Source organism: Eutrema salsugineum, unplaced genomic scaffold (genome assembly GCF_000478725.1).
Source record: "Eutrema salsugineum unplaced genomic scaffold, Eutsalg1_0 scaffold_2, whole genome shotgun sequence".
Classification (NCBI taxonomy): Eukaryota; Viridiplantae; Streptophyta; class Magnoliopsida; order Brassicales; family Brassicaceae; genus Eutrema; species Eutrema salsugineum.
This window is the reverse complement of record NW_006256829.1, coordinates 2,272,338-2,337,822: the sequence shown is the minus strand read 5'-3', so window position 1 is coordinate 2,337,822 and position 65,485 is coordinate 2,272,338. Positions and strand designations below refer to the sequence as shown.

Genomic DNA, 65,485 nt, shown 5'->3' with positions numbered 1-65,485 from the left:
ATTTTCCAAATTTTCGTTTGTCATTTTTTAATCTTTTTTGTTCAAAATCATTTTAAATTCTCGTAAACAGATAACAATTATGAACTGTTATCGCTTAAGTAAGTTAAACATATAGTGTTTATTATATAGAGAGTTAATCATCTAATTACGTTTACATCTATAATGAAGAGGTTTGTTTTAAGAATTTACGAAAATAATATATTTGAAACATTGCCATGATTTGTTAGACAATACGGTGTGGGTGGTTACGTGACTTACGTCAACTTTGCCTTAAACGTACTATAAAAACATGAAAAATCAAAGTGTACTTTACAAATTAGCTAAAAGATTACGTTAGACGCGTTTCGACGCATCTCAACTCGTTTTTCTTTTTTTACTTGACCATTTCTCAACACGTCTAAATGATGCACCTTTCTCCTGTAACATTTGTTTGTTTTACCTTAAACATGACTAAGAAAAAAACCATAAAAAGGAAACACATATCTCTTTATCGCGTTCTTGACGAGAAACCAGTGCAAGCATTAATCAAGAAAAGTAATCGACATGTGGTGGAGAACTCGATAAACTAAAATTATTGAACTGACACAAAAAAAAACATGCCGGTATGCAATGGAATTCCTCAAAATGTGGACAAAACCATAAGCAAACCGGTTGAACTAGCGTCTGTATAGTATAATCACCCACTAACTAGTTAGCAACGCCCTAATTATGTTGAGCTTGATTCTGTACGTTCGAGACATATGATCTAGCACACAAATTTTCAATTTATTTTTGTCATACCGGCAGACTTAAAAAAACCAAATGAAAGAATTTTAATTCTCACCAGAATATGATATAGCGGTAGACTACAAATTAAGTTATCTTGCTAAAAATAAAAAATTAAAACTTATCTCATGTTTTGTGGGCGGGCCAGTGTTTTGAAACAATATATTTCTGTCAATATTCAATTACTAGGAACTATCAAAGTGTTCAGCGTCTATTTAAATGGTGATTTAGTTTTTTTTTTCCTCTCTCTGTTTATTGCAATTTCACTTAAAGTACTCAATTATCGTCAAATTAATGATCAGTTAGACCCACTTAGTTGCATCCACTTCTCCAAATTTCCTAATATTCGACTTGAGTTCCTCACCGGAGCAGAGTCAGAGTCAACGGCCGTCTCGTTCCGTTAATCTCCTCAGTACGCACAAGTACAAAAGGGAGCGATTCTCCGTCACTGTCACCGTTATCAAGCCCGATTCACCAGCCGATTCGATGGTAGCACCACCGATCGCCACGTGTGCTCCAGCCATACGGCCTTGCTTAGCGACGCGTGGCTCACCTCCTCGTAGCCGTTCATGTGCGCCACTCCTACTCCTCTTCCTCCTCCTAGGTTTAACGGTCTTTTGTACGGACGCTGTTTCTTCTGAGTCGAACCTTCTCTGCTCCAATTTAGTCTCTTCTCGTCTTCCATGCCAGCCCTCTATTTCAATGGTGAGAAATTGCAAGTCACTGTGGAAAATCTTGGACCGGAAAGTGGGTGTTCCGTGCCGTAGGATTACAACTTCGCCGAGGTAAAATCTGATTTTGTTTTTCCAAATTTGCGGTTTTTAATGAGCCTGATGTTATGTATAAATGTTCTTGATCAGGACAGCAACATCACTTTAACTGAACTACCAGATAAGACTATGGAAGCTAAGTTTCTGCAGAGCATGTTTGAGTTGATTGATTCTGGATTCTTCAATGAAACTAAGGTAGTGCTTTATAGTTGATACTTCCTCTTCCTGACTATAAAAAACTTCAGATTTTTGGGGAGGAGTAACAGCAATAAGCCATTTTTTTGTTTAAATCATACTTTTGATTAAGAAAGTATAAGTTTTTACTTGTCAATTTTCACAATAGTGTTTTTATTATTTTGGGGGTATATATATATATAGATTCAGGAGATTGCAAAGGGAGCCACTGAAATGAACGTTCCTATATATCGAACCAACCGGAAACTAGTCGCTACTAAGAATGGCGGGCTTGAAAATCCATCTCCTCTGGTGTTTAATCCATCTTGGAACAGAGAAGCTCCGAGTGTACAAGGCAAAAGATTCAAATATCCTTCGGTATCTGGAGTAAGACTCCCTAGAGATGAAGAAGATATCGCCTTTATGAGCGTAAGTCATCTCCCTCTTTTACTGTTGTTGTTACAACAGATGGAAAGTTTCGTATGCTTTTTTTTGGCAGGTTCTTGAACTCGGAGAACTTATAAAGACGAGACAAATTACTTCCGAGGAACTCGTTAGGATTTATCTCAAGCAGTTAAAACGGTACGGGAGCTTCTGTTTCTCACTGAGTGTGTGCAGAGAATTTTACATGATCTGATTTTGTTGTTAATTTGGATATTTTTGAAGGTACAATCAAGTTCTTGAAGCGGTGGTTACTTATACTGAAGAATTGGCATACAAACAAGCCAAAGAAGCTGATGATTTGCTCTCTAAAGGAACTTATCTCGGTATCTTTCTCTTATGCAATAGATTTGTTCGTTGGATTGGTTATCAGCTAGTTCTTCAAGCTTCTGATTTTTATTTTTTTTTTGGGTGCATGGTAGGACCTCTTCACGGGATCCCATATGGTTTGAAAGATATAGTTGCTGTTCCCGGATACAAAACAACGTGGGGTTCAACTTCTTTCAAAGACCAAGTTCTTGATATTGAAGCATGGGTTTACAAAAGGTCCGGGAAATAAAACTCTCACCGTGTTCATTGATTTCCTTTAGTTGTTCTGTTGGATTTAACTTGACAGTGGAAACGCTCCTTTTTCTGTTTGTTTAGATTAAAAGCTTCAGGTGCAGTTTTAGTAGCAAAGCTTGTTTCCGGTTCTCTGGCTTATGATGACATCTGGTTCGGGGGACGGACTAGGAACCCGTGGAATATCGAGGAATTCTCTACCGGGTCATCAGCTGGACCCGCTGCTTCCACATCAGCTGGTTAGTTTTTTATATAGATAATGCATCAAGATTACGTTTCTATTTGGCTATATCTGGAAAAGTAAACTGGTTCTTTGTTCAGGTATGGTTCCGTTTGCCATAGGCTCGGAGACAGCAGGCTCAATGACATATCCTGCAGCTCGGTGTGGCGTAACAGCATTGCGTCCCACATTTGGGAGCGTTGGTAGAACCGGAGTGATGAGCATATCCGAGTCTCTGGTATGGCAAAAAATAGAACCGGTCCAACCGAGTAAAAACTTCAGAGTGTATAACTCTGTAAATGCAACTCCTCTTTGTCACACAGGATAAGCTTGGACCATTCTGTAGAACAGCAGCGGATTGCGCTGTAGTCCTTGACGCCATCAAAGGGAAAGATCCAGAGGATCTCTCATCAAGAGAGCTCGCTTTTGAAGATCCCTTCTCTGTGGATATCACTAAACTCACTGTTGGGTATACAAAAGATGCTGACATGAAGGTAAACAAAAATAGTTAAATGCTGTCTGTAATCAGAAAAACCGGGTTTGTGTTGACTCGACATTTGGCATTTGCAGGTCGTGGAAGTTCTTGGGTCGAAAGGTGTCAATATGGTTCCTTTCGAACTAAATTATACAGTGGATGCGGTTCAAGGGATATTGAATTTCACAATGGACGTAGACATGTTAGCTCATTTCGATGAATGGCAAAGAACCGGTCAAGATGATCTCTATGAAGCACAAGATCAATGGCCGGTTGAGTTACGCCGTGCTCGTTTAATTACAGCCGTCGATTACATTCAGGTTTTTTTTGCCCGTTTTGATTTTGGTTTATGGGTCGGTTTTGTGATGCATTTGTTCACAGGTGATTTATGTCTCTCTGATTTATACCGGTTTAGGCGCAGAGAGCTCGTGGTAAGTTGATTCGAGAAGTGGAGAAGAGCTTCACAGTGGATGCTTTTATTGGAAACGTGACAGATTGGGAGAAAGTCTGTATGGGAAACCTTGTCGGTTTACCGGTTCTAGTGATTCCGACCGGTTTCAAGAACATATCGGCACCACCAACCAGCGATTGTAGGAGAAGGACAACGATCAATGCCGGAATTTATGCTCCGCCGGAACGTGATCACATCGTAAGTAAATCTAAACGAATATGTATCTCTGATGAAATTTAAGAGAATTGCGATAATTGGATATTGAGATTCCTTTTGTAAACTTATTTGTTGGTGTGGTAGGCTTTGGCATTGGGTATGGCGTACCAATCGCTTACCAATGCCCATAGAAAGCGACCACCTATTGATGATCTTGGACCGGATGACTCGATACCGAACCCACCTCGGGCTATTATCCCTCCCCGAAGGTTACAAATATGAGCTTTCCAGCCTTTTTTTTTGTTACATCAGGAAATAGTCAACTCAATGTTGTGTGTTTTGTTATTACAAAGTTTATAATATATGTTACGAAGTTGTTTTTTTCTTTTTAAATAATGAGATCAATGTTTGGTCGTTTGGGACCTTTTTTGGATGGGCATGTGCGTGAAATATTCGATGTCAAAAAAAAAAAAAGTGAAATATTGATGATCATGCTTCGTAGTGGACAGAACCAGATTTGTCTATAGAGATTAACGAGTTTTGTTTCCATATCGAACGTGACTGACGGTGATTAGAAATTTGGAAAGCTAGTGCTAATATAAAAATATACACGTGGTATTTATTTTTTGTTTGTTTATGTCGCTGTCGTGTATGTGTTTGAAATTGCATTATTTGCTTTACTAGAAGAGGAAATGACAAATGCGTGTGTATAGAATTTGGTAACGTATTTAATTAATTGTGTGCGCGGAGAGTTTTTTTGGTGGGAGTTTATTGCAATACCTTTGACTGTTGACCTTAATGGCCTTCGCCTTCTAGGCTTGATCTCAAACTAACATAAAAATTGGAATTTAAGGGTGTTTACTGTTTAGTTCAAAAAATTACACAAATTAGGGGGAAAAAATATTATACATAATGAATTTACCTCGTAGTTCCCTCTTGATTTACAGTTTACCTGTAAATTTATTACAGAAATTAATACTCCATTAAAAAATATCACAACGATGCAAGTTGACATTTTTATAACATTAATTTATGGGGTTATTACAACTTTTTCTTCTCTTATTTATATCACGTGCAATTTAGTTCCTCGGTCTTACAAATTAAATGCTCTATATGTAACCTTCAGAAGCTGAGAGTTGGTGATAGAAGGATATAAACCAAAAGAATTAATGGAAAGATTCGGAAGTAAACATTAAAACACACAAAAAATACTCTTGGTTTGATTATTTACCCAATCGCTGTTGAAAAATCAACAATCAACAGTATAAGTAGAAAATTGTTAAAAGCTATTAATATCATTTTAAAAACAATTTTGGGCTGTTAATATTAGTTATGTATCTGGTTTCATTTTCTACGACTCTGATGTGTAATGGTACTTGTCAGGTTAGGTAAAGATATTAAAACATAGGAGAAACATGATATTTTGATAGTAATCTATTTTTCTCTAAACACGATATTTTGATAGTAATCTATTTTTCTTTATAGGATAACTATTCCTGAATTCTTATCAAAATGTCTATGTCTATTGTGTATCTGGTGGATGTGACAATTTTAACTGAGATAATATGAGGTGTAAATTCTAATATGAAAACAACCAGAAGGACTATCTATGCAAAATTTGGTAAAGTAGGCTTTTAGGGCTGATTTCTAGTGTTAGTTGAACTCGAAAGTGAAACAGACAAGGCGATTTTCACTTTCATCGGTACGACCTTAAAACCAACTCTTTTCCGCAAAATCTAATACACAAAAAAGCTTTTTACTATGGCATCTACACGCAAATTATTCGAAATAGCGAGGGCAAAATGGAGAAAATGCTTATTATCTCCCTCTGCTCTGTTTATATTTTCTCTTTTTAGCTCCTCTGCACAATTCCCCTGACCTCTACCTCTATCTCGAGATCCGCCGTTAACTTTTTACTCAGAGCTTCTTCTCTCTTCGTCTTTTTTCTTCTCCTCTTTTGAGTTCAATCACAGATTGAATCAGGGAGGGAACACGAGATATTTATTCTTCTTCAGATCTAGCTTTTCTCTCATTTGGTTAATCAAGGTACGTTCGTCGGAATTATCGAAGTATCCTTGGTAGATCTATCCGTTTGCTGACTCAATTGGTCGTTTTCGATTAAATTCCGATCTGATTTTGACATATTGTGATTGAGCATTAAAGATTTCAAGTCTGATTAAACTCGATCGAGCTTTATAGTGTAGATCGAGACGAATGTACATATTTTTGATTCATAGAGGACGAGTTTTGTAGCCGTTTTGATCGATGCATGTAGCTTTTTCTTGTTGGTTTTTTTATTTTCCTTGGTTGATCAAATAAATTACCAATGCACCATGTTGCGAAACAACGTCGATATTGTGTTTTATCGGTAACGTTTTTGTTGATGGGTCTTTGCTGCATTTGGTACAGGTCTTAGCCAGGTCAACATGGCATCGGCGACTGAGAACCAATGGCTCAAAGGAAGAGTGAAGGCTGTAACCTCAGGAGACTGTTTAGTGATCACGGCTTTGACCCATAGCAGACCAGGACCTCCACCGGAAAAGACCATCACTCTGTCTTCTCTTATGGCACCTAAGATGGTGAGCTTAATCTAAAGTCAATTCCTTTGTGCCTCCATCATAAATGACAAATTCAAAAGAATATTACTTTTCTCTGATTTGGATGTTTTAGACAAAAGCTTTCCTCACAACCAATCATAAAGTGTCCTGAAGTACAAATTTTTGTTTTTTCTGCTTATCGAGTCTTCAACGGCAGATTACAATACTTAGTTTTTTTTTGTTGGAATTAACTGTCACGTTGTTGATTTTCCTATTTTTTAGGCTCGCAGAGGAGGTATAGATGAGCCTTTTGCATGGGAAAGCAAGGAATTTCTGAGGAAGCTTTGCATAGGAAAGGTGCCGAGTCGAAATTTTTGACTAATTAAATACATCATGTATTGTGATTGACGATATTTTCTCATCGTTAGTATATGCTCTCTCTTTTTTTTTAATCAACAGGAGGTTGCTTTCAAAGTGGATTACAAAGTGGAAGCTATTGCTGGTAGAGAGTTTGGCTCTGTTTTCCTTGGCCATGAGAATCTTGCAAAGCTTGTTGTTCAAAATGGTTGGGCAAAGGTGATAAACATTCTATTTCACTCGAAAGAATATTGACTGAGGTATGGCTTTCTAACATGAGGGAAAGTTGCCTGTACTGTGGACAGGTTAGGGAGCCAGGTCAGCAGAATCAAGATAAGGTTAGTCCTTACATTGCAGAGTTGCTACAACTCGAAGAGCAGGCTAAGCAGGAAGGATTTGGTCGTTGGAGCAAGGTTGGTCTTCCTTCCTTACTTACTAACTTCAAATTCTGGTATTGTTTCATTGTTTTAATATAGATTTGAACTACTTCCAGGTTCCTGGTGCTGCTGAGGCATCTGTCAGAAACCTTCCTCCTTCTGCCATTGGGGACTCTGGAGGCTTTGATGCCATGGGGCTTTTAGCTGCGAATAAGGGCAAGCCCATGGAAGGCATTGTGGAGCAAGTCCGTGATGGAAGTACTATTCGGGTTTATCTTCTTCCAGAGTTCCAATTTGTGCAAGTTTTTGTTGCTGGAGTTCAGGTGATTAAACTTGCTTCCCTGTTCTTGCTTTGTGCAAGGTTGACATCTTAACATATGGAAGACATTCATCAATTTTCTCTCTTACAATGTAGTCTCCATCAATGGGAAGAAGAAACACAAATGGAAATGTTGTTGAGACAGTTCCAGATGAGCCGAATGGTGATGTTTCTGCCGAGTCACGAGGTCCTCTGACGTCAGCTCAGAGACTTGCTGCCTCTGCAGCCTCGTCTGTCGAGGTTTCCTCTGATCCATTCGCAACTGAAGCCAAGTACTTTACTGAGCATCGTGTTCTTAGCAGAGATGTAAGTTTCGTCAACAGCTTCGCTCTGTTCATTTGTATTTTGGTATTTGGACGATCTCAATTTAAGCTGGATTTTGCAGGTTCGCATTGTTCTTGAAGGCGTTGACAAATTCAACAATCTGATTGGTTCAGTTCATTATTCTGATGGGGAAGCAGTTAAAGATTTGGGTTTGGAGCTCGTTGAAAACGTATGTGCTTATATTAAGCACTTATTTTGGAGCTCGTTGAAGATTAGCGTATTAAAATATTTGACTGATAAGGATTTTTCTCTACTAACGATTGGTGGTAGAAACTACTTTTCTGCTCCTAGATACACAACTTTTTACCTTCTATAGGCCGGATTTTGGATTCCTCTATACAAAATTACTGGAACATATGATTCTCTATGTTGTCGACAAAGTTAATGACATTGGTTGTTATTATTTCTCCTTAGGGTCTTGCTAAATTTGTTGAATGGAGTGCTAACATGATGGAGGATGAAGCCAAGAGAAAGTTGAAAGCTGCAGAACTAAAATGCAAAAAAGATCGGGTGAAAATGTGGGCAAACTATGTTCCTCCAGCTACAAACTCCAAGGCAATTCATGACCAGAACTTTACGGGAAAGGTAATATGTCCAGACTAAATTATTGGGTAAAAAGGTTTTTTTCTCCTCTGCTTATCGAGTTTTATCTCTACTTTAGGTAGTGGAAGTGGTGAGTGGTGACTGTGTTATAGTTGCCGATGACGCTATCCCATACGGAAGCCCAGCGGCAGAGAGACGGGTCAACCTTTCGAGTATCAGATGTCCAAAAATGGGTAACCCTCGTAGAGAAGAGAAGCCAGCTCCTTATGCTCGGGAAGCAAGAGAATTTCTGAGACAACGACTTATTGGCAAACAGGTATTGCGTTGTGTCTTTTACCTCTCATCTTTGCCTTTGTGCACACATATGAACAGGATTTGAGATTTTTTTTTATCCTTCCTTTGGAATAGGTTATTGTTCAAATGGAATACTCAAGGAAAGTCACACAAGCAGATGGTCCTACCACATCTGGAGCTGCGGACAGGGTCATGGATTTTGGCTCTGTGTTCCTTCCATCTCCTGCCAAAGGCGATTCCGAGGAAGTGGCTGCATCTTCTGCTTCAGCCATTGCTGGCGGTCAGCCGGCTGGAGTGAATATCGCTGAGCTCATTCTTTCCCGTGGCTTTGGAAATGTGGTTAGACATAGAGATTTTGAAGAGCGATCAAATCATTATGACGCTCTTCTTGCTGCCGAGTCTCGTGCTCTGTCTGGAAAGAAAGGAATCCATTCTGCAAAAGAATCTCCAGTCATGCACATCACAGACCTAACTGTGGTTAGTAGTTATATCTATATATGCATGTATTGATAGATAAACTCATTTTCAGTAATCTAATTGGTAAGTGTATGTATATCTGTCTCAGGCCGCAGCTAAGAAAGCTAAAGATTTCTTGCCATCGCTGCAAAGACTCAGGAGAATACCCGCTGTTGTGGAATATGTCCTCAGTGGACATCGGTTTAAGCTTTATATTCCAAAGTTAACATGTAGCGTTGCCTTTTCGTTCTCTGGTGTCAGATGTCCTGGCCGTGGAGAACCCTTTTCAGATGAAGCTATCTCTGTAATGAGACGTAGGATCATGCAGAGAGATGTCGAGGTAAAGCAAATTGCACGGCTAAACTTACGTATCAGACTCATATTCTCTTATATGGTTTGTTCATACTCTCTGTTATTACAAACTACACAGATTGAAGTTGAAACCGTGGATCGAACCGGTACTTTCTTGGGATCAATGTGGGAGTCGAGAACAAATGTGGCGACGGTTTTGCTTGAAGCTGGCTTAGCCAAAATGCAAACTAGCTTTGGTGCAGACAGGATTGTTGAAGCACATATTCTTGAAAATGCAGAAAGATCTGCCAAAAATCAGAAACTGAAGGTGACAAGCAATAACTGTCTAGTAAAGAATATCCTCGCTTTCAAAACATAACTTGCTAAACCGTTTTGATCTTTTGCAGATTTGGGAAAACTATGTTGAAGGAGAAGAAGTCTCAAACGGAAGTAATACCGTAGAAACCAGGCAAAAGGAGACCTTAAAGGTGAATTTATCCACATGATTCTTCACAAAACTCATCTCTTTTTCATATACAATAAAAGTAAAAATTAAACCTTCAACATTCTTTTCATTGCCTACGATTACAGGTTTCTGTTACAGAAGTGCTTGGAGGTGGTCGGTTCTATGTTCAATCGGTTGGAGATCAGAGAATAGCTTCGATTCAGAACCAGCTGGCATCCCTGAGTATTAAAGATGCTCCCATTATCGGATCCTTTAACCCTAAGAGAGGTGACATCGTCCTTGCACAGTTTAGCCTTGATAACTCCTGGAACCGTGCAATGGTAAAATTCCACTTCACCTTCTTTTATTCCTGTGTCTTTCTTTGCTTCTTGCTCAATTCATTTAATCAATGCTTGTGTTCAGATTGTGAATGCACCACGAGCAGCGGTTCAATCCCCAGACGAGAAATTCGAAGTGTTCTACATCGACTATGGAAACCAAGAGGTAGTCCCGTACAGCGCACTCCGACCAATCGATGCTTCGGTATCCTCAGCACCAGGGCTTGCTCAGCTCTGCAGACTTGCCTACATAAAGGTTCCAAGCTTGGAAGAAGACTTTGGTCCTGAAGCCGGAGAGTATTTGCATACAGTAACGCTGGGAAGTGGTAAAGAGTTCAAAGCAGTGATAGAAGAAAGAGACACATCCGGAGGCAAAGTCAAAGGCCAGGGCACTGGAACTGAATTTGCTGTCACTCTCATCGCTGTTGATGATGAGATCTCTGTAAACGCTGCAATGCTTCAGGTAGGTTTTTCTCTCACCTTCTCTAGATAAAACATGGAAGAATTCTAAGTATCGGTATTAATGATGATGTTGATGATGATGATGAACACAGGGAGGAATAGCGAGAATGGAGAAACGTAGGAAATGGGAGCCTAAGGACAAACAAGCGGCTCTTGATGCTTTAGAGAAGTTCCAAGAGGAAGCTCGCAAGTCTAGAACTGGAATCTGGGAGTACGGTGACATCCAATCAGATGATGAGGACACTGCTCCGGCTAGAAAGCCTGCCGGTGGTCGCCGGTAACCGACATATATATGTTGCGGTATGGTTCAAAAGGGGCCATGAGGTAGAGGGAGAGAAGCATCAGGTCGGTTTCTCTAAAGGGCTTAAAACTTTAATGGCATTGCCATCGAACATTTTGTAACGTTTTAGATTGTTCCCTTTTTTTGTTCTTCTTTTAATTTATACTGTTGACTTTGAAAGAAAATTTTCTATGTAAGAGTTGAAATAAGGTGGAAGTTTGAACTTTGAACTATGCTTATAGTTTGTTTTTGTGTGTTTTTATTGGCCAATTTTTCTTTCTCTCTAATTTGGAACATCTCAATGAGAAGTGCATCACAGCATCAGTCATACATATCCAGCTGAAGGAAGGTCATGTTGGAATAAGAGCGGCTAGATTATTTTTGTCATCGAGATTGTCCAATAAATTGAAATTAAATTGGTTTATTTCATGTCCGCTTTAGTTGGATTTCGGTTAGGTCTTATGAAAACAAATAAATCAATTTTATTCCTCTTAAGATTGGTTCCCGTATATGGTTTAATTTGGTCCGGCTCTTTGGAAAACCGGAACACGAGTTTCGTTTATAAATAAATCTTCAGTAGCCTAGGGCTCAGTTAATTTATTCTTCCTTGTTGGTTTGAAGGAAAACAACAACAAAAAAATGTCCAGTTCAAGGCAGAATGATTTGCAGTCGGTGGCACAGCCTCTAGAAATTCTCAAGTGTCCCGAAGAGATTACGCTCAAGGAGTTTGGTATAATGAAGCTCACAGCGCAATTTGTGGTGCGGTTTGGGATGTCTTTCTGTCGGGAATTCATGTTTAAGTTGACTAGCGTGAACGCCAACAACGATCAGTTTGAGTTTATCAAGACAACTGATAGCAGCAGGTACAGGTTTTTTCTTGTGCTTGTTGATGCGTATAACAGTGTATTAAGACCTTATTACCGAAACTACCAGAGGAAGAATTGTAACAACGAGACCGTTCTTGAGGGTTTTTTGAATCTTGTTCAAAGCGTGGAAAAGCAGGAGGAGATGCATGCTAGTTTCGCCTGCGGTGTTGACTTTTTCGCTAGCATGGATGGTAGAAAGAGTTTTTCACCACCTGGACACGTTTCAGCAGAAATGCTGTATTCAGGTCTACTTGGATCACCAGAACTGCTGTCTGCAGATCTAGCTGATGAGGCTCGTTGTGCTGCTCGTGCTGCTGTTACTGATGATGAACTAACCGATATGGATCGTATACTCGAGAGTTGGGCTACTCCACCACCTCGCATGTATCCTCATCTATATCCTAAAGAGATCCCTCGCAAGCAGCTTGGTCTTATCAAGCTCACAGCGCAGTTTGTTGTCAGGTATGGTGTGACTTTCATGATGGGTTTGTCCAAGAGACTAATGGTGATCCCGGACTCTCGGTTTGAATTTTTCCAGACAAGTGATAGTTTCAGTTTTTTCCACCGGCTTATCTCTGCGTATGGTAACGTATTGAGGCAGTTTACTGATTCTGAGGAAGTGACCGTTGTTTCGGAGTTTTTCAAGCTTGTTGAGGAGGGAGTACTAGAGATGCATGCTTCTTCCGTGGGTGGTCTTGACTACTTTGCTAACAGGGAGGATGAAGAGTTGACGCCACATGAATGCTTTTCAATGAACCCTGGTATGCAGCCAGAGACTGGTATTATCCCTAGTATCCCTGTGCCCACTGCACTGAGATCTCTGTTTGCTTTTCCTCGCTTTCCTAAACCTGCAATGTCTCTACCTGAGAATCCCAAGCCAAAGAGACAGGAGTTTGATGAGCCAGGACTTGTTTCAGCAGGCTTCTTTCTCGCTCAACATTCGGTAACGTTTTTTCGACCTCCCTTTGTTTTTCCCCCGCGTCTGACTTGACAAGTATCTAATTAGCAGTCACACATTTTTCAGGTTGCATCTCCGATCAGGGTTTCTGTTCCAAGCGTCGACGTTGAGAAATTCATTGAGATCGAACTGTGGTCCTACGCGGAAAAGGTGGCAACTTTGAAGGAGATGATAGCTGGGGAGATCCAAATTCCAGCAAACAAACTCAAGTTAAGTTGGAGAAACAGAGTTTTAGAGGACAACAGGTCACTTGCATATTACAATGTGGGACCAGAAGAAACGCTAACACTCTCTTACTGATGACTGGGAAAACGCCTTCCAATCCATTTCTCTTCTCTATCTTTAGTACATTTGGCTAAAAAACTATCTGTAGTGACTTTAGTTTGTTTTGAATTAGCAGCTACTTATGATAGTCTTAAAACATATATCCCTTTAATATGTGATGATCATCACAGTTTAAGCTCTTTTAGTGCATTCTCTTGTATATGCTCCTTTCTTTGGGATGTGTCAAACTGATGTTGATAAAATAATGCTGATGTATCTATTGTTTTGACAAATTTTAACCGGTTCGAATCGACACAATCCTACGGAATGAAAGCGTATTCTTTATTGATATAATCTTTAAATTACAACGAGTTGGATACTCTTAAAGTTATAATGGAAGATATTGAAAAATTCTGTCATCTCCTGCACGTATGTTCAGCCTTTTAGGTGAAAAAAGTTCTCTCCTTCTTTAGGGTTTTTCCCTCTATTTATCTAGAGAATCCAGCATCTTTTTCTTCTTATCGCGATAAGAAATAATTGCTAAATATTATTTAGAATTTGTCCATTCTGAATATATCAAATCGATCTGGTAGATTCCTTAAATCTTAGGAATATTTTTATCCCTTCTATCATATAATTATTAAGTTTAAGACGTGATAAAATTAAACCAACAACTTGCCCCCACCCCACTCTCTCTATTTTCTGAATTAAGAATTTAGAGAGTAGTAAGACATATGGCATTTTATCACGCACATGTACGTGATTTTCATTTTGTCTTATAGACAAAAATGGTATTTGTTGTCGCTTCAAGTGTATTGAGTTTGTATGCTCGTAGATGAACTATTGTCCAAAATTCGCCTCTTGTTGACAAACAGGCTTTAGCTTCTCGCTGCAGGCCATATAAAAATGATAACTGGTCCAATTCCATTTTGTAGTTAATGTCGTTTTTTTTTATCTTTGTTATTTCCTTTCCAACGCCTTAACCGAATTTAGCTGACTTACTGCTCTGCTTCTCTAGTTCTTCGATTCCATGGTATTCAAATTTTTGCCATCTAATCCCCCAAAATAATCAACAACATCCTCTCTGTCCATACGAAATCAACTAAATTTCTTCCTTGTATCTCGGATTTGAGCATTTAGCTCTGAATTTTCTGTGGAGCTGATGACCACATGACCATATTCTATGGAGTTCCTGGCTGAAAAGATCAGAGGTAAACAGCTCACTTTCCTTTGCTGTCTTTGATAAGCTTTTCGGTGAACATTTTAGGGAGTGTTTTAAGATACTTCATTAGTGTAGAAAAGTTAGAAATGAGGAGACAATCTGCTGGTAGGTTCTTAGAAGTGGGCGATAAGCTGAAGTTACTCCGTATATCCGAATCATGTTAATTGGGCTTCATGAGATGTTGACTGTTGAGCCAACGGGAGCTGTTCGGGTGACCTTATCATCTTCCATTGTTGATATTTAGTGTGAACAACATCTAGATATTGTCTTGGGGGCAGACCTAGATGAAGTCGATGTTTCTCTGACTGAGAAAAAACACGGATTGCCGTCTGAGTTTTCCGCTGCTCTGATTGCTAAGGTAGTAACATTCTTCTTGATCTCTCCTAACCAATTTTCTCGACCATTTTGAAGATTCGTAGTTTCTACGTAAGTTTTGGGTAGTCGTTCTCCATTGACACAGCGGTCAAAGAAGTCATGTATGCATACCTCTTCAAGCCGAACAAGAATGGTGATGGCCATTCAGTTTAGCTCAACATGAAACTAAACTGTTTTAGTTTTTCCTTTGAGTTTTCTCCCATTCATCATCAGTGCCCATTATTATTCTTAGCTTTCTATACAATTCACGCAGACATAAACTACTCTTTTGAGTCCTCTTCTTGGCTACGTTTACAACGCAGTATGGAGAATTAGAATCTTCAGCCTTCTCTTTTTATGAGAGAGTTTACATAGGCTTCATATAGTTTTGAGACCCTAGTTCTTGGCATCTCCTTATGTGGCTTACGTTTATCAATACCATTTTAGTGGTTGGTTCTGTTTGTTGTCCTATTTCTCAAACCAAAACTTCATTATTTTGTGGTCGTTGCATGCTTCCGCACAACAATCAACCTCGTGATAGCATTCGTATATATCTTACTTCTCTGTTTTGTTCCTTTTTGTGACTTCCCTTTTTGTGACTAGGAGGCATTCGATATGAGTAGCTGTTTTATGGCTTTTTGCCTCAGTTCGTAGCAACTCAACCACCAACTGCGGTATATTTTTCATAATCATACTATGAGAAAGTTTCTGAACAATTTCCCTCTCCATCGGTAAGTTTTACCTACACTCTTAATCATTGTTTTCGATATTGCAGCCAAAATATTTCATGTAGAAACAGGCGACAAATGGCCATTAGTGTATAGGAATTCCAACTAGAGAATCTACTATGGGTGTTACTCGATGATTCTTGGAGTCATAGAGGAATAGAAAAGAGGGTGATTGGTAGCTTCAGATACCTCACTCTAAATGTCGTTCATGCGTAAGCTGCTCTTTCATTTTGGACACTTGACTTCATAGTAAGTCCTCTTCTCTTTTTCTTTCCTTCTTTTTAATGTGTTGACCTCTATGACGAGACTAAAACTCTGGTATATTTACTTGTATACTTTCTTTAACATGGAATCTTTCTTCATTGCGACCATTGATTTTCAATGAGAATGTGATCAAATGTGCATATATAGCCAAATCTTCACTAATCACTCTGATAGCTATTGTTTTTGACAAAGTCCCCTTGCACTTGTTGCATAAGGTTTTTCTTTCATCTGCCTTATATACTCTTACAGTGACAGAGTGTCATCGCAGTAATTGCCACTAATTTATTTCCATAGCGATAGATAGTCGTTTCGTTATATTTTGAGAGGCTTTACCTCTTCCTTTGTTCAGCAGTGACCGTTTTTACTGCTAGAGACTCTTTAAATGTTTCTTACAGAGCATTCTTGCTATTCTCAATTATTTTAGGTCCTTAGCCTTTGGTATGTTCCTTAAAACGCTAGGGCTGGGCACTTAACTTTGAACATATTCAGCGGACACTTAAATTTCTCATTGTCGATGCTGAGTTCTTTTTGTTTTTGTTTTAGCATATTTTGCCTTTGCTTTATTTTGCAGAGTCCATAAGCATTGCTTTTTGTTAGTCAGTGGCCGTAGCCATTCTCCTTCGCCTCTTGGAACATATGTATACATATATATATATATATATATATATATTTGTTTTAGTTATTCTTACTGAGCGACCATACTCATTCATTTATTTTTCAGTGACAATAGTCAGTGTTCTTTATTAGCTAGCGATCATAGTCACCACTTTAGCTATAGGGCTTTTATTCTCCTTAATTTCGTAGCTAGTATATTCATTGCTCTCTTTTCAGGAGGCTTTGTCATTGATTTCTTGGTAGTGATTGTCACTACTCTCTTTCAGAGGTTTTGCGTCTGACTTTTTGGCAGCAACTATTATACTAGTCTCTCTTTCGAGACATTGTCTCTGTTTTTTCTCTTGGTATTGACGATCGCCAATTTTCTTTCTTAAGATTCTTTTCTTTTATTTTATTTTTCTGAAAAGCTTATCTTTCTTAAGAAGCTTTATATCCAGTATACTCTGCAGTGATAGTATTCGCCGCTTTGTACTCCTTAGGAGGGTATGCCCCCAATTAGCCTTCTGTCACTTATTTCTCGTAAGAGGCGTTGACTTTGGCTACCTAAAATAGTGAGTTTTCACTGCTTTTTATTCTTAGAGAGCTCTGATTTTTAGTACATGAGCATTTGTAGTCCTTAGTTTTTTAGGTGGTGTGTGACCGAACCTAATGCTAATGTCCGATGTTTGACATTTTATTCTAGTATAATTTTTTCTAATGATGTTACCCTTTTATTTAGCGTTGCTCGCTGAACATCACTTTAGGGTTAGTTCTTAGCAACCGTAGTCACTTTAGTTTCCATTAAGGCCGTGCCTTTAGCTTGGCAATGACAGTCATTGCAGTCATCTGTACCAACAGCATCAGCCGTGGTCGCTGCTTGTCATGCTTTTAGAAGGTGTTACCTTTTATTCTATTGGCATTGACCATGGTTGTTCCATGTTAATGCCTTTTCTTTCTTTAATTTGTTTAGTGATGAATGTTGTCAGTGTCTTTTTGAGACAATGACAACTTTTTGATAAAGTGACCGTAGTCTCTAGTTTTCACTTGTCTGGAGGTCACGCCTCTAAAGTTTTGTAATGAGCATTCAATGCTCTTGTTTCTTAGGAGGCTTTGCCTCTACTTTCCATTTAAGTGATCATCATCACTTCTCTTTCTTGGGAGGCATTACCTCTTCTTATTCGTTATGCAGTGACGTAGTCACTCATTTTCGTCGGTTAGTGGCTATAGCCATCAATCATTCTCGGGAGATCATTGCCCCCTAGTTTATCATCATTCAGTAGCTATTGTTGCTAGTATTCGCTAAAATACTTGTTCTTTGCCAAATTCTCCTTAAGAGTTCTTGTCTTCTAGATACTTTTGAGTAAACGAAAATAGTCATTGATAATTTGGCGATGGTGATCGCTCGCTTCCTCTTACAGTGATAACACTGTCTTTCATAGTGACTGTAGCCACTTCTTTGTGAGCAATCGTGATTGCTTTTGATACTTTGTATTCTCTGCACTGTAACCACCATGGTCGCTACTAGTTGTTGGTCAATTGCCTCCGATTTGTTTGTGACAGTCGTGCCAAGCTATTGGGAAAATTTTTCTCTTATTTCCTTGTTAGTAAATTTCGTTACTACTCTTTCTTGGAAGGCTTTGCGTCTCTCAATCTCTGGTAGCTTTGACTGCATTAGCTAATGCTTCCTTGTATTTTTTTTTCTTAACAGACTTGAGGAAAGTACCTGCTGCTCTTATTTTCTGGAGGTTGTTTTTATGAAGCACACAATCTAGAGGTACTCAACCTTTAACATCTTCTAAGTACACTTCTAACAGTCATTATTGTCGTAGGCGCTTACCAACTGACAGTCTTACAGAGCATTGTAGGTGATCACTTAAATTTTAGACAATCAGAGGGAGATACATTCCTGGTTTTCTCTATAAGAAGCTAACGCATTCTAGCTTTTGGGAAACAGTATTTCTTTTATTATGAATAATCGATAGAGAACTTATCTTATAATTTTGCTGCAAGACCATCTTTCTGTTTCTGAACTTGCGCTTTTGTGTTATGTAAGCCGTCTTCGCTAGTTGTAGTGACAATTTCACAAGGCTGCAACATACAGTTGTTAAATAAGAGACTTGCTTTCTTATATTGATAATCATAATATGTGTTAAAAGAAATGGTACTTATCTTTTCTGGTGGTTTTTGTCCTCTAGAATTTCATCCTTCGTAAGCTTACTTTGTCGATTTCCTTGAAAAGTTTTAAGAAATTCTTTTGTCGTTCTAGTTTCTTTTCTTGCTGATTGTTGTCATCATCACCATCATCAATGTTGGCACACTCCTGATCTGTTATGCGTGTTGCTCTTGTGAAACGACCCAGCAATTAGGCTCTGATGTGGTGTCTCATTCTCCATGGGTGATTTCTATTGCCAGCAATTACAAGTTTAAGACGTGATAAAATTAACCCAACATCTATCACATTGGTTATCAGTTTTCAACTCAAATATTCCATATATTGTTTAATCATGTTAAGGATATTATTACATATCCTACTCATATCTTTGATATATGCTATTTATGGATCGTATATTGTCAATCTCTGTAATTTAGGCAATTAGATGATTCTCTGCTATGTATATATTGTATCTCATCGTTATAAGCAATACACAGAAAACCCTTTTTTTTTTTTTTTTTTGAGGCTGTTTGTCAGATCAAGTGAAACTAAAAAGCGTACAAAAAGAATAACAAGCTACAAATTTTCTGTTTTAGATTGTTTCTTTTTCTGTTTGAACTAATATCGGTAGCCAGCCCTAGAGGAGGATCTTCTTCGTTTCCTTGATTTCCAAGCTTAGATCTAGAAGTCGTTCTTTCTCTGCTTCTTCTCGACGTCACGGGCGGCTGAGGTATTTGTTATCTCTCAGCCAACCCTAAGTCTCAGCTATCTGTCAGAATCTGATTTTAATGTTTTGTCTGGTTGTTTGTAGGAAGACAATAGAAGAAATGTCCAGTTCAAGGGAAAAGAAATCGGTGGAAAACAAGTCGAATGAAGCTCCCGCGGATCCAGAAAGGAGGCGTATTATCGAGGAAACGGTGTGTTTGGTTGCCGAACATGGTTTATTCAGCTTTTTGAGGAGCTCAGACGACCCTTATCACGCTAAGATTTCTCAGAATCAAGATATCCAACCAGATGATGCATCCGAGGATCTGCCTTTAGATATATTCTCGAGTGTCCTGAAGAAATCACGCTCAATGATTTTGGTATCATGAAACTCACAGCGCAGTTTGTGGTGAGGTATGGCATGTCTTTCTGTCGTGATTTGATGATTAGTGTGACTTCGAACCCAAACCCTCAGTTTGATTTTATCAAGACAAGTGATAGCAGTAGGTTCAGTGTTTTCCTTGGGTTTGTTGATGCGTATGCGAGAGTTTTAAGGCCTAACCTAAAGGTCCCCTGGAATCACCTTGCTTGCAACGAGACCGCTCTTGAGGGGTTTTTCAATCTTCTTCAAGGGGAAAAGCAGGAGGAGGATCAAGAGGAGGAGATTATCGATTTGCATGCTTTCTCCTGCGGTCTTGACTTTTTCGCTAGCAAGGGTTCTCGACAGTTGTCACCACCTGGACGCATTTCATCACAAATGCTGTCTGCAGGTCTGCCTGATGATGCTCCAGCTGCTACTGATGATGCAAAACCGCATCTTCATCATCATCCTCTAGTCAAGGAGCCTGATGATATTCTACCACCTCGAGATTATCCACTTGTATATCCTCAAGGGATCACGCGCAAGCAGCTTGGTGTTATTAAGCTCACAGCGCAGTTTGTGGCTCGGTATGGTCAGACTTTCATGCATGGTTTGAGGAAGAGACTGTTGTTGTTCCCGGACCCTCAGTTTGACTTTATCAAGTCAAATGATTGGTTCAGTTTTTTCAATCGGCTTGTTTCTGCGTATGGGAGAGTATTATGGGGGCTTTCCTCTGATTGTAAGGAGAAGACCGTTGTTGAGGGCTTTTTCAATCTTCTTCAGGAGGGAGTGGAGGAGATGCATGCTCTCGTTGGTGGTCTTGACTATTTTGCAAACAGGGAGGATGAAAAGTTTACACCACATGGATACTTTTTAAACCCTGTACCATCACAAATGCCGCCTGGTCTGCATGTGCCACCTCCACTTCCGGTCTCTCAGATTTCTCATGGTCATGGGAGAGTATTAGTGGTTCCCTCTGGCTATACGGAGAAGACCATTGTTGAGACTCTTTCTAATCTTCTTCAAATGGAAAGTCAGGACAAGGGAGTGGAGATGCGCTATTTTGCTAACATGGAGGTTGAAAAGCTTACAACACAAAGGCAGCATATGCCGCCTTCAATGCCTCGAATGTCTCATCCGAGACACAATTTTGAACTTGTTCCAGAAAACCAGTTTCTCTCTCAACATTCGGTAATATTTTCTCCTCTTTTTTTTTTTTCCCCCCTCGTTTGACTTGACTTGTACCTAATTAGCTGTCACACCTTCTTCAGGGCTTGTCTACGGTCACGGCTTCTGGTCCAAACCATCAACGACGGGCAAGTCATTGAGATCACTTGCACATTACAATCTGGGAGCAGGACGTCTTTGTGCGAAGAAAAACGTTTTTCAAAACTCTTATTTATTACGTGTGGCCAAAATCTCTGTACTGACTTAACTTTGTTTTCGATTAGCATCGATCTTTAATATGTGATCCTCATCATCTGCAGTTTGGTTTCTCTTTTATGGAGATGCCCCTTTCTTTGGGTATGGTATTTCCACTTAGTTTTCTTATTTGTAAAATAGAAACTAGAAAGTCCCTTACTTTTATCTAAAGTCCCGAGGATATTTATTTAGGTAAATTATGACGAATAGAATAGGATGATCAAAACCAAAATACTTGATGATGATAAATAATGCCGACGATAATCCCATTGGTTATCATTATCAACTCAATATGTTGTTGTTTGATCCACAATCAGATTCAAGTGAAATAAAACGCCAAAAAAAAAAAAACATACAATCTTGTCTTTATATCAATTTCACTACTGTCTATCCGAACAACCGGATTGGCGATAAAAACAAAAAAAAAAAAACAAAAGCCCAAAATTCAAAATCTACCCCTTTGCTTCTTCTAACTCTCACGTCTTGTCTGTCTCTTTCGTGGTGCAGGCGCCGCTTCTTCCTTCTCCTCTGTCTTCGCCTCGCTCGTCGAGGTCTCAGTTCTGCTTTCCGGTTTCTTCTTTTCGACATTAACCTACAAAATAACACCCCACAAATTTTCGTTACAACCAAACGACGACCACCATCCAATGACACAATTGACACAGCTTTTAACATGTTTTTACCTTTGCACCACCACCAAAGATGAGCTTAAAGAAGAGGGAGACGAAGACGACCACAACGGACACGAGGACACCGATGGTTAAGTTTGGCTGTGTTTCAGCTTTCTCAATGAGTTCCTACAAAAAAGGGAAATTGCAGATTCTCAATGGAAGCTTCTTCTTGATACAATAAATATGTTCTTTACGTCTTGGAAAATTATTGCTTACCATGATCTTTGACTTGTACGCACTTAAGAAAGAAATGTCTGCAACCTTGTACAAGAGGTCGAACACCTTCTTCTGCACCAAAATGCACAAACATATTTAAGTAAAAATGATAACAAGGCTATTTTATATAAATGAGATGTTTTGTAGGGAATATTGATTTACCTGGTAACTCTTGAGACCGTCTGCCTCAGCAGCAGCTTCATCCTCTGCCTTTTGTTTCTCTTTCTCAACATCAAACTTGGGTTTCCATGTGGTTTGTCTGTAGGTCTCTGCGACCTTCTCGTCTTTAGCTATCAAGACGTTGTCAAATAAGATACCGTCTTGCATTGTCCAGATCTCTATCCCAATGGCTGCAATGGGCTCGAAATCCGGTCTATCAAGCTCAAAATAGTCAGGGTTTGGAATGTCTCTGGGTTTCCAGATTCCCTTGTAAGCAGGGTTGTCTATAAGAGGCGAGCTCCATTTGCCCTTGTAAGCAGGGTTCCTCTTCATCGGTCTCTTCCATTCTCCACATCCAGGTGCTGCCTCACACTTGGGGTTGGAAACCTTGGGAGCCTCCCACTCACCATCTTCCTCATCATCCCAATCTTCCGGCTTGCTTGCCTCGGGGTCTTCAACCTCTTCAGGCTCATCATCCAACCATCCTTCGGGTTTCTCAGCTTCCTCATCTTCGATCTCCATTGGTGCATCCTCATCCCAGTCGTCAGGCTTCACAGCGTTGGGATCAGGGATCTTGGCTCTCTCATCCCAGTCTTCTGGCTTCTCGTCCTCTGGATCAGGGATGGTCTTGGAAGGGATCAACGGAGGCTCAAAGTCCTCAGCAGAAAGTAAATTACCCTTCTTCTTCTCCTCTCCATCGACCAAAATCCTCACTTCATTGTCGGGTTTCAAGATTGCAGTGTAGACATGAGAAAGCTTATCAAATGGAACAGAAGGAGGAAACTTGAGATGGTGCTCGACGTACTCGCCGCTCTTGGGGTTCTTGTGCTTCAAGATGAAATGCACCTTGTTGGTAGCACCACACTTGTCAGGTCCAAACATGATGGAGTAAGGAGACTCATTATCAAAGCCTTTAGGTACCCATCCAGCTTCTTGAGGGCGAAGGTACTTGATGTAAGCACCACCACACTCAAGGCCTTCCTGGAAACGAGCCTCGTATTGCAGAACAATAGTTCCTTCCTTGAGGTTAAGAGGCTCATCAAGCTCTTTCACTATCCCGTACTTTCTAGCTTTCTCACTAACGAGAAGCCCGTAATCGTCATGCCCTTGGCTCTTCTCGTGCTTCCACGCACCTGAAGTGTACAAACAAGAAGCAAATCTTTAGACAAGACAAATACCAGATTCACAATTTCCACTTCCAGTAAAAAAGCGAACATTTCTAAATTTGTTCCAAAAGTAAACTACCGAGCATATAAACAATGATTATAACCAAAATCAGAATCATAAAAATCCCGAGATTCAGTGTCCCATCTGACTTCAACTTCCATCACAAAATTTTGATTTGATTCTCTACAACATCGAAAGATTTACCTTGGTATTCAGGTTTCTCCGATACGATCCAGCGACCATCAAATGGCTCGTCGAACGATTCATAGAGGATCTGAACAAAAAACAAACAGAACCAAAGATTAGGTTACTACTATGAATTCAATGAACAGATCTTAAAACAGAAACGTTCCAACGATAGTGACCCTATTTACCGTTTGCTCGTCACAGTAGCAGAGACTCTGAAACGAAACCAAAGCTACAAGAAGCACTGAAACGAATGTAAGAGTCCGTTCTCTCATCCTCGCAATCAAAGATCGAATAGAAAAGAAGAGTAGATCAGATCAGAGATCAGAGATGAGAAATCAGATTTTTCTCCCGCAGCTTCCAGTTTTCTCTACAGATACATATACTCTTCATCCTCTTCGTGTACGTCATTTTGAGAGTCTTCTGCCAATGAATATTACTCGCCACGCGACGTTAGCCTATCATAGGCCGCCACGTCATTTTGAGGGTCCTCTGCCAAAAAATATCACTCGCCACGCGACGATAGCCTATCATAGGCCCCCACGTCATCTATCACCTAGTAGTAATACGTACCTGCAAAGTTCTTACCCACCTGGATCTACGTATTGGGCCTTAAGCCCGTAATAGTATTAATCCAATCTGTTTTCATACTTTATCAAATCCTCGGACTATTTTAGGTGGTCAGGCAAACTAAACCGGAAAGACTGGTTAAACTACGATTTCGAGTTTGAACTTGGCTAAAAGCCTAAAATACTCCTGTTGAATTACATACTCGAAACAAAATTAAACCAAAAACAAATAAGAAAAATCGAAATTGAACAATAACTACTGATTTCAGAACCAAATTTTGATTAAATATGTACATATATGCTCTAGAGGTAAACCAATAACACATTCAAATTGTTTGGTTACTCTTAGAACAACATTTCACAAAATATATACATGGTGTTATTCAAATTGTGTTGTTACTCTTAAAACATCTCAGAAACACATATACATGATAAAACATTGATCGACCCATCTTAGAACTCTTCACCTCGTCAACGAGTTGTTTTATTGAATACAAAGAAAGAAAAAAACATGGGAGTTACAGAAACATAAACCGGGTCCCTTTAATTAAAAAGCTCAATGACCCGTAGCTGCCGACAATTTAGGATCAACACCAACATCCTTAAGCGTCACTGCACGAGGTTTATGAGCGAACTCGTCTTTCCTGATTGGGTCGGGAATAACATCGTGCTTGTCAAACTCTTGAACGTGAGCTACTTTCCTGAACCACGACCTGTTGGCTAACCGTTCCGCTTCGTTAAGGACCCTGTCGGGATCCTCAACCTCGGGAACAGTCTCCCTTGTCTTCTTGTTGACACGTACGCTTGGGTTTTCGTGGAGATGAAGATACGCCGTGTAGAGACCAAACGACACCGACAGTGAAATCATTCCGATGGAGACGTAAACGGGTACAAAGTCACCTTTTGTTGCCGCCGAAGTTGTGGTGGCTGGTCTTTGGCCACCGTACTCTGCCGCCGCTGTAGCGTATGCTTTGGATTTGGGTGTCGTGTAAGTTCTTAACCTTTGCACCATACTTTTCAAGTGACCCTTAACCATATAATGACAAAACAGAAAAAAGTCAAAACACACACCATGAGGACCCACGAACCACAATGAAACGACGACGTATTTCATCCTATATGCGGTTGGATTAACCGGTTTCATTTCACAGTGGTACTACAACCTAATTCCAACTTTAAATGCTAGACTTTGGTAAATCCGTTAAAAACACTATCAAAATGATCAAAAACTATTAGGGTGCTTACTGTTGATCGAACCGCCATGGCTTGTTCTTGAAGAGAGGATTTAAGAGCAAATTAAACGATCGAAATTAGCTGAAAATAAGAGCAAGATACGTCTTTGGGCTAGCTCTAGATTCCTACTTATTGTGTTGGATAATTAATAATATTTGGGAGTGTTTAGGTTGTCTGATATAAAGGAAAATGGAGACACCTGGAGTTGAGAAGAGAGATGTAGAAGGTTATAAGAACACGTGTAAGCATTCAGGAACATGCAGTCTAATTCGTGGAAGTGTCTTGAAGATCCACGTCACATCAGATTCCTTATAATTAGGATTTCACTCCATAATTTTCCTCTTCATTGGTCTTGGTTCTGCCAGATTAAATAAAAAAGGACATGGAGATTTAATTAAATTATTAATCAGAAGGTTAATCATGAATTGCTTTACTAGATCTACGGATAAGACCATGTTTACGTATGATCATACCAGTGACACGCGTACTCCATCGACAATACTGCTAGTAGTAAAGACTCTTCTATAATAAATATGTTCGTCTTTTTTTTTTGGATTTAAAACAAATTCAACTTTACGAGGGCTAATGATTCTTTGTGCTTTTAGGTTATTCAGTTAGTATATAGTGTTCTAATTCTATTAACGTATGTTTTAGTCGAGAGCTTGAAATAAATTTGATGATTAGTATGAGTATTAAGTCGACCAAAATATTCCATTCTTAGATTTTTCCTAAAAAAACTCAGAAGTTGTGTATATTTATGAAAATAATGGAAGCATAAATACATTTTATAGTGTTCTTCTCTATTTGATTAGTACATTGCAGTTGTAATCAATATGTTAAAGAATTGTAGAAGAAACGTGTGACTTTTGCGATAAGACGTAACTAAAGTGGTACAAAACTTTCTCAATAAGGAATTAAAGCTAAATTTACATTGATTTATATATGATAAATTGATACGAGTTGAATTAGTGCTTGGTGCTTACTAGCTCCCACTTTAGTGGGACTAGTGCTTATTCGACGCGATTATTGTCCTTTTGGTATTTTTGTTATAGAATAAACCGTTGTAAAGAGCTATACAATTCTATATAAAGAAAGGTCTACAAATTAATTAAATGTATACGATATATATAACCATATTCACATTCATTCCCTATACTTTTCGTTTCTTTCTCAACGATGAATTTTCTTTCCCCTTGTCTCGTGATTTTTTACTTAATACATAAAGCTTGACAGCTAGTGATGTTACTTTTATTAGATAAAAATCAGAAAATTCGTTGCCGACAAAAGAAAAAAAAACGACAAATTTAGCTTATTAGAAGATCACACACAAACAAAACTAATGCTCAAAGAAGCGTGGACAAACTCCTCACTTAATTGTGCACCAAAAATAGTGGAAATTTTTGACTTCACGAATTAGTCAGAACCCATTGCTACTTTATATAGTGAATCAGTGATATCTATGTATATTGTAGATTAGGGTTCGAGTAAATTTACTACGATAATACCTTTTAACAAACTCACTGTCAGTTGGATGACAGGATGAGCCGATGAGCAAAGTGGTCCTCGTATGACCACTAAACTGGATCACCTGCTTAGAAAATAAGTATTTTACGAAAAGTATGGTTTGTTTATTTGTAGATATCTATATAATGTGTTTTTCTTAGTGGAGATGACGATATAATAAATATAACTCGCTTGTGTTTATAATTGTTATAGAGAAATTAACACAAAAGTAAGAAGAAGAAGACAACAATTTCTTCGCATTTCATAAATTTCATAATCACCTAGCTAGCATCTAACCATTAATTTGTATTGAAAATTACTAGTATTTATTTGGGAAAGGGGATGCAAAGCAATCGCACTAGGACGCACATGTGGTCCTCTATTTCTTTGTATTACTATTTCGGGTTGCTTACTATAATCATTCATAGATTATCTTTACGATATGCAAGGATAAGATTATCATATAAGTATATATTTTTCCCCACAAACCTACTAATTTATAGTCATGCAGGCATATGTATTGCATTGCCGTACTAGATTTAATGACTGTATATAATTTTGGGGGTAGATCTATGTTTTTAAGTTCTTTCAGAATAATACCAATCAAATGTTTTTTTCTTTGCACAATACCTGGTTATTGTCCGTAATATAAAATATTAATAAATAAGTATATAGCTATATATATATATATGCCATTTAATGTAGTTAAATGAAAAAACTTTGTGAAAAAACAAGAAAAAATAGTAACGAAAGACAGCAACAAGGAATAGTTAAGGCTGCGATCTTTAGATAATACATTAGTATATAATTCCGACAAGTGGAAGATAAACAAAAACTATAAATTAATTTCTTCTATCTACAATACTTATTGTCATATATTTTTCATTATTTGTTCTCATAATCATATAGTTTTTCCGAATATATATTTCGCCACTACCTTCAACACCAAGGCTTATATATATCGTAGATTTTGCACTATCCATTAAATGAATAATACTAAAACTTTGTTGCTATTTCATAAAAAAATGTTGGATCATGGTTTCTTTTAGCAGTTTCAGTTATTTAAAGATTAATAATAATAATGAAATTGCCAAATCTTTCATAATTGAATTTAGTTTTCTCCATCTAATAATTCTGTAAATCATGCAAAAATAAGAAAAAATAAAACAAATTATGTGATTCTGGCACTCTGTAATACTGCCGACCGAAACTTATACTAATTAAGTTTTATGTTAACTGATTTTCCTCTAAAATTGTTTAGAAAAAACTTTGATTTACATAGAAATTTTAGATAAATTAATTAATGATGATCTACTATAAAGCCAAAGCTACCAGTTGACTAACTTGTGTAATTGTTATCTGAGTAATTTGTTTTTTTTTAAAAACACCATGCAAGGCATCATGATGTATTTTCTAAGAAATTAGACTTTGAAAGCGTTGAACTTAAAAAACATAATCAAACCATTTCAACCAAAAAAACTAGTAAAAAAAAAAAAAAAACTAGTTGTTTCGAACCGTTTTTTACTTGTTACTGATAAATCAGTTATAAATATTGGGTTAAATATGACTGTCTCGCTTTAATATCTTATACCATGCAATAATGCACATTGGATTTCTTTTAAAAGTAAACCATGCACATTATTGAAGTGTTCATTAAATTTTTACTGGAGTTAGGTATAACTTTTAAAAAGATTCCATGGGTTGAAATAAAACTAATTATTGATTATTGTTTATTGTTTGGATATGGGATCAAATGAAGCATTATAAATGGAGTGACAATGGACGCAGAAGAATAAAAGGAACACCAACGTTTTATCTCTCTTTGTCAATAATCTAAAGAAGAGCAAAAGATATGGAGGAAGAAACGGAAAAAGAAGATGGCGTAAAAAGCCTTTCGAGCTACGGTTAACGGGAGTTAACTCGGTTCCGTTATCTTTCTCTGTTCTGGTTAACAGGGGAGAGACACAAACGGCAAGTCATCAGAGGCAAAGGGAAGGCTACGCCTTTCTTCTTTTCGTAAATTTGGTTTTCTGTCTTTTTCTTCTTCCGGTGCTTCTCCGGTGAACTCTCCGGTGATGTGTTGATTCTCTGACGATAAGTATTCCGTTTGCTTGTAATAGCTTTACAATCTTGTCTTTTTCTTTTTGAGAAAATCTTTACAATCTTGCTGTTTCTTTAAAAACTATCTTTATCCAAGTTGCCATTCACAAGTTTTTTTCCTGTTAATTCTACATTGATATGAATAGAAGTATAACGATGAGGAAAATAAAAACTACACTAAATAATTGAAAATTTTTTGAAATATAACAATATTTTATCTACTGTTACTGACTTACTTCTATCCTAAAAAATAGAATTAAAATACTTCAGTAAATTTTAAAGCACTGAATTTGAAAATAGATCATGTTAAAGTTAAAATAACATTCAAAATAAACAAATGCTTAGGTATAACATCGTTATCAATATCATGGAGTATACTAAAAAATATATGTTGAGATCGAAGTGTAAAAGATCATAAAAAAACCGGTTAGTTGAGAAACATAAATCAACGGTAAGAAGAAGAGACGTATAGTTTGTATGTCTACGAAAAAAAATATATAAACCAACATTAAAATTTACTCTTTTACAAATTCTAATGAAAAATCAAGAGCCCTGCCTCTTGGGAACAAAAAAGAATGACTGACCCCGAGAAAATTTGTATCGGCTAATCAAGAGCCATATTTTTCTTCATAGCTTCATAAACTATGTATGTAATGCTTGCGGCTGGAACTACTTTGAGAAGATTGGGTAGGAGTCCTCTGTAGAAACCTCTCAGACCTTCGCCTTTCATCGTTTTCATAAACTCTTGCTTCATCGTAGTCTCTGAACTATCCGCTTGCATTCTGATAGGAGAAGGATCAAACTTGTTAAAACAGTCACAGACAAGAATGGAAACACATTAGATTGCAACCTTCTGAGTTTTTTGTTTTTACCTTGTTCTTACAACCTGTAACGGGTAAACACATGATGCTCCAAGAGCTCCTGACGTCATTCCACAGCTGAGCTGTATCAGAGGACCCGGTTCTGCAGAATTTGAAGCTGTTTCAGTATATCTCAGAAAACAATCATATGCAAAGAACAATAAGGAGCTAAGACTTTGATGCTCTAACCGGTGTCATGAAGGATATATGTTCTGGACAAGTCTTTTAGCGTTTCATAAGCAGCTAGGTCGATTCCTGCATATGGGATAATCCCAAGAAGAGAAGGAAAGAGACCCTTGTAGAACGCCCGAGGTCCCTCTTGAACCCAAATATCCTTTGTGAGCTTCCACAACTTCGGTGCCTTTCCACCTTCACTTACACAAGTCTGTAACCGAGTTTTGACGAGATCCATAGGGTAAATAGCGGTCTGAGCCACTGCACCAGCCATTCCACCAGCCAGAAGCCTCGCGCTTGTACCAATATCACCTTCCTCTCCCCCAATGATGGGTTTGAGCATTTCGTAAGCACAAAACTTAATGGCGCTTTCAGGAGCAACCTTCATGACATTTAAACCATTACCTCTGAAGAAACCCATCACCTTATCTTCTCTCCATATCTTCTTAATGGTTGGGAGGACGCCTGCGTGTGCCCTTTGAACTTGCAAAACAACTTTCAGGCGATCTAGAGGTGCGGTAGCAGTCCTAGAAACAGCTCCGGCTAGTCCTCCTGCGAGAAGTAATCTGCTTCTTTTGACATGTTTGCTTATACCATCTGGTATAACAGCTTGCTCCCCGATGTCTATCAAGCACACCCTTTCCCAGTGGTGATATATGTTTTCAATGGTGGCTTCGTGAGGGTATAACAAAAGAAAATCCCTCCACTCTTCGAATGTTATAGTTCCGTTGTTGTCCTTATCAACATGCTCCACAAAACGAGCGAGTTCCTCATCATCGATTTCAATTCCTACAAGAACACCACTGTGGGGCTTATATAGGTTGGAGATAGTCAACAATCAAAACATAGAAAGCTTCAGCAAAAGATTACAACAAGACCGATTAACCAAGAACAAGCTGTAAACAATCAAAATCCACAAACCCCATAAAGGTCCGAAATTTACATCAGATGGATCAATGAAAACTAATTAGATTGTTGTTCATTGTTTGTAATAGTAACAGTAGAAATGGAATCACATACCGGCGTCAACAAGAGCCTCCCATAGCTCCTCAGGCAAAATGCAGCCATTGTGAGCGACATCAATGGCCTGGAAAATCCTGTAAAGCTCAAGCTCCTTAGCGTCAATGTAGCGACGAAACTCGTGGTAATCCACGCGTCCATCTCGATTGGCGTCGCAGACTCTAAACAAATCCCTAGCGTACTTGTACTCGGGAGGAATCTGAAGCGAAGCCAGACCCTTCTCGATCTGAGCGTAGTCTAAGAACCCTAGGTTCGAATTGTCGAAGAAGTCGAACAAACTGCGAATCCGAATCTCCCTCTCATCGTTGGTCTCTCGTAACGCCAACAGAACATGCTCCATCGTGACCGATACAGGTTTCTTCATCGGGTTGCGGTATTTGGGCTTCGATTTCGCCGACTCCATTGCTGATTCGCGATCAATCGAGATTGCCCAGATGAAAAAAAAAACAAAAATTAGAATGTTTCACCGGGAACTTTGAATGATTCTACGAATCGTTCATCGTCTCGCGTATTTATACAGGAGAGATGACCCTGAGACTTCAAAAGAGTGAAATTTCTGGTCCTGGGTTTTGAGGAAGACGACCTCAACAACACCGAAAGAGTCCTCCCGTACAAGACGAAACACAAATCCCCAAAATTCAAACCCAATAAAAATATTCAAACTTTGGAAAACAACTACACTTCGAATGGAGTCGGTGTGTGTGTGAGTTACGCTCAGGGCTCTGGCTTTAAACGACGGCCGGTGAAGGAAAATCCGGCGTCATCTGTCAACCGCAAGTGACGATAGCATATCCCCCAATCTCTCTATCTTCCCTCCCTCGCCTCTGCCTTTTCTATTTTGCGACAGGTTTTCCACGTGCATTTCCACACGGCACGTGCGAATCAGTCAAATTGAGACCGTGCGTATCCGGTTTGAACGAAAACCGAAATGGTCAACTGTGTTTGACCGTAAATTTGATTTTGATACAACAAGAGGGTAGCGATCTTCGCGCCGGTTTTGTCTCCGGTTTGGAAATTGGAGAACAAGACTGCTAGCGCAATAAGTTGATTTTAATTTTAGTTCGATCAATAATCAACAACCGACCTTAGCTCAGTTGGTAGAGCGGAAGACTGTAGTCTGTGACAGCAAATCTTTAGGTCGCTGGTTCGATTCCGGCAGGTCGGATTTTTTGCTTTTTATTTTTGTGTCATTAAAGTGGACTCAAAAGATATTTTATGTATTATGTTCTCCGCTTTTCTTCTACGAAAAAAAAAGACCTCTCATTAACAGCTCATGAGATTCTCTTTCTTCCTTCATTTTTCTAACAGATATGTTCTTCGTTCCCATAAAACATGTTTCCCATGAATCTATGATTATACATATTTTCTTTCAACATGAGGTGCATGCTTTCACCGACAATCCTCACCGTGAACACAAAAAAGTGAAAAACAGAGTAATGATTTGTTCTTCTTAAAATTTGAAAAGGTGAGGTTTAGAAGAAAAAAACTTAAACCGTGTGATTTACACAGCGATTTGGGTTAATCTAAAATGGGCTAGACTATTTGGGAAGTTGAAGTGGGCTGCTTATATAACAATTAATGAGTGAGTCGGTGAAATTCAAACATCTGCGGTCGAAGGAAATAGGCAAAAACACATATACCTCTTTTTATTTTATTTTATTTTGTATATATATATAAGTATGTTTGCATGCATACATATATGTATTTGGGCCGATAAGTTTGAAAATGGTGGAAAAGGAAGTGGTTGAGATATGTGAGAGCTTAGACGGCCGCAAAGGTTGAAAGGGCGGTGCAGAGGCCGGCGTGCGTGCGGCCATTCCCATTTCCGTTAACGTCAACTGTACATTTTAATTTATTGACTTTCTCTTATATTCTGTTTGTCGGGATGATCATTGTATCCGTGTTTAATAATTTGAATTGTTTTGTAAGCAACGCTCGGTATCTGAACCTCATATCAAATAATCTGAGCATTAACACGTTTGATTGAATGTTTATCATTTGCCATGTGTTCTTTGTATTTTTATATGAAAGACGAGCTAGGTGACCTTTGTAATTGTTGTACTCGTAAATTGTATTTTTAAGAAATATTTACAAAAATGCTCAGGGTATCGCAATTTTGATCCAAAACTATTTATTGCAAAAATGCTCAGGCTACCTAATTAGTTAATTGCTTACCTTTAACAAATTTTATTAGGCTAATAGGTTTTCCACAGACGAATATTTTTAAAAATATAAAGTATATCTCAGACACCGGCTATATCGTTTATGTCTTAGAAAACCCTCACTACATTTTACCAAAAAAAAAAATCCTCACAACAAACATATTCAGTTATATCAACGATTTACTTCCCATGGGATAAACATTTTTAACCATCCGACGAAAGAACAAATAACTTTTTTTGTTTGTCGCATATACATGTGAAATTGAAATTGGCTAGTCAGCGACAACCACCTTACTATATATATACAAACTACAATTCGGCTTGACAAAAAAAAAAAAAAAAAAAAAAAAAGACTCGGCTTCGCTTTCGTAATGGCGGTGTCTTCACGCGCTACATTCGCGCGTGGGGAATATTTTATTGTATAGAATAATAATGCTTTTTGAAGTTCCACGAATGTCTTGAAGTACAGATTGTTGTCGGCGGCCGAGGCACAAACAGTTTAGGCCTTTACGGTAGTATGTAAATAACTAAGAAACACGAAATAAATCAAAAGAATGGTTCAACAAAATAATTATAGACAAAAGAAAGAGGAGATGACGCGTTGGTCGGAAAGTATTTTTAATAAAAACGGAATTCATTATCATCATTTCAAGTGATATGATGATAAGAAAAACGAGTTTCAAGTTTCAAAACGAAATGATTTTTTCATTTATGAAACAATATGTACATTGAATCTGTAATTCTAATTGGCATTGCCCTTTCAAATTTTAGTTATTGTCATCATGTGTATAAATATATCTGGACCTGCATACACATTAACTTCCCACATCTCCGTAAATAACGTATATATATATATATATATTTATGTTTGTAACAAAATTGAATTAAATATAAGGAATACTTGAAAATTAAAATCAGTAGAGGGGATATGTAAACATGGGTCAAAAGGAGTCAACCTCTTTGGATTGACAAAAGTCAAGGAGTTGAACAAATGCTTAGGGAATCTGGTTTGGTCATGTTTTCATACTTGTTACTTCAAATCCCATCTTAGTTTTCTCTAAAAAAAAACTAGATTTGCTTGTAAAAGTCTCTTTGTACTGGTTTTAATATTAGTACTATTACTTGACGACAAAAAAATAGAAGTACTATTACTTTTGAAACCCTGGCTATATTGGATGTCCTATACTTTATATTTTCAAAATATATGTCAAAGTAAACGTAATTCTAATACAACATTTGATTATTCTAACTATATCCTGACCCACACAAATAATAAACGTAGTAGCAATTTTGTGAATTCAAAATGACTTAAGAGAAGAAAAAGTGAGGTTTAAATTGTCCAATAAAAGTGGAATGGAAACTATGTTCGTGTAAATTTGATCTACAACCCATTAACTATGGAGTTCCAACTCAATTGATTTATATAATTTTACATCCCATTTAATATTAGAGCCAATCTCAAACAATTTGAAAACTAAGCAAAAAAAAAAAAACGATTTGAAAACTCTATGCAAATTTTTTATTAAACATACAATAGATATTTTTATTTTATAATGAAGACAATGAGGAGCCGGGAGCCCTAATAAACATATATAAGTTCAGATAAAATTCAATTAGGATCCTATTTGGCTTCACTAGTTACGCATGCCAAACGACACATCTATTTTATGTGAATATGTGAATCCTAACCAAAATAAAACAACATGATTCATAATTTATCCAAGTAAAATCATTATAATCATGACATATGATAGTGTTCTTACTATTCACCATCAGAATATAAATTCATATAGCGCATGTTTGCTATTATTTGTTGATAAAGAGAAATCATTGTATATCCTATTTGGCTTGATCCAATGATTCGGAAAGAGCTTTCGATTGTCTTATTTATACGGTGGAATTTTATCGTCACATCACAATACAATCCATAATATTAACATTTCTATGCGTGAGCGCCTAATGTGACCTGTAAATTAAGATATGTTAACACGCCATATGATAGGTCCATTAGAATGACTAGAATTAAACGAACGAATAATGAATTTGTATGTATGTCTGTATGTATTTGTTTGAGTTTGCTCCAATAACTTTAAAGGGTAATTTTTTGTATATAGTTCATTTATTTTTTAATACAAAAAGGAATTACCCCAAAAAAAACCTTAAATAAATCCAAATCCAAGGGTTGTGAACAATGACCCCCATGAAAACTCTTGAAAGAAAAAAATTGAAAAAGGGACCACAAATAACACACGCATAATGAAAATACAAAACACACAAGAAACATATAATCTCATTATAACAAGCGACACAAAGTCCCTTATTACTTTTATGATGATCTCAAAAACCTGAATTAGGAGATGAAGAATCTCCAAAATGCAAAAACCTGGCGTAATCTTGTTCTTGCCTTGAAGATCCACCAGAAGATGAAGAAGTTGTAGTAGATAACGTCTGATGATTATACATTGAGCCTACCGTTCCCACACCGGCCAAATTATAGCTTAGTGCATCGTTAACATTTCCTCCTTGATGATAATACTGGTTATAGTGATATTGGTTACTATACGGTATAGTTTGCGGATTGGTCTGCGGAGTTGAGTAGTAAATTTGATTATTAGAAGAGTAATAGTTTGGAAGACCGGTAATAGTACTAGTGTTACTTGCAAGTTGAGCCCTCTCAGGGAAATTTAGTTTAGCTTTGCTTCCTTTGAACTTAAGAGCTGCTTCATCATAAGCTAAAGCCGCAGCTTCAGCGGTCTCAAATGTCCCGAGCCACACGCGTGCTGCCTTTTGTGGATCCCGAATTTCCGCTGCCCACTTTCCCCATGGTCGTTGCCTTACCCCTCTATAGTGTCTCTTCCTCAAGTTTCCTTTATACAACCAACATATTTCACATATATAGGTTTGGTAGATTTCTCATATGTTTATATATACAGCACTACAAGAATTTGCAATAACACACGAATTAATGTTCTCATCGCCTAGTAAAAAGATCCATATGCTCATTTTATATGTACATATCATCACATACTAACTGTAAGTCTGTAATTTGCAATAAATATGCTAACTAGTCCACTATATGTAAATATACCTTGATCTTGAGTAGGAGGAACCGGTTGGATAGGATCCTGTTGATTATACACAACAGGGTGATGTTGGTTATTATCCTGAGTGCTGCTTTGGTTTCCAATGACTTGAGTCAAGGCTGAGACCATGGCACGCATGTCGTATTGGGATCGGGCCGAGAAGAAAGGAAATATGTTCTCATCATCATCGGCTCCGTTTTTTTCCTCCGATTCACCGGCTCGAAAGGGCCTCTTCCCATAATTCCTCGGATTCGCCATCTTTGCAGGAATCTTTTAAACTGCTCTTTTTAGGAGGTTTAGAATTTAGGGTTTCAGATTTTGTATTGTTGCAAATAGTGGAATAGAGGATGCGTTAAACCTGAAAACAAAGAAGACGAAGAAGGAAAGTGGAAGAGATATATTAATTAGGGTTTTGGGGTATACAAATTTGAAGGTTTTATAGGAGCATTTTTTTTCTGTGTGAACATAAGACAATAACAAAACGTCAAGCTGAAGTTTTGCATATTTCTTTTTAAAATTTATTTATTTTTCTAGCTATTATAATTTTCGAGACACATAAAAATCATGCACTTATATATGAGTGTACTTGTTAAAACTGTAAAACCGCGTGAAAAAGGCTTTTTGTTTTGCTTATAGCAGGAGATGCGTACGTGTGAATCTGAACAAGTTAAGAAATGGATCTATAAAGATTACTAAAAAAAGCTCTAACAGTATAATTTAAAATAGATATGAACGCTATATAAAGATCCAAAATGACAAAAAGAGTTAATTAAAGATGGAAAATGCATGCATGTACATATTCGTTACTGGTTTCGTTTCGGGAACACATGCATGGGATCGAAGAAAAAAAAAGTTATATTCTTTTGAAGTTTATTTTATATACAAAGAAGCATATATATATTCTGTGTGTGTAAACGACATTCTCTGAAAAAGTTAAGGAATAAGAGTATAATAAAATTGTTTTTCATAGATTAAAAAGGAAAATAAAAAAGAGGAGTTTACGTACGTGTGTCGTATCTTTATTTTTTCCTTTCCGATAAAAGATGTGGATAGAGATTGAAAAACAAAATTAGTTATAGATATATCCAAGACATGTGTTCACAATGATCACTAACTCAAGAGAAAACGTGTGAATTGAACATGTTGTTTTGGAGCCTCTTTCTACTACTAGATACACGAATGTTTTCTAGCTATTTCATCTATATCCGGAAATAATTAACTTTAATAAACTTCATGTTTATGTGGAAGTTTTTGATCCAGTGATCAACTTAAACGTTTTTACATGCATACACTAAGTCCAAGATTCAAAGTCTGAGAAACTATAAAACCGGATTATTACAATTCGTTAGTTCAAACTTGGCGTAAATCTTAAGTTTTAGATCCATAACCATTTTAAAAAATGCTTTTAAATACGTAGTCTTGACTTCATTTATTTGTTTCATATTACTTGTTTCAGCTAGAAGTACGGTAAAGATAAATCAACTTTCACGTTTAAAGTCGGGCTTAAATAAGAATCAGCACCTAAATCCTAACAAAGAAAATCAAGAAAGTCAACAACTGAAATATGTTGACCGTTGAAGAGTACATGTTTTGAATATGCCAAAACCAAACTAGTAATTTGGGAAAATAATTATATTAAATAAAAATAATATTTGTCTGGAAAGAGATTTGTCGTGGCATACTCGAAATGGAAAAATTCCAGACAAGTAGCAAATAAAAAAAGCCAAAGGAAAAACGACAGCGTTTAGAGCTGTGTTGAAGATGTATGTACAGGGGTAGAGAGGTGGATCAAGAAGAAGAAGTGGGAGTGATATTACGGTTTCTCATGTACGTCAAAAATTGTGAAGGCAATTCCGCTAGAAGCGCTTCTACCACTGAGACCTCTCCATCTGCACACAAACAACAATGATCAGTCAACCAAAACGCTGCGTTTTTCTTTTACATCAAGAAGACAACAACAAGACTCTCACATTGTATGTCTCGTAATGCAACAAACTGCACGATATCACGTGACGCCACGCGACCGCTCGAGCTCTCTAATCTCTCCCCTTTGTCTCCATCTAGTACCTATACAACAATAACAACACATAACTGTGTGTAAGATTCTACACGATCATTTCAAATGAAAATTTGTAGTGTTATCAATTTCTTCTAAGGAAGAACCTCCATTTCTTTATAGTCAGCTCCTCCGACTCCAACGATGAGGATTGATAATGGGAGATCCGATGCACTGACCAATGCGTCTCTCGTTTCTTGCAGATCTGTTATCACTCCATCCTAGGAAAACACGGACAAGTTTAGTTTCCGTTTGTCTTTACATACCAAATACACAAGAATCAGAGAAAGGAAACAAAAGAAAACATGTTTTTGATATTAACTCACAGTGATTATCAGCAAGACGTAATATCTCCTTGCATTTTGAGCGAGTGACTCGCTTGCGATTGTCGCAGCAGCGTTGATCACGGGACCAAATAGAGTAGGCCCTGCAAAAGAGACGTTGAAGAGAGCACCATTGTAGGCATTCATGATGCCTTGAATCCCATCTACCTGAGAAAACATTTTGGAATTTGTTAGAAAGTCAGTTCATGTTGTTATTTGAGCCAAAATTTGTTGGAGATAAAGCCAGACCTCGCAGTATGTACTGCTTCCGTTGAGGTTAAAGCAATGTGAAACAGGGATGTCGATAGGACGAGCTCCAAAACCCCATGCGGGAAAGCGTTTGTCAGAGTCATAGAACTGCAACACTTCTCCAACTTCAACTATTGCCTGAATATAAGAAAGACCATCACACACAGTCACCTCTTTAACAAGGAAATAGAAAAGGTAAGCAATAACCAAACTTTGTATATGTCGAGTCCTTACTCTCTGGTAGGCATTTAAGCGTCCTGTAGGATCAATGTAATGCAAGGAATCTGGGAGGCGAGGATTTCCATTTGAAGCTAATGGAAGAAGGGACAAGTGGATTAGTTTAAAGGGAATGCACTAGAGAGAGAGAGAGTCTTGAGAAACTCTGCCCTTCTCAGATCTTTTTACCACGGTATAATTCATACCCGTGAAATCAATTGCGACCATGAAGTTCAGTTCAAATCCAGACGCCAAGTACTCTAGGAATGTATGCTGAACAGTTTCAGTAAACTTGTCCACGAAAAGCTGGCTCTTTAATGCCTGAGACAATTGCATATGGTATCAGATTTCCTGCTTTTAGATTGTATTCAACCTCTTATCGTTGAACATCCATACCCTGTCTTCATGTTTATGTCCAACACCGGTAGGTAAGAATAAATTGATTCCTTGGCCACTCAAATGAAGCTTTTCTAAGTCTGAAAGTGACTTCTGAATTTTTCTAGCAAAACCCAATAACATACAAGAACCATCTCAACTTAAGCAGCTCAATGTCATATAGAATGAAAGCAACTGAGAGTTTGTGGTTACCCGATCAGACTGTGATTGCCATTGCCATTAAAGTCTAAGCACTCTATTACCAGTGGGCTCTCCTGCAAGATTACAAAAGAGATTTGATACATCTTCCTGTTCAGACAAACTCAGATATAATAAGAAACCTCTCTGGTTACCTTACTCCCCACTTGTTGAACACTTAGACAGACTGGTTTCCAAAGCGGATTGGCATCATTCCTTAAGACTTCGGTTTTAGAGACCGGGATTGGAGCACCGTGCTCTACAATCTTAGATATCACCAAAAACGGGTCCTGAGCAAGAGACTTCATGTTAAATTTTATCCCTGAAGTAGATTCTGGTAATATGGTGAAAGAGTATTATATACAATAGCTTACACTTTTAGTGAAATGATCCATTGATTCCAAATTCAAGCACCTAAATACTATCTCTGTCATTGTCTTAGAAGCTAGAGACTCCTCAGCATGGACGATAAGTTTTCCGTGGTTTTGTGTCTGAGTCTGTGCAGTAACACCTTCTTTATGCATGAGTTCTAAGGCAATTGTCCTATTTGATTTGGTGATAATCTGCACACAGTAGTTGACCAGGAAGTATGAATCAGTCTTACAAGCAAATGAGGTTGCTTCATTAAATTTCAAAGAACCAGTAGAGAGGTCCCCAAACTAAAACAAATAAAAGAATAATTAAGCAGTGGATACCTCAGACAATGTACATGTTGCCTCGCCGAGAAATTGTTGCTCGTCGAGCTTAAGCAACTGAAATGAAAATCCGCCAATCATAAAATGTAACGTGATTAACATTCAGTGGAAAGAGAACAAGGGAAATGCAGTTACCTCCTCCCTCGAATTCTGAAACTGAGTGTCAATATCATACAGACGAAACCTGAGCAGAAAAGGAAAAGAGTCATAAAGTGTGAAACTTTAATATTTCTTCTAGGACTCAAGCCGTATAAAAGCCGAAAACAAGGAACTTACAACAACGTTTGCACAATCTCGAACTGATAACCGATTGTAAGTTTCTTAATCCATTTAGGATTCAAAGAATTCAAAACAACTTCAGTGCGGAACAATTCCGCAAGTGTTCCATCTCTTCCTTTTATATAAACAACCACCATTGCATCGCTCTGCAATAACAAGCAATCTTATATAAAAATAGCAAACTAAGGTTTCGAGACAGAGATCCTTTACGACATTATGTGTCACTTCAATTCGATTTCTAGGAATCAATAACTAGCTAAAAACACCATTTTTTCGACAGCTAGATACTCTCTAAGCAGACAAAGACAAACCTTTGAAATCACGTCCCGGTCTCGCAAATTGGAAGCAGAAAAGGATAACTGCGAACAAGAAAACATGATGAAAGTGTTGGAGAAGCGGGAATTCAAATCTTGGTCAGGAAGGAAAAAAAGAAAAAGAAAAGAAAACGGACCTCGATCTGAGAGAAGAGGCCGTTGTAGCCGCGAGACTTGAGGTAGTAGTCAACGGCGTCGTTAGGACTGGCGAAGCCGGCGGCGGCGGAGGAAGAAGTCCCGCCAACACCGACCATTCCACCACCACCGTAAGAGCCATCGGACCAGCAGCTTCCCATATCACTCAAAAGATGGATCGAGAAGCAGAGACAATCATTAGACGGCGAGTTCACAGAAGAAGAAGAAGAAGGAGGAGATTTGAGGAGGAAGAAGAGGGAAGAGGAGAAAAATCTGGACCGGGGAAGTGATATGGGACCCACTGTGTTTTTCCAAGTCGACGATCTGTCTCGAGTCTTGACTCCATTCATTTATTCGTTTCTTTTTATTTATTTTAATCAATCAAATTATTGGACAAATACAGCCGGTAATTATTGCGCAATTAAGGACATTGGACAACATTAGAACTGTAGTATTACCAAAGTTAATTACTACGTATTCTTTGATAATTACCGATTTTTAGATTTAACTGGAAAGTAGACGTATTAAATTGAGTCAATTTACGACAAATAACAAAAAAATTGAGTCAATTTAATTGACTGTAAGAGATTACAAAGTCGTCACGTGATGATATTTACTATAGTGGGCTAGTAATTTATTTGGTCCAAGGATTTGACACATCGAGAATTGTCATATTTCAGTATCCTTTTTATTTTTATATATCAGATATATACAACAAACCGACGTTTGAAAGATAATTTTGTTTATAGTTCTACGGGAATAAGCATTTTTAGAATTTATAATTATTATAAGTTTCTTCTGCATAATGCGGTGTGACTGGAATTTAATCAGGGCAAAATAAAGGCATCTTTTAGAGGGAGACGTGAATAAAAAGACATAAATTTTACGTAAATGACCAAAAGATTTCGCAACCTGAAAGGCAAACAAGCCTTTTTCAAAAAGCATAATCACAGAACATACTGTATGTAACATTTTTTCCCAAAAAAAAAAAAACTCATTTGAGAATCATCAATATAGCCTATATAGGTTGCAGACCCAAACCCAATTGTTTCTGCCTTTCAAAAAAGGAGGGGAGGGCCTTATGGGTCTTAATTTAGGTTTCCATGGGCTGGATATATCCAAAGGAGATGAGATTTTACTTTGCATTAAGCCGAAAAAACAATTGGAAGTCTTCAAATGTTTTGTGCGAATTTTAGAAGCCCCTAAATGCCACTATATTTACAGACTCAATCCGATTTTTTTTTTCTTTTCAGATTGGCTTAGATAAAATATATTAATAAAAAGAATAAAACTGATTTGTAACTGTAAGATTCGATATTTTTTTGGGGATCAAAACTGCATTCTCTCTGGTTCTGTTCTAATTCGGAATTATCTAAGAAAATATATCATTGATTCGACGTGTGATTTTTGTTATTAAATACTAGATTAAGAAAACTCTGGAGGAAGCTTAAACAACTGACTGTGACAGAGTTTTTAAAAGTCACCAACCAAAATTAAAATAAAAACTAGTAGAAAGTAGAAGAAACCAAAAGAAGATAGCATAGTCGAAAACTCGGCCACCAAGGGTTTTACATAAGACTATATGGTCCCGAAACACTGGCGAAGAAGAAACTGAACACATCGTACTAGGTTTGTTACTTTTTGTAAGCAAGTACAAAGAAAGATCCTTGTACACACTACCCAAAACTTTTTTTGAAATAAAAGGAAAATATTTAAATAAATATTAGAAAAAAAACAAAAACAAAAAACAAAAAAAAAAGCCAGCAAGATTTCTCTGGGGGTGGGGTTTGATGATACAACAAAACTTGTGAAGCAACCTGAACAAGCTTAGAGAACCAAGTTCAAAAAACTTTCTCCACTGCAAAATGAGTTTTCTCCAGGTAAAAATTTACCACCCCAAGGATTTACAGAGCTGTGGGGTGTTAACGATACACATATTTTTACCTTGTGTTAATCTTTCGGGTCTCTTTTCTTTTCACCTCTGACAGAAGACGCCTAAGGTTAGTCTGGCTTATGACATGAAAACTGTCTGGCTCATCCGGTTAGATCGAGTCCGTCCCATTTGGAGACTCTTCTCGGTTTTCAGAGCTGCTGCTAAAGTTGGCGTAGTTCTCGATGCTACTTGTTCGAGGCTTGCCTGGTCTTGACCGGATGTTCGAACCCATTGGAAATGGTTCCTACACAGAACATTGATACAAATAAAGCAGAATCTCATTAAAAAAAAAAAAAAGCCAACAAGGTGACAGAGAATTTTCCTATTTGAACAAGGATAGTGTGAACAAGGTGTTATTAAGAAAGGCCTTAATTGTTCTTACCTGATCACCAGCATTTGGACCAGCAGTGTGGAAGAGTATAGGCCTACAACGTTTGTCTTCGTTCATCAAACTTGAGTTCTGAAAATGGGCAATGAGAGCTGATTTTCCCTGAATCCGACCATATGCAAGAGATGCCACCTTCTCGCTGTTGAACTTTTCCCATTTCTTACCGTTGAATGCCTGTTAAGGTTATAAAACTGTAACCAATGCCTTTTTTTTTCCAAACAAATTTGGTACGACGTACAAAACAAATCAATCATACCTTATAAAACGGGACAATATTTTCAGGTTCGGTAAGGTTGATGAAAGCATATCCCACATTGCACTTGTTCTGCAAAGAGAAAAAAGTTCATTGACATCGAATTATTGAAAATATCATAAGCTACTATGCCTGCAGTAGTCTATATTAGATTAGAAAGGTAGGTAAGAGGCCTGCATACCTTGAAGTCAATTGGCAAATAAAGGAAATCATATGTTCCTTTACAGTACTCATCAATGGCAGCTAGAAGCATCTTAGAAGTATACCTAAACCATTAACGAAAAAAAAAAATCAACGATGAAGCAAGATAAAATGAGCAACCTGCAAATTTCTTGAGACGAGAAACAAGCTATAGTTGCAATAGGGTAAAAAACAGTAGCAAAATCACTTACTTATTGGGAATGTTTTTAATCATCAATGTTGTTCTGCTGTCCTCCCCGCGTAGTATGCGATCAACATCAAGCTCATACAGTTTCTTTTCAGCATTACTAGAGCTAGAATCGCTTCTTCTGTGAGATAGATTCCTGTACCGTTCATTAGGCAAGTCAAATGAGCTTGGCACTGAAAGCATTGAGCTCCTTCCAGAAAAGAGGTGAGGCATCTGTCGTGATGATCGTAATACAGCATTTTTTGAATTGGCATCCATGCGATTCCCACCAGCATGCGAAAAAACCTTATGGGAACCAATTTCCATTGGATGTGAGGGAGAAGAGCCAGGAAATCCCATGCTACCATGAGAGCCTAACTGAAATCCAGAAGTTTCTGGAGATTCAGCTGCATAGGCCTGTCTTCTATCCCAAAAGGGCGAGTGTAAGACCGGGGCAGATCCAATGTGGTGGTGCACAGGCGATGATGCCATGTTCACCATTAGAGGAGATGCTCTAGAGAATGCAGTTACGGGTGGGATGCGCTGAGAAGGAATGCTGTTGACTCGAGATGGTGAGTTAGGCCATATCATGCCACTTGATGGACTATGCTGCTGAGTGTTGCTCCATAAGTTGAGGTTAGAGCGATGGGACCCTTGATTTATAGGAGATCCTATGACTAAAACAAGAAATTTAGAAACAAAATACAAATGAGAAAACTAAAATAACTAACACAAGCAGGTAAGTAGAAAAACTTCTTCACAATCATCTACATCAGGCTTCTCAGAAATTTAGTATTGGTCAATAAAATTTAATATGCTCTATAGTAAACTACTCTTCTTAAATTTACAATCGTCAGCTACGCATCATTACTAACCTTAGGAAAGTGTATCAAGGCAGAAAAGCAATTAGAAGAACTATGTACTTACCACCTCCGTTAAACCCGTCTACCCCGACACCACGAACATTGCTCATCATAAAGCCTTCATTTGCTTTTTGGCCATCACTGGCCATTTCAGAGAACGTCGTAGACGATTTATATGGACTACCACTTGCAAAGTTGTCGAGGTAATCAGGAAAAGAATGAGGATGAAGATTTGGCATGCTTTGGATCCCTGTTTTCGAGTTATCAAAAGAGTTTCCGGGCTCCTGAAGTCCAACAGGCTTGCTAGCTGAGATGGCTCTTGCCGATGGTGGAAAACCAATAGGAACATCGAGACACTGATGACGTTCAATGAAGGAGTTCACAGGGGACCCGACTGAATTGTGCATAACTCGCATAGATCCATTATCAATGGAGGTCGAAGCTAATATCCCTGGAAAATGTCTCCCTGAAAAAGAGATGTTAAATGAGAGGTAACAGTTATGACCCAGGATGCCAAATCATTGAGAATTAATAATCATAAACCATGTGCACTATTATACCTATGTGTGTAGATGATAGATTATTAAAGCCCGTTTTAGGTAGACTACCATCACCTTCATCTGCAGCGAACTGTGGCGTGAAACTGAAAAAAAAAAAGTATGATGAAGCCTACACATCAACAAAATTGGTGTTCTTATCACCAGTTAACAGCATATCAGAGGATCAAATCCGGTTGTTACTGCATCATTTCACAGCCATAGAGAAAAAGTAAGACAGGAAGGATAAACAATAAGCACCTTGTACCCTCTGGACAGGTTGGCGCAAGTTTAAGCTGCCTCCCCGCAATCTCAATCCCATTTAGTCCTCGTAGAGCGGCCTGTGCAGCTCGAACATCAAAAAACTCTATGTATACCTGTGAGTTTTCAGGCATCATTTTACGAACCTGCAAACAACAGAAATAGCATAAATATAAAAATCAAAAAGTCACATAAACCGTCAATATCACAAAGCAAAAACAAGGAGAAAACAAGTGAGCAAACCTCTCTGATTTCTCCATATGAACTGAATATTCTGTGAAGTTCTTCACTGGATATAGAAGCATCAAGGTTATTAACCAACAAGGCTCCTTCGCTGGTGTTCTCTTTTTTAGAATTGTCCTGATATCACAAAAAATAGTAATTACCAAAATATATGATAGCACGAAATGACAGGTATAAAACACATGACACAGAAAGAAACCACAACCAGACAAGCAAGTGGGATGAGAACAGTGAACAATACCTTTGGGATAGGATACTGAATATCAAGCTTCCTTCCCCTTAAAAGCCTACCGTGGAGTGCTCTCGTCGCATTCTGAGCAGCCCTAAGATCATAATATGATACCATGATAAAGCCACGACTTTTTCCCGCTGTATGAAGAGCCCGGACATCTCCATATTGCTAGAAAGTAAATGTATCATCAGTGAGAAGCAAAGACTTCCAAAATATCTGAATACCATGTTTTGCCATGAATTAGGAATTTGTAGCCAGAAACACGGGTGAAAATACGTACCTCGAAAAGGACCTTGAGCTCGTAATCTTCAATAATTCTATCCATATTCCTAACAAAAAGTATTCTGGATAAAACTTCTCCTCGAGATGGTTCACCAACAACCGAAACAGTGCTGCCTCTCTTGCCGTCTCTTTGACCCACAGACGAAAAAACATCTCCATCTAATTCCATGCCACCAACACTGCTGAACAGGTCACAATCATCCAAGTCATCTCCGACATTGGCACGAGACTTATGGCCAACCTCACCGACCACTTCTGCAAAAAGATCATCCTCATCTGGAAGAAGACTTCCAATAGTGTGCGCCTCCATCTCTTCTAAAGACTCGGAAGGTTCTTCCTCACGGTTTGCAGACATAAATGCTAACTTATCACTTCTTGGTAGCCGTACTGCAAAACATCCAATATGGAAATACAAATCAAGGAGAGTCGGTCAGAACATTCATATAATATACTTTCATGACCATGATGATACAGACTGTTAATCTCCTGCTTTACTTATTCGACCATATGAAGTTTGATTAGCCATGACGGACTTTATAGTCAAATAGTAACCAACATACAGCTAAAGTTGTTTGAGAAACAGAATCAGAAGCTTACATTGCCTACTAAATAATTCCGAGAGAGAGCTGGAAAATAGACTGCTCTCCCAGTGAGTATCACTTGTAGTTGTTCTTCCATTAGGAATAACAGAGGGAAGAGCCCCAGACAAGCTTGATTGTTGCGACAGCTGGTAACTGTCAGATGTCCAAGAACTAGTTGGTAGACTTGAAAATCTATCCCCGCCACCTTCAGGTATTGTGTTGGTTTTCATGAACCCAAACTGTTTCTGCCCAAGAAAAAACATCAAAGTGTCTTGAGAAAAAACCGTTCTACACATAATGTTACATTTTTTGCACAAAACTTTAAAAAGTTGAAAGCAGAGAATCAAAGAGTTACCTCTGGAGTGATGCGAATGTCTTCATGAAAATGGGAAGGTGTCGGTACACCTCTGGGTTCCAGTATATCAGACGGCATTGTGCAGCTGAACAACAAAACCACAAAGAATGAGAGAGAGATGAATAACTCTTTTCAACTTTCTAATTTTGCCACCAACAGGAAATCTTCACAGAAGGGCCCCAACCAAAATAGTCTCAAGGCCAGACCAAAAATAAAGTTTGAAAATTTTTCCATGGATAAAACAGGAGTTTTCTAGTACAACCCTCAAATCCCCAAAATCCACAAGCCGGAATAAAATTTAGCAAATACAAGCAACCTCCGGGCTAAGAAATAGTTTGACTAGAGGAAAAAATATTCTCAACAAAATTAGATTAGAGATCAATTCGGTAATCCAAAAGGCGTTAAGAGTACAATTCGCTCAATTTCGGATCTTAATGCAGATAATAATATTCAAGCAGAGAACCAACTCCTACCAAAATTCAAAAAGTCCGGCAGAGAAATAAATAATCAATAACAGAACCCTATTTCGTTCTCTCAGAATAATAATGAAAAAAAAAAAGAGACTTACCAAATTGCACAATTCTGCTTCTTCTCTAGAAATCCTCCAAATGAAATCGAACCGAATTTCCCAGAGAAATTTAAAAAAAAAAAGAGCTAAATTTACTAAAACGGATCTCGTAAACCTTCTTCTCCTGGCTACACGTTTCCGAAGGAAACAAAGGAGGACAGAGAAAACGAGAGAGAGAGAGAGAGCAGGAAAATTCTTCTTCTCTTTTATCTTCCTTTCCTTTTTGTTTCTTTCTATCCAATCATAACCAGCAGGGAATATATAATTCCAATTTTGAGAAGAAAAAAAACTATAAAAAAAAAGAGAAGTGAATTGGTGTTCAAATTCTCCTTCCTCTCACACGAACGCCTCGTGAATTTCAACCAGCAGTGACTTTCAGGGAAGACGGCGGAAGCAACCGTAATTGTATAATTCCGGCGATACTCCGATCCCCTGAGACTTGATTCCGGCACTCCCTCCAAGAAGAGAGAGAGAGAGAGAGAGAGAGTTTGGTTTTCGGTTAGTTGGATTAGGAAAAATTGAATAAAAAAAATGAATGGAAGAAGACAAAACTCAAACGAAGAAGAAGAGAAAACAATGAGAAAGGAGGATTTTTGCTACGCTGTTTCTGCCATGGATCTAGCGTTACGGTATGAGTTTATATCTTAACCGTTGGATTAGGATTGGGACGTATTTTTTTTCTTTTCTTAATTTACGGATTAAAAATATTTACGGACTCGCGACGGCAGTCGTTGGATCCGGCTAAATATCTTTGCTCCTCGATCGGCGAATTATTTATCTGTCGTGTTAATACGAAATTTAAAATAATTGACTAAAGTTATTAATAAAAAATACGAGGAAATATGGATTCCACGCCAAATGTTTTGCAGATAAACTTTCGCCTGTGTACAGATGTTAAAACAAAAATCTTTTGCGTGGGAAAAGAAAAGGAACGATAAAAACGCATTAACAGCAAATATAAAAATGGATAAACATTGAAGATAACGTTTTGTTTCGTTGTTTTAAAAAAAAAATCAAAGTTTTATCTTCTTTTTTTTTTCCTTGTTATAGTCTTCACGTTCTTTCTCATTCTTGTTTTTTCACGTATGATACACCGAATCAGCAAATCTACTAATTACCTAAATAATGGATTTTCTTGATGAATCTTTTGTTAATTTCTATTTATGTAAATCCTAAAATTGGAGATAAGGATACATTTAATACAAGTATATTTAAAGAATGTATGTCATTTTTTGTAGAATAAAAAAATGTATTACTTGTTTTCACATGCAACAAGGTAAAAATGTATTTTCTTAACGATTGCTTCTATTTTTCACACAGAAAACAAAAAGTTTTTGTGTTACTTCTTCAAATTTAATAGAAAATCAGGTTAGAGTACAAATTGATTAGCAGAAAAACAGATTGTTTGCAATAAATATGATGACCAGTTCTTCATTTTTTATTTTTTGGTCATAAACCACCAGTTCTTAATTAAACATTGAGTACCATCGTTTAGAGGGATATTTATTTTGCTCAATTTACAAACATGTTAAAACTTTCCTTTAGTTTACGAAGCCGAGCCGAGCTATTAGAGCTGAGCCAAAATTAAGTTTCTCAGCTGAAAGATAGAGAAAGCGAAGTTGTTGTCCGAAAATTTTTAATGGCTAGACGCGGCGTGAAGGATTAGACAAGGAATTTTAATTTTCTTTAACAAGAAAAGCATTTACCGATTAATAAACAAGAAAAGCATTTATTCTTAAGACGCTCTTCTCAATATCCACGTGTCAATCTTTCAATGGTTGACGTCAACAAAAATGGCATCAAACAAATCCTACGACTGCTTGCGATCCTCTACCCTTTGATCTCTATACACACTTCGTTTGCAAGCCGTTGGATTCATCGAATCTCTTTTATCTTTAACTCTGGAAGACAACAATGGTAGGTATTGAATTAACATCAAATCTAACCTAACTGTCTTGAACCAAAATACCAAACCGGTTTCAGATTTAGCATTCGAGCCATCAACCAACACTAACAGACAATCTTATTGTTTATTAATGATGCTTCGACTGTCATCTAATATTACCTCAAATGTAAGACTACCAAAAATACGATATTAATGTTAGTTGTTTATAATCTTTTCATACGATTTCTATTTATGATAAAAAAAAACTAATCAATATTGTATAGTGAATATATATACATATTACGATTCGATGGTTTATTTGTGTTTACATTTGTGTTTGATTTAAAATTTCTATGTTATAAATTATTTTCGTTTTGTCATAAACGATTAGACGATATTTGACACTTAGCTCCTTTCTTTTGTTGACAAAAAAAAAACTCCTTTCTTTTTGTTAGAGGCAAACAAATTTTGGATTTTCTATCGTTTTAATTTTCGGATTGCTAACTGTCATTAATTTTCTGATTAGCCGTGACTATTCTTATACATTAACTTTTTGATTTAGGATTTTCGAAATGTACGGTGGTTTCACTTTCTTGCAGATATAAGTAGCAATGTGTACTATATCCTTCCATTGATCACAAGCTAAATTTACCCAAAGTTATTTATTGTTTTTGTATTTTTCTACACGAATAAGCCTAGAAACAATTATTTTTCCTTGCACGCCTTGGGGTACATCTATGATAAGGTCAAGCGTGTAACATGGGTCATATGACATACCAAACGGCAAATACCACTAAAAATCATACAAATATATAGAATACGATGAAAGTTATAGAGAAAACAAAAATTTTACAAAAATTTTCTTTTGATTTTACTATGCTGCAAATCCTTGGAAGTCGGAAGGAGGAACACGGGCGGAGAGGGGAGCAAAACAAGAAAAATCAATTTGCAAATAACCAACCGATATTATTTAGAGCAGAAAGGCTGAGAGTAATTTAAGATATCATTGGATATTATAGTAATCATTGAATAGTGTTACAATAATGCATTAGTCATTGATTTTATTAACATGGTCCATGCGGTCTCCTATACTATACAGGTCGTTATCTTTAGATATTCGTCGGTCTACTCACTCTACTTAAACACTAATCCCATTACGCATTTATATTCAGCAAAGACGTGCACTTTGAATTACATTTTGTTTTGTTTTGTTTACATGAAAAAAAAATCAATTTGAAGTTTTTTGTTTTGTCTAACAAAGTATTTAATCACATCACTGCAAGTAGGTATGCCTATCAAGCCAAAAAAAAACACTGCAAGTAGGTATATTAATATATTATGATTTCGTCTAGCCATAAGCCATCCATAGGCTGGGTTCATAGACCGTGATATTTCACATTAAATAAGTATGATACATATAACATAAATCCAGCCCTTTATTTGATTGATGTTACTGATTAGGCATAACATATTAATTAGGATCAATGCTTAAACCGTAAATGATTATTACCTTAATGATTTGGACGAAGCGTATAGCGCATCGAGACTTATCGGCTTTTGTAGTTAATTGGAAGGAAAGAACCAGTTTTAAAGCTTTGATAGTCAATATAAAATTTCAATAATTTCTATATATAGTTCATTTTTTTGTATAAGGGCCATTGTTTAAACTCGTTTTTAGACCTCCTATGATTTTAAGCACGGCTCTAACGGTGAAGAAGATCTTCATATTACACTAACGAGAGAATGAGGAATATGATTGGCGTACTAAGTGACCCTTAGCGAGTTTTATTAATTTGTTTGTACTCAATAACTAGAGGATAAAAGAAGTGTGAGTGACTCTTTTTTTGTTTGGTCAGAGCAAACTTTAAATATAAAGCCAAAAGTTTGGGTTAAACAAAAAGATGTTTCCTCTGTCTACAATAATATTTTTTACTGACCAAACTGTTTTAGTGATATTGACTTGACATCAAACAGCTACATTCCAATTTTTTTTTCTCATAACGCAAAAGGATTTTTCTGTCAATTTGGATGGTGTTTTGTGAATTTTGGTTCTCAGGGATGTGCATTCGGTTTGGATAAATTTTTGTGGTTTTAATCGAGTTGAAATCGGATTTTATATAATTCGGTATTAGATAACAGTACCGATTAAAAATTTCAACAAATTTCAGCTCAGCTCAGGTTCAGTTTATGCTTTCTCATAACTCTTTTTTCTTCAACATAACTTTAAGTTCGTCATGGATTTTCTTTACTATATACAATTTTCAGTTCTGGTTGGTTTTTTGGTCTAACATTCCTTGAGTAACTTAACAATCATCAAGATTTAATAACATACAATTATTTGGAAACTGGAAACCTATTTTTGTCTTTTCAAGATTTAATAACTTAAGAACAAAGTTACACCAACATTAGCATTACAAACCCTACACTCCCTTTTTTTTGTTAGCTGTTACTTAAGACACATCAAACAACATAGCTAGCCTAAGGGTTTCAGGCTTTTAGCTTATATCTCCTTGAGAGCCTTCAAGACATCGACCATGGTTGGTCGATTAGCCGGCGTTTCAGCAATACATTGCACAGCAATCTGAAGCATACGAAGCATTGAGTGTTTCAAAGCAATCGATAGAACCAGAGGGTCAAGAACATCCGCAGCTTTTCCTTTGTTGATCTTCTGAATCACCCAACCAACCAAGTTCCCTCCTTCACTCTCTTTAAAGTCTGGACCGGTCGGCTCTTTCCCCGTCACCAGCTCCAACAAGATCACTCCAAAGCTGTACACATCTCCATTAGTCGTGGCTCTTGCGCTCTGACCATACTCTGGTGGAATATACCCGAATGTCCCTGCAATGACTGTACTCACATGAGTCTCACAGGCACTGATCAGCCTGGCTAACCCGAAATCCGAAACCTTTGGCTCAAAGTCACTGTCTAAAAGAATGTTGCTTGCTTTGATGTCTCTGTGTATGATGTGTGGGTTGAAACCGTGATGCAGGAAAGCTAGTCCTCTTGCAGCTCCAACCGCGATCTTGAGGCGTTTGGACCAGTCTAGTACCTCTAGAATCCCGGTTTGATTCCTCAACCAATGGTCTAAGCTTCCATTCACCATGTACTCATACACAAGAAGCTTCTCTTCACTGAAAGAGCAATATCCAAGCAATGACACCAGGTTCCGATGCTTCACTTTCCCTAGAGTCTCCATTTCTGCCATGAATTCACGATTTCCCTGTGTTTTGGCTTCGCTTAGCTTCTTAACCGCTACTGTTTTCCCACCAGGTAAACAAGCTTTGTAAACCGTCCCAAACCCACCGTCTCCTATGATGTTCTTCTTACAGAAGTGATCAGTTGCCTCCACAATGTCTGCCAAACTCACCTTGAGAAGTGGTTGCTCGAACATAGCCACATTGATGCTTAATGGCTCCTTTGATCTGCTACCACTTAAGAAATAGAGATTCTGATCAATGAATCCTTTTAATCTGCTTTCCTCCATTCCCTCTGGATCATTTCTCTGCTTCACTCTCTTTCCCATAACCCATCTGCGCACAGAGAAAACAGAGGCAAATATGATGATCATACTCCCAATCACAACTCCTGCAAGCCCCCAAGCACTCAACAAACTCTTTCTGTCAATCTTGCAATCTGACCCAATCACTCTTCCACACAACGCTTTGTTCCCAGAAAACAATGCCTTCGAAGGATCCTGGCATACACCTTCGCTTGGTACAACCCCTTGCAGACTGTTCTTGGCTACATTCAAAAACTCCAGATTGGCCAATTCACAGATTTTTGTTGGTATATCTCCAGACAAGCTGTTCTCAGAAACATCAAGGTACTCAAGCTGCATGAGATTACCAAGATCTGAAGGGATTTCTCCGGTGAAGTGATTCCTGTGCAAATCCAAGTTAGTCAAGTATGACAGATTCCCCAATGATCTTGGCAAGCTACCCATGAAGAAGTTATCACTGAAGTTCACTGTTTCAACTTTCCACGCCAATGAGCTGCACAACAGATCTTCAATAGGACCTGAGAACATGTTCTGTTGAATGTAAAGTCCTACAAGGTTGAGCATTTGAGACAGTTCTGATGGAAGCTCGCCGCTTAGCTTGTTAAAACTCAAGTCCATGTGTGTCAGCTCTTTTAAGTTCCCAAGAGAAGATGGAACCGATCCATCCAGCTCATTCTTGGTCAAGTTTAGCTTCACCAAGCTACCCAAAAGGCCAAAGCTTTCTGGTATATGACCATTGAGCTGATTATTCGCCAAGTTCAATCCCTGCAACTTAGGAGAGTGGCCCATCTCCTCTGGAATGGAGCCGGTGAGAACATTTCCAGATAGCTCCAGCTTTGTGAGGTTAGTTAAACGGGAGAGTGAAGCTGGGATCTGTCCAGAGAGATGATTATTGTTCAGCAAAACCTCCACCACTACCACACAGTCACCAAGTTCTTCAGGTATGGGACCAGTCAATCTGTTGTAGGAGAGATCAAATATCCCATGGTGCTGAAGAAAGCTCAGATCAGGCATATCGGTCTGATGGAAATAAGCAGAAGGTTTTGATGGAATCGACCCGGAGAGATTGTTGTGAGACAGAACCAGGCATTGAAGCTGAGCAAGAGCAGTGATCGTGTCTGGAATCTGTCCTTGGAGATTGTTGTTGCCTAGGTCCAATGTAGTCAAAGAGGAACAGTCCCCGAGCTCCCTTGGTATCTTCCCCTGAAGCTTGTTTGAATTCAGGTTCAAGACAGATAAAGAAGCCAGCTTCCCAATTTCTCTAGGGATTTCACCTTTGAGCTGGTTATCACTGAGAACAAGCCGTTTCAACGAAGCTGCATTGCCAATCTCTGCAGGCAAATAACCTCCTAGACGGTTATAAGAAGCTGAAAACTCCATCAAGTCCGCTGATTTCCAGAGACTCACAGGGATTTCTCCAGTGAAGTTGTTGGAATCCAAATTGAGAGCCATCAGAGGAAGCTTGGAGAGATACTCAGGTATGGAACCGTTGATCCGATTGTTCATAAGAGCCAGCTGTTGAAGATTGGTGCATCCAACAAACACTTCTTCAATGTTTCCAGAAAAGAAATTCTGAGACAACTCGATATCTTCCAAAGCACCTGAACCACAAAGCTCCTGAGGAATCGAACCAGTTAACTTATTGCTAGCGAGATTAAGATGCTTCAACATTGGACAATCTTCAATCTCACGAGGGATTTCTCCTGAGAACTGATTGCTAGCAAGGAGAAGCGAGTCCAATTCCTTCCATTTGCCGATCCAAGAAGGTAATGGACCCGAAAGCTGATTCGTGTCAGCAGAAAAGGCCAACAAAGGAATCTCTGATAGTTCCAACGGTAGAGAGCCGGAGAGATCATTGAAGGAAAGCATTAGCGTCTTGAGTCTCCTACACTTACCAATCTCTGGAGGGATCAGTCCGTTGATTTCGGCGGAGACAAGATTCACTATGCTCAGGTTCTGCAACTCTCCGATTGATCTGGGGATCGAACACTTGAGTGGGTTGTAAGAAAGGTCGAGCTTTGCTAAGCTTTTCAGCTTCGACATCTCGTCTGGTAATGGTCCCCTGAAGAAGCAACGTGGCGCAGCAAAGTTCTTGAGCGACGAAATGTTGCCAATCTCCGGCGGGATTTGACCGGAAAATTGATTCGTTCCCATGTAAAGATCGGAGAGGTTGCTCAGTTTTCCAATCTCTGGTGGGATTTTGCCGGAGAGAGAGTTGTTGGAGACATCAAGCGAAGACAGCGCCGGGAAGCTGAGGAAGAATGAAGGAGGAAGAGAACCTGAGAGATGGTTGTCACTTAGGTCAAGATACAGAAGCCGAGGCAACTCGCCGAGTCGACTCGGTAAAAGTCCCGTGAGTGAATTTCCAGAGAGATCGAGGGTTTGGAGCTGTTTCAGTGTCCCGAGCTCAGAAGGGATTTCGCCGGAGAGAGAGTTGTGGCTGAGCCGAAGCGATATCAGATTCTTCAGCCTTGCAATGCCTTTCGGAATCTCGCCGGAGAGAGAGTTCTCCGAGAGGTCGAGGTCGGAGAGAAACTGAAGGGAGAAGAGAGAAGGAGAGAGTTTGCCTTTGAGAGACATGGAAGGTAGAGAGAGCGACTCCACTCTCCCGAAATGACAAGTTACGCCGACCCAATCGCAGGAGGAAGACGAAAGGTTCCATGAAGAAAGTACTGATGGGTTTTCGAGTGAAGCTTTGAAGGACATAAGAGAGCCCGTTTCTGAGCTTGTTGCGTCGTCAATGGCAGACGAAACAGAGAAGAAGAAGAAGAGAAACATGACGGAGAAAACCCTAAACGCCATGTTCAGAGAAGGAAGAGAAAAAAGACAGGTTTTTTTATCAGAGAAAAGAAGTGAAGAAGATAAATCAAACCTTCGCCATTAAAGAAAGAAAGAAAGAGAGAAGCTTTTAGGCGCGAGGAAGATGAAGAAGAAGAGAAAGACAAGAGAGAGAAGAGACTAGTAATGCACGCAACTCACGTGACGTAGACCATTGTTTTCAAAGTTTTTCTTTTTCTTCGTGAACTAATTGTTTTAAAAAGTTCGTAACGGTGATTTTAATCACCCTTTTTAAAATTTTAATGTTTGATAGTGCTTTTTTTTTTTTTTTTTCAATCCTGTTTTTGTTTGCGTGAGTATATTTGAATAAGAATTTCTGAAAGAGAGTATAGAAAAGAGGTTTTTGATGATGAGGATGAGTTACTGAGTTAGATGAAGGCATGATGGGTCATAGAGTACGGCTAGAATCTTCAGAAATCATAACCACTGTACCATGAAAAAGCTGACTGGTTGGGTCTACAAATACTCAAAAGTTGTGTGGTAAAATTGTAATTCTCAATTTTTGATGTTTTTCCTTTAAAACAACAAAAAAAAGAAGCTGGTGAATTAATGTTATTTCAATTAATGTGATCTCCGATAAGGCTTTAAGTAAACCAGCTATATGATGATAAATACTATGTCTAGTTCAGCACTTATTGATTTGCTTACTTTACTCCTTGTTTACATTGGTTTGAAAATGCACTTTTCGTTTGTTTTCATTACAAAACAAAACGAAATTGTAGCGTCAACATATAAACCCACTTATCTGGCATGTTTGAAAGTTATTTACGTAAATTTTTGTTTCCGAGTTTTGAAGGTGAAAGAACAATGAAAAGAGGTTAAAATTAAGAAAATAATAGAAACGAGGTAATGGTTTTGGTCCCACACTCCCAGTATACAAGTTCCAAACAAAAAAATACAAAAGGGCAGAAGAAAGAAGAGAGTTCCCACATGTCTTCTTTCCCTTTTAGGAATGTTTGAAGCTTTTCCCTTTGGGATCTGTTTCCATTTTCTAAAACACATAAATACTTCCCTGATCTATATTCATATCATATCCATTTCTCATAATGCAAATACATGTATGTTATATTGTTATCTTTGAAATCTTAAATATGTAGTGTGTAAATGTGTTTAAACCTGTAGTGAATTTACTGTAATGTATTAGTAGGAGGCCCACTAACCTTGTAATTGATTATTAATCACATTCATAATTTGCACAAAAAATAAATCTCATTACTTTCATATACTATAGAAAGTAATGGTCAAATTTAAGTATGGTTCTGAGTAGATACAATACAAATATACAATACATGTAAGGGTTCCTAAAAATTTAAACGCATTACAGGTTACAGTAAATTCATTACAGGTTTAAACAGAGTTACACAGATTTCGAAGTAGCAAAGCCGAAAATGGGAATGTTTTTGAAATGGGTGCATCACAAGAACTAAACCACTTCGAGTCCAATTAATTGAGTGATACTTTTCAATTGATCCTTTCTTTCTTTTTTTCCCTCTTGTCTGATCCAAGAATTAATTAAACTATATTAACAGCAAAGCTGAGGAAGAAAATGACGTGGACTTGTGTCGTCAGATATCTCTCATGCAACCAGAAGAGCCAAAGCAAAAACATTAACTTCTGAAATTAATACAGTGGTATCACTTCAGGTTTGTTTGACTTCTTTCTGGGTTGAAAATGTATAAAAAAAGTCTCACGATTTCATCAAATGCTACAAACAAGAGATCCATAACAATAAAAAAAATACAGAGATTTTGCAAAACGACTCCATCATTATGATGATAATTACAAATCTTCCACCATAATTTATATCTGGAGCCTCTCAAGAGTCAAAACAAACCTAAGAAGACTCTGTGTGGCTCATCTCGAATAAAAAAGAAAGAAATGAGGGAGACATAGATTCTCTCTTTCTCTCTCTCTCACTGTACATAGAAATGTTTGTGATCAAGCATTGATCTCGGAATTGCATTGGTTCTCTCTGCTGCAGCTTCTTCTTCCCCAAAACATGCTTGAGCAAGTTGTTGTCTTCCCAAGTCTCTGCCCTTCTTCTATCTTCTCCTGCTCAGTTGCTGTTCGCGGAGGAGAAGATTCGTCGTGCTCTTCGCTATGTCTCTCTGCTCCATGAGTCTCAAAGTTTGGACATGTCCCATCGTTGCAGGTGCACATTGGAATGTTGACTGAAGGGAATGGGCTACATGTTACCGGACAGAACATATCAGACGAAACCGAGGCTGCCCGGGTCTTGCTACGCTGTTGCTGTTCTGTTGCCGGTGACGACTGATCTGTTGTGTCTCCCGTGTGAAGCATACACGGTGCGCAGAACCCAAGTGACATAGGTAACTTCATTTCTTTGGTCAGGGAGCTTGGAAGTCGTTTAAACGAAACTATTCCGTTTCTGCAAAGAGGACAAGGAATTGATCCAGGCGGCCCAACTGTCACCGAAGGAACATTGCTCGATGAGCAAAGATATAACGCGCATCTCACACATAGCTGATGATCACAACCTAAAACACAAAAACCGCAACTTTCGTTTTTTAAGTTAAGGATCCTTAAAAAGGGTATAACAAGAATTTGGACTAACCTTCAGCAGCAACAGTGCATGTTCTTTCCAAGCAAACCGCACAGATATCGACCTCGTCTGTGATGGTTGCTGACTGCAATCCGAACTCTCTGCAGGCAAAGTAAACCTTGTCATATTGAGGCCATAGGCTTGGATCGCTAGAGTTTGGTCCTAAGAAAGGTTTCTTTATTACCTTGCAATGTTGAGTATACTCAAAAGGGGCAGTGATAAATAGTTGGAATGAGGAAACCCTGGAATGACGACATCCGAGTTTGGAGAAAGCAACGGTTCTAACCAATGACGACTCCACATCCTTGCTATGTCAATAGGTAGCCACCTACAAACATTTTTTTGAAAAGGGAAATTTCCATTCTAACAACGTCAAATATTTCCCCGAAACTGGTTTTGAACACGAAGGAAAACATTAGAAGATTAAGATGGAATAATTTACCCATTGCAGTTCAGTGTCATCCTTCTTGCACCTCTAGCAAGGAGAATCTATGGAGAACACAGAAAATGGAGATTCTCACAACTCTTTGTGTCCAAAATACAGAGAACATTCTCACTTACTAGTGTTCTTACCTGACAACATTTCAGATTCCCACCACAAGCGGCATAGTGCAAAGGCGTGCTTCCGGCTCCTGAAACAGTTATCAAGACCAAGATTGTCACCTTGGGAGCAGTATACAAAGAATCCTGTAGCCAAGAAACATAATGGCGGATAGAGAGCGGATACCAATCATGTCCATTGATGTTCCATAATGAAATGTCACAGCGGAAACATTCGCTTCAAGATCAAGCAAAAGCTGCACACAATCAAATAATCCATTCAAGGCAGCCATGTGAAGAGCTGTGATTCCACCGTCAGCCGCCTTATTCACAAATTTAGACAATGCACTGCACCAGAAGACAATTTTTTTGTTTGTTGGAACTAATATATCATCAATCAAACCTTTACAACACATAGAAGACGGTTTCCAAACAAAAAACCTTTGCTCGGATTTGTTCCTCGCTGTGACGACACCAGTCTCAGGAAGAGAGTTTAGTTTCTCACTAGGTACAAAGTCTGCCAAGACCAGTCTAATACACCTGGCGTGACCATTCACAGCAGCGAAATGAAGCGCTGTCCTTCCAGCTAAATAATCAGCTCTTGTAACCTTGAGAAAAGAAGAGATATAAGATGATATGAAGAAAAAAGAAAAAAAAAACTGATTCAAACTGTAGAGTTTTGTTTCAACTATCGATGAAAACCAACTCACATTGCATCGAAAGAGCAGAAGAGTTTGCACAACTTCCCAATGTCCGTATCTACAGGCTTGCATCAATGCCGTCTGAAACAAAGATTAATTACCCTTACTTAGCGTATTCCTAGATTCGACTGGATTTGGAATGAAAAAGCATTAACATTAGCAAGGTTGAATTTTCATCTGATAAAAATCAAATTTTTAGCCATGGATTTGCAATCTCTCGTCAAGCATGGATCATATAAACGAAAACGATTTGTTACTCTGTTAGCTCAAACTTAGCCAAAGATCTCACACGTAACTACTGATACAAGATCTCCTAAATTAACTTACAAATAGACGTCTAATGGAAAGAATCGAACTTGATGAATTCACGAATCAGCTCAAAAAATAAAAGCCAAAGGCTCAACATTTTGAAATCCTAAAATCGACTAGAGAAAACTGAATCTCGGATACCTGGCCGCAATAATTTCTCGAATTGACATCTGCTCCGTTCTCGAGCAACAACCCCACGATCTAACGATGGTCAAAGAGAAAAGAAATCAGTTTGAAAAATTAGGGAAATTTAGCGGAAGAGTATGGAAAGGAAATGAAACCTCGTTATGGCCTTTGGCGGCGGCGAAATGCAACGGAGAATTGAGACCACCAAAAGTGGAGTACTTGGCAAGGCAAGGATTGCAATCGAGGAGCATCTTCGCCTCCACGTAATCACCATCTCTCGCCGCCGACACCAATCTCTCGCCGGACGCCGAACATCCAAACGAATTACCCATTTCTCTCTCTCTCTCTCTATTCTTCAGATGAGAATCCGCTTTTTCTCTTTCTCTCTATCTCGAATTCAATTGGATGTGACGAAAAATTAGGTCAACCGTCGTGGAAAGATACAGAGAGGGAAAAAATCCGGGATTAGATATGATACTGAAACAGCACGCGACCTCTCTCTCTCTCTCTAAATTTGTCCGTGTGAGACAAAAAGAAAGACAAGGAAGATGCAGGCGGAACATAACCTGAATTTCCTGTTTTGTCCCTAAATCTCCTCCCTTTGCTTCGTTGCTTCGTCGACTTCCCACTTTCACTTGTCCCACTTAGCCACGTGGCGTCTTTTTTTAATACATCTTCGAGTTTGCTTCTTCCTTTTAAAAATTCATATGTTTGGCACAAATTATTTTCAAAATTGAGCTGTTAAAAGAAGAAGAGTTTTATTCATAACCGATATAGCTAAACCGTATCAAATCACGTACTTCGATGCTGAAAACGTAGACTTCATTCCCTGAATCAAGGCTTCTGTTCAAACAAATCACTTCTTTCATATCCCGGCTCGTAGATCATTCCACATGTCTTGCTTTTTTCGCACGGTTGATCAAACCAAAGGTTGTTTCTGGTTTGGCTTGCGTCCTTGCCTAACCGGTAGCGCTGACCAAACCACAAAGGACCCCGCTCACATCCCGGGTCTCTCGGGTGAACATTCTGATGTTATTGACCGGAAACAGAATTAGTAAACCATTCCCACTTGTTCACCGAATGGAGCCGTTTCCAATTTTGTCTGGTTACACCGTGTACTCCGGTACAGAATGAGTAAACCATAAGGGTTTATAGGTTAAGTAAGTTGGAATGATAGACGGGATCGAACACTCCACAAGTAGAAGAGTTAATAACCCGGTTAGGTGTAAAACCAAACCAAAAATTAAAAATTAGAAGGAAAAGGAAAAGGAAAAAAAAAAACAGAATTTTCATTACTTTGGAATGCCCTTCTGGAGAGCACCGAGCCATCTCTGAGAAACAAATCCTAAATCAGGATTAACAAAGTAAGGCGTGAATTGGTTTATGACATCTTCCTCCTTATAAACCCAATGGTCGAGAATGGTTACCTAAATTTGATAAACTATTAGATAGAAAAACTATCATTATATACATAGTTAAGCTCAATTGAAACTGAAATTTACACTCGACACAGGTGATATGCTGCACAAGATATCCAGAAGGAAATCTCAGTATAAAATATTTGTAGATTTGATCTTTGAATTCAATTAGTCAACGGAAAACAAAAATAAATATTCTCCTTTTAAAACTGTTTTTAAATAATATATACATTCGATCATGTACAATATATCTGTTTTTAGATTTTTTAATGAAAATAATTATTTAAAATATATTTCTTTTAAAAAATATTTCTATTTCTTCTTTTACAACCAAGTTGAAAAACACATGATTCCAAAAATAAAAAACATGTTAGAAGATCCATCCAAACGATCCAAAGAAACCTTGTTTAGAACTTCAAAAATAGTTTTATGTCACATCAAAACTTTAGCGTGAAATGCAAAAACGAGAAGAACGTATGTAATAGACACGTGTAATTGTTTCATTGGTTAATAGAAACCCACTTTCTCACCCACTCTCAAAGAAGGTTTTAACCCTTTCTTACCCGCCTTCAATCGCAAAACCCAACCATCAAAAAAAAAGAAGAAAGCAATAAACAAATCACACAGCGAGAGAGAGAAGAGCGATCACTAATGGCGGTAGGAGATGATCTGGAGAATCGAATGTCGGCGAAGGATCGTGGGATCGGAGGCAGAGGCGGTGACCGGAGTGGAATCGGACCGCCGCCTAGGCCGGCACCGTTGGTGTACTCTGAATTTAGCGACGACGCGTTGTCTTCGCAGTGGACGTCGTGGCTTGTTCCGATGTTCGTCGTGGCTAACGTGATAGTCTTCGTCGTTGTGATGTTCGTCAATAACTGCCCGGAGCATTCCGAGTCTCATGGTCCCAACCAGCACTGTGTCGCCAGGTTCCTCGGGAGACTCTCCTTCGAGCCTCTCCGGAGTAATCCTCTCTTTGGTCCGTCTTCTCGCACGTACGTTTCATCCGAATTTTGCGGTTCGTTTTTTCGATTTGGTAGCGATGTTGATTTAGGGTTTTTTTTAGTTCTGTTTCAGAATCTTTAGTGAATCTTCGTTTTGTCGGTTACTATGAATTGAATAGTTTGGATTAGGTATTCTTGAGATCGGATTCGAAATTCTATAGAGTTTTGAGATTATAACATTTATGTTTGATTTCATTATTGAAGATTGGAGAAGTTAGGATCACTTGATTGGTACAAAGTTGTGGAGAAGCATGAAGCTTGGCGTCTCTTGACATGTATATGGTTACACGCCGGTCTTATTCATCTTGCAGCTAATATGCTAAGCCTCGTCTTCATTGGTATTCGCCTTGAGCAGCAATTTGGTTTCGGTATGCATTCATTTGCCTCCTTTATTACTTTGAAAAGATGACATCAAGTGTATCAGCTTATGTAATTCCATTTGCTCGTGTCATAGAAATCTGAAACTGGTTTATGTCTGGATTTGAAGTTAGGATTGGAGTTATATACCTATTATCAGGAATTGGAGGAAGCATACTGTCCTCGCTGTTTATCAGAAACAGTATCTCTGTTGGAGCTTCTGGTGCCCTTTTTGGCCTCCTTGGCTCAATGCTTTCCGAACTTCTCACCAACTGGACAATCTACTCTAACAAGGTTAATCTCTCAACACTTAGGAAGTGTTAGCGATCTGTATTTCCTTTTGAAAAGTTGCTAATAATTCATGTGCCTCTTGGTAAAAGTTCTGATCTGAACATGGAAGGTTAAACCATTTGTGATTTCGGGTTAATGACTTTGTTTTCTTTTTTTTTTGGACGCACAAGTACAGATTGCGGCGCTCTTGACGCTTTTGTTTGTCATTTTGATAAACCTGGCTCTTGGGATTCTACCTCACGTTGATAATTTTGCTCATGTGGGTGGATTTCTATCGGGTTTTCTCCTCGGTTTTGTTCTACTGGCTCGTCCCCAGTTCAGGTGGTTAGCAAGAGAGCATATGCCACAAGGCACACGTCTGACATCCAAGTACAAGCCTTACCAATACCTATTGTGGCTCCTATCTCTGACTCTATTCATTGCCGGGTAAAGTTTGCAGTGCCAAGAATCAAATCACTCTCTTATTTCAATGTTAAAATCCCAATGTAAGAAATGTTTGTGGGAGGTTTGCGCAGGTTCGTGGTGGCGCTGCTGATGCTATTCCGAGGAGAAGACGGGAATCATCACTGCAGCTGGTGTCGTTACCTGCGCTGTATTCCCACCTCAAGATGGAGTTGTTAAGGCGCCTGATAAGTAAGCAACATGTTTTACTTTGTAAATGCATATATGCGTAGGTACGTTTCCTTTGATAGTGTTTCAGGAGATTGTGTGATTGCTTGTGTGTGTGTGTGTGTGTGACTGTCTTTTTACCGTGAAAAAAGAGAAGAGAAAAATATATTTTGTTTAATAGGAAAGGTTATCAATCAACTCACTGCTCTAAGTTGTGATTCCCACGTCTTGACTTGACATCACTACAAATTATTGAAATTTTTTTAATAGACAAGTGTGGACACCTATCCATAGACGTAGCTTGTTGGTACGAGATCTGTACCGTAGGATCCAGTCAAAAGAAAATTCAGTACAGAGATTGATCTCTGTCTGTACTTGTGTGTCGAAATCTAATTTACACAATTCCACTCACTTTTTTTTATCCTTTCGACTATTAATACAAAATAGGATCAGATTTGAGAAACGGAGAATACATCTTCGATTTCTCACTTTGGTTTCGACTTAACTGATCAGAAATTCCACCGTAACCTGCGATCCCATTGTCCGAGCGCTGATCAAACGATCGTTCTGCTGCCGCCGTGTAGTAGTAATACTGTCCCTGCACTGACCTCTTGTATCCACTCTCTGAAGATAACTCTTGTAGCCTCTGTCTTGGTGCGCTTTGTGACCGGACTTTTGCTCTGTAAGACTCGGTGTTAGCCATGTAGTTAGGGTGATACCCGGAGTAGTACTCGTACTCGCTTCTCGTAGGCGTGAATGGTGTTCTTCTCCTTGAACCGCCACTGCTGCTTCCTGGTCTAGACCTAACTTGTGGACTGTTATCCACACTTGTCGGGACCATAAGAGATCCTCTTTTCCTTGGTGACTCCTTGTGGTAGGAAGGGAAGTGAGGCTTCCAAGTGTCGACTTCTAAGATCTTATCATCATCTTCGTTGTAGCGCGGTGCGTTCCATAGAGTTTCCTCTGTCTTCCATTGGTCTAATAGCCGGCTCGAACCCATCTGGGAACGGTGGTTGTGGTGTTGGTCCATGGCAATGACTTTACTGTATTCAGCCTCTGATACGCATCGTGCGTGGAAAGATTGTGGGGAAGAAGGGACCATCAACATTGTCGAATGGAATGAGTCTGAAACGTGAGAAGAACGTGATGCTCGAGCGCGAGCTTGGAGCCGAACCAGCGTTTGCATCCGACGCAGCATATCAGCCGTTTGTTTCCTCACTATGTGCCCCTTCACTAACGCTTGAAGCTTCACTAATGCCTTCAGTGCTCGTAACGCCCTCCTCGCCTAAATAAAAACAATTTTACTATACAAATAAATTACCTATTTCCTACAATTATACCAAAAGGAGATGCAAGAAAATTTAGAAAGGAATATTAAATTTACTTTTAGTTTCTCATCTACTTTCAATTATTCTAAATGGGTTATACACACCTAATTAGTTTTCGACCAATAAGATTATAGAATCTCTAAATTATGTGCGTTTGAACCACGTAACCTATCAATTATCATTTGAAGGGGAAAAAAACAAATTTTGCCCCAAAAAATGGAAAAAAAAAAATCAACATTGTAAAAAGAAAGGTTGCAATTTTGATAATAAAAGGTGAGAAAAAGGATGC

The 65,485-nt window shown here is 38.3% G+C and overlaps 13 protein-coding genes and 1 non-coding gene across 15 annotated transcripts in view; 5 read left to right on the top strand and 9 right to left on the bottom strand.

The window, feature by feature from the left end:
• The first annotated feature begins 1,065 nt into the window (after nucleotides 1–1,065).
• LOC18017768 (glutamyl-tRNA(Gln) amidotransferase subunit A) lies at nucleotides 1,066–4,465 on the top strand. Of its 2 annotated transcripts, none has more exons than XM_006399157.2 (12): nucleotides 1,066–1,550; nucleotides 1,631–1,730; nucleotides 1,914–2,138; nucleotides 2,209–2,291; nucleotides 2,376–2,476; nucleotides 2,573–2,696; nucleotides 2,796–2,950; nucleotides 3,033–3,169; nucleotides 3,255–3,425; nucleotides 3,502–3,726; nucleotides 3,822–4,055; nucleotides 4,158–4,465. In XM_006399157.2, the coding sequence occupies exons 1-12, from the start codon at nucleotides 1,252–1,254 to the stop codon at nucleotides 4,293–4,295; spliced, it is 1,992 nt and encodes a 663-aa protein (XP_006399220.1). In that variant the 5' UTR covers nucleotides 1,066–1,251; the 3' UTR covers nucleotides 4,296–4,465. The 2 variants fall into 2 exon arrangements, with proteins under 2 accessions (XP_006399220.1, XP_024012036.1); XM_024156268.1 differs by having other exon boundaries at nucleotides 1,067–1,550; nucleotides 1,626–1,730.
• Nucleotides 4,466–5,888: 1,423 nt separating this feature from the next.
• Nucleotides 5,889–11,275, top strand: LOC18017767 (ribonuclease TUDOR 1). Its single transcript, XM_006399156.2, has 17 exons — nucleotides 5,889–6,059; nucleotides 6,423–6,592; nucleotides 6,833–6,907; nucleotides 7,010–7,126; nucleotides 7,213–7,320; nucleotides 7,401–7,607; nucleotides 7,700–7,909; nucleotides 7,989–8,096; nucleotides 8,342–8,512; nucleotides 8,589–8,786; nucleotides 8,879–9,241; nucleotides 9,330–9,560; nucleotides 9,651–9,839; nucleotides 9,919–9,999; nucleotides 10,103–10,297; nucleotides 10,380–10,757; nucleotides 10,849–11,275. Exons 2-17 carry the CDS (start codon nucleotides 6,440–6,442, stop codon nucleotides 11,035–11,037), a joined length of 2,973 nt encoding a protein of 990 aa, XP_006399219.1. The 5' UTR covers nucleotides 5,889–6,059; nucleotides 6,423–6,439; the 3' UTR covers nucleotides 11,038–11,275.
• Nucleotides 11,276–11,669: 394 nt separating this feature from the next.
• On the top strand, nucleotides 11,670–13,344 carry LOC18017766 (probable splicing factor 3A subunit 1). The gene is made up of 2 exons (XM_024156603.1): nucleotides 11,670–12,845; nucleotides 12,927–13,344. The coding sequence occupies exons 1-2, from the start codon at nucleotides 11,676–11,678 to the stop codon at nucleotides 13,158–13,160; spliced, it is 1,404 nt and encodes a 467-aa protein (XP_024012371.1). The 5' UTR covers nucleotides 11,670–11,675; the 3' UTR covers nucleotides 13,161–13,344.
• Nucleotides 13,345–21,168: 7,824 nt separating this feature from the next.
• LOC18017765 (calnexin homolog 2) lies at nucleotides 21,169–23,729 on the bottom strand. Its single transcript, XM_006399154.2, has 6 exons — nucleotides 23,514–23,729; nucleotides 23,344–23,413; nucleotides 21,976–23,105; nucleotides 21,814–21,885; nucleotides 21,610–21,723; nucleotides 21,169–21,518 (listed from the first exon to the last, which is right to left on the bottom strand). Exons 1-6 carry the CDS (start codon nucleotides 23,598–23,600, stop codon nucleotides 21,396–21,398), a joined length of 1,596 nt encoding a protein of 531 aa, XP_006399217.1. The 5' UTR covers nucleotides 23,601–23,729; the 3' UTR covers nucleotides 21,169–21,395.
• A 543-nt stretch (nucleotides 23,730–24,272) lies between these two features.
• LOC18017764 lies at nucleotides 24,273–25,328 on the bottom strand. The gene is made up of 2 exons (XM_024156645.1): nucleotides 25,140–25,328; nucleotides 24,273–24,921 (listed from the first exon to the last, which is right to left on the bottom strand). Exons 1-2 carry the CDS (start codon nucleotides 25,155–25,157, stop codon nucleotides 24,451–24,453), a joined length of 489 nt encoding a protein of 162 aa, XP_024012413.1. The 5' UTR covers nucleotides 25,158–25,328; the 3' UTR covers nucleotides 24,273–24,450.
• A 3,774-nt stretch (nucleotides 25,329–29,102) lies between these two features.
• On the bottom strand, nucleotides 29,103–31,572 carry LOC18017763 (calcium-binding mitochondrial carrier protein SCaMC-1). Its single transcript, XM_006399151.2, has 4 exons — nucleotides 30,785–31,572; nucleotides 29,780–30,553; nucleotides 29,603–29,693; nucleotides 29,103–29,512 (listed from the first exon to the last, which is right to left on the bottom strand). The coding sequence occupies exons 1-4, from the start codon at nucleotides 31,185–31,187 to the stop codon at nucleotides 29,335–29,337; spliced, it is 1,446 nt and encodes a 481-aa protein (XP_006399214.1). The 5' UTR covers nucleotides 31,188–31,572; the 3' UTR covers nucleotides 29,103–29,334.
• A 291-nt stretch (nucleotides 31,573–31,863) lies between these two features.
• Nucleotides 31,864–31,949, top strand: TRNAY-GUA. The gene is given in 2 exon segments: nucleotides 31,864–31,900; nucleotides 31,914–31,949. It is a non-coding gene; the product is annotated as a tRNA-Tyr (tRNA).
• A 3,151-nt stretch (nucleotides 31,950–35,100) lies between these two features.
• Nucleotides 35,101–36,394, bottom strand: LOC18016895 (ethylene-responsive transcription factor ERF115). Its single transcript, XM_006399150.2, has 2 exons — nucleotides 36,035–36,394; nucleotides 35,101–35,813 (listed from the first exon to the last, which is right to left on the bottom strand). The coding sequence occupies exons 1-2, from the start codon at nucleotides 36,285–36,287 to the stop codon at nucleotides 35,284–35,286; spliced, it is 783 nt and encodes a 260-aa protein (XP_006399213.1). The 5' UTR covers nucleotides 36,288–36,394; the 3' UTR covers nucleotides 35,101–35,283.
• Nucleotides 36,395–37,640: 1,246 nt separating this feature from the next.
• LOC18016894 (protein BONZAI 2) lies at nucleotides 37,641–41,173 on the bottom strand. The gene is made up of 16 exons (XM_006399149.2): nucleotides 40,872–41,173; nucleotides 40,732–40,779; nucleotides 40,418–40,566; nucleotides 40,277–40,325; nucleotides 40,142–40,198; nucleotides 39,821–40,009; nucleotides 39,602–39,736; nucleotides 39,462–39,523; nucleotides 39,270–39,372; nucleotides 39,080–39,194; nucleotides 38,892–38,968; nucleotides 38,658–38,795; nucleotides 38,412–38,576; nucleotides 38,193–38,306; nucleotides 38,000–38,096; nucleotides 37,641–37,918 (listed from the first exon to the last, which is right to left on the bottom strand). The coding sequence occupies exons 1-16, from the start codon at nucleotides 41,028–41,030 to the stop codon at nucleotides 37,818–37,820; spliced, it is 1,758 nt and encodes a 585-aa protein (XP_006399212.2). The 5' UTR covers nucleotides 41,031–41,173; the 3' UTR covers nucleotides 37,641–37,817.
• A 1,212-nt stretch (nucleotides 41,174–42,385) lies between these two features.
• LOC18016893 (protein MEI2-like 4) lies at nucleotides 42,386–48,246 on the bottom strand. Its single transcript, XM_006399148.2, has 14 exons — nucleotides 47,732–48,246; nucleotides 47,164–47,248; nucleotides 46,825–47,053; nucleotides 46,226–46,614; nucleotides 45,955–46,113; nucleotides 45,714–45,830; nucleotides 45,471–45,616; nucleotides 45,234–45,316; nucleotides 44,738–45,139; nucleotides 43,836–44,487; nucleotides 43,625–43,709; nucleotides 43,447–43,515; nucleotides 43,185–43,364; nucleotides 42,386–43,046 (listed from the first exon to the last, which is right to left on the bottom strand). The coding sequence occupies exons 2-14, from the start codon at nucleotides 47,239–47,241 to the stop codon at nucleotides 42,912–42,914; spliced, it is 2,724 nt and encodes a 907-aa protein (XP_006399211.1). The 5' UTR covers nucleotides 47,242–47,248; nucleotides 47,732–48,246; the 3' UTR covers nucleotides 42,386–42,911.
• A 3,721-nt stretch (nucleotides 48,247–51,967) lies between these two features.
• On the bottom strand, nucleotides 51,968–55,972 carry LOC18016892 (leucine-rich repeat receptor protein kinase EMS1). The gene has a single exon (XM_006399147.2). The coding sequence runs from the start codon at nucleotides 55,915–55,917 to the stop codon at nucleotides 52,117–52,119; it is 3,801 nt and encodes a 1,266-aa protein (XP_006399210.1). The 5' UTR covers nucleotides 55,918–55,972; the 3' UTR covers nucleotides 51,968–52,116.
• A 1,674-nt stretch (nucleotides 55,973–57,646) lies between these two features.
• Nucleotides 57,647–60,700, bottom strand: LOC18016891 (E3 ubiquitin-protein ligase XBAT33). Its single transcript, XM_006399146.2, has 10 exons — nucleotides 60,348–60,700; nucleotides 60,208–60,267; nucleotides 59,767–59,838; nucleotides 59,498–59,664; nucleotides 59,244–59,404; nucleotides 59,090–59,148; nucleotides 58,959–59,005; nucleotides 58,701–58,844; nucleotides 58,529–58,617; nucleotides 57,647–58,451 (listed from the first exon to the last, which is right to left on the bottom strand). Exons 1-10 carry the CDS (start codon nucleotides 60,522–60,524, stop codon nucleotides 57,892–57,894), a joined length of 1,536 nt encoding a protein of 511 aa, XP_006399209.1. The 5' UTR covers nucleotides 60,525–60,700; the 3' UTR covers nucleotides 57,647–57,891.
• A 1,487-nt stretch (nucleotides 60,701–62,187) lies between these two features.
• On the top strand, nucleotides 62,188–64,008 carry LOC18016890 (RHOMBOID-like protein 3). The gene is made up of 5 exons (XM_006399145.2): nucleotides 62,188–62,602; nucleotides 62,816–62,979; nucleotides 63,099–63,262; nucleotides 63,435–63,685; nucleotides 63,775–64,008. Exons 1-5 carry the CDS (start codon nucleotides 62,262–62,264, stop codon nucleotides 63,878–63,880), a joined length of 1,026 nt encoding a protein of 341 aa, XP_006399208.1. The 5' UTR covers nucleotides 62,188–62,261; the 3' UTR covers nucleotides 63,881–64,008.
• Nucleotides 64,009–64,159: 151 nt separating this feature from the next.
• Nucleotides 64,160–65,485, bottom strand: part of LOC18016889 (protein IQ-DOMAIN 14) — a 2,537-nt gene continuing 1,211 nt past the window's right edge. The window contains exon 2 of the mRNA XM_006399144.2: nucleotides 64,160–65,153. Within this exon, the coding sequence (XP_006399207.1) occupies nucleotides 64,302–65,153 (852 nt within the window). The 3' untranslated portion in view covers nucleotides 64,160–64,301. The remainder of the gene's footprint in view (nucleotides 65,154–65,485) is intronic.

Coding starts and splice junctions, on each gene's coding strand:
- LOC18016891 (XM_006399146.2), bottom strand. CDS start 60,524: ATGGGTAATTCGTTTGGATGTTCGGCGTCCGGCGAGAGATTGGTGTCG. Junction 59,665..59,766: donor TTCTGCTCTTTCGATGCAAT/GTGAGTTGGTTT, acceptor TCTTTTCTCAAG/GTTACAAGAGCTGATTATTT. Junction 58,618..58,700: donor AGTATACTCAACATTGCAAG/GTAATAAAGAAA, acceptor CTTTGCCTGCAG/AGAGTTCGGATTGCAGTCAG.
- LOC18017766 (XM_024156603.1), top strand. CDS start 11,676: ATGTCCAGTTCAAGGCAGAATGATTTGCAGTCGGTGGCACAGCCTCTA. Junction 12,846..12,926: donor TCTTTCTCGCTCAACATTCG/GTAACGTTTTTT, acceptor CACATTTTTCAG/GTTGCATCTCCGATCAGGGT.
- LOC18016892 (XM_006399147.2), bottom strand. CDS start 55,917: ATGGCGTTTAGGGTTTTCTCCGTCATGTTTCTCTTCTTCTTCTTCTCT.
- LOC18016895 (XM_006399150.2), bottom strand. CDS start 36,287: ATGGCGAATCCGAGGAATTATGGGAAGAGGCCCTTTCGAGCCGGTGAA. Junction 35,814..36,034: donor TCCTCCTACTCAAGATCAAG/GTATATTTACAT, acceptor GGTTGTATAAAG/GAAACTTGAGGAAGAGACAC.
- LOC18016893 (XM_006399148.2), bottom strand. CDS start 47,241: ATGCCGTCTGATATACTGGAACCCAGAGGTGTACCGACACCTTCCCAT. Junction 45,617..45,713: donor CATATGGAGAAATCAGAGAG/GTTTGCTCACTT, acceptor TGTTGTTTGCAG/GTTCGTAAAATGATGCCTGA. Junction 43,047..43,184: donor GTCCAAATGCTGGTGATCAG/GTAAGAACAATT, acceptor TGTTCTGTGTAG/GAACCATTTCCAATGGGTTC.
- LOC18017763 (XM_006399151.2), bottom strand. CDS start 31,187: ATGGAGTCGGCGAAATCGAAGCCCAAATACCGCAACCCGATGAAGAAA. Junction 30,554..30,784: donor GGAGGCTCTTGTTGACGCCG/GTATGTGATTCC, acceptor GTGTTCTTGTAG/GAATTGAAATCGATGATGAG. Junction 29,513..29,602: donor TTACAGGTTGTAAGAACAAG/GTAAAAACAAAA, acceptor TTCTCCTATCAG/AATGCAAGCGGATAGTTCAG.
- LOC18017768 (XM_006399157.2), top strand. CDS start 1,252: ATGGTAGCACCACCGATCGCCACGTGTGCTCCAGCCATACGGCCTTGC. Junction 1,731..1,913: donor GATTCTTCAATGAAACTAAG/GTAGTGCTTTAT, acceptor ATATATATATAG/ATTCAGGAGATTGCAAAGGG. Junction 3,727..3,821: donor CAGCCGTCGATTACATTCAG/GTTTTTTTTGCC, acceptor ATACCGGTTTAG/GCGCAGAGAGCTCGTGGTAA.
- LOC18017767 (XM_006399156.2), top strand. CDS start 6,440: ATGGCATCGGCGACTGAGAACCAATGGCTCAAAGGAAGAGTGAAGGCT. Junction 6,908..7,009: donor GGAAGCTTTGCATAGGAAAG/GTGCCGAGTCGA, acceptor TTTAATCAACAG/GAGGTTGCTTTCAAAGTGGA. Junction 10,000..10,102: donor GGCAAAAGGAGACCTTAAAG/GTGAATTTATCC, acceptor CTACGATTACAG/GTTTCTGTTACAGAAGTGCT.
- LOC18016890 (XM_006399145.2), top strand. CDS start 62,262: ATGGCGGTAGGAGATGATCTGGAGAATCGAATGTCGGCGAAGGATCGT. Junction 63,263..63,434: donor GGACAATCTACTCTAACAAG/GTTAATCTCTCA, acceptor GCACAAGTACAG/ATTGCGGCGCTCTTGACGCT. Junction 63,686..63,774: donor CTGACTCTATTCATTGCCGG/GTAAAGTTTGCA, acceptor AGGTTTGCGCAG/GTTCGTGGTGGCGCTGCTGA.
- LOC18016894 (XM_006399149.2), bottom strand. CDS start 41,030: ATGGGAAGCTGCTGGTCCGATGGCTCTTACGGTGGTGGTGGAATGGTC. Junction 38,577..38,657: donor GAAGCAGTACATACTGCGAG/GTCTGGCTTTAT, acceptor ATGTTTTCTCAG/GTAGATGGGATTCAAGGCAT. Junction 37,919..37,999: donor TGCATTACGAGACATACAAT/GTGAGAGTCTTG, acceptor GTTTGTGTGCAG/ATGGAGAGGTCTCAGTGGTA.
- LOC18017765 (XM_006399154.2), bottom strand. CDS start 23,600: ATGAGAGAACGGACTCTTACATTCGTTTCAGTGCTTCTTGTAGCTTTG. Junction 23,414..23,513: donor GCTACTGTGACGAGCAAACG/GTAAATAGGGTC, acceptor TTTTTTGTTCAG/ATCCTCTATGAATCGTTCGA. Junction 21,724..21,813: donor CGTACAAGTCAAAGATCATG/GTAAGCAATAAT, acceptor CCTTTTTTGTAG/GAACTCATTGAGAAAGCTGA.